This window comes from Polyodon spathula, chromosome 1 (assembly GCF_017654505.1).
Source record: "Polyodon spathula isolate WHYD16114869_AA chromosome 1, ASM1765450v1, whole genome shotgun sequence".
In the NCBI taxonomy this organism is placed as follows: Eukaryota; Metazoa; Chordata; class Actinopteri; order Acipenseriformes; family Polyodontidae; genus Polyodon; species Polyodon spathula.
Genome location: NC_054534.1, coordinates 53657099 through 53729187, shown reverse-complemented (window position 1 = coordinate 53729187; position 72089 = coordinate 53657099). Strand labels below are relative to the sequence as shown.

The following is a 72089-nucleotide window of genomic DNA, read 5'->3' as shown; positions in this document are numbered from 1 at the left end:
ATTTATTTTTTTAATTCAGCTATATGTAACTCAGTTAAGCAACAACGTTAAATAATAAGAATAAACATACAAAGGGTGCTGGGTAAATACCGTGCCATGGGGATGCTAGAGTAACTGACACTAAAACTTAGCTTTTTGTGTTCTAGGCAGGATTTAACTGGGTTGACTTTTTTTAACAGTATTCTATATTATTATTAAACCATTGTGCATAAATATTACATTTTTGTTTAGGAACTCAAAGGTTAGTATGGTATAGTTTCAAAATTATCTTCCACCTGTACACATGCTTGATTTCAATTGAGTAGATTTCCACTCTAATATTAGGGAGGATGAAGCAGACATCTGGTAATTCTGGTATAGAAGTTCTACTAAGAGCATTCTGCCCTGCTCATGAACTTTGCAGTTGTTAACTAGATGTATAATTGAGAACTAATCATTGAAGCACAATCTTTCTGCATTTTTTTCAAACTAATCACTTTAGTAACAGCAATATTGGCTAGTTGAATTTGTGTTTGATAACTACATCCAGATTATCCTATGTATCCTCTCCTCTCTCCCTTTCCCCTATTGATTCATTCTCACAGCTTTCAGCAGACCCCACCACTATGACTCTTCTTCTCTCAACAGAATTCCTTATGTCCTATCGTCGCTCGCCCCTGCCCTCCCCAGACCTGGCTATCTTCTACACTTTGCTCATCCCATAATGAGCTGTGCACTGCTGAGCAGAGATGGAAGATCCAAGCTACCCTCTGACTCAAATCACTACTGTTCCCTCCTCTCCTCCTTCTTGAAAGTCCTCATCTCTCCTTCTCTCAATCTATCATCCTGTCCTCCAACAACCCCAATGAGTTCTCTACCTTTTCCTCCCTCCTAAAACCTCCACCCCCTCCCTTTACACCGAATGACTTTGCCTCCTTCTGCTGTGAAGTAGAGGACATTCAGAAACTATTCTCCAGACCATCTTCTTCTTCCCAATCCCCACCTTAAATAAACAGGAAACATTTTTTTTAATCAGACAATTTTGCATTTTATTGCAACTGTGATACAATTCAGTAGAGTGAATATTGTAAAAGAGTACTTGAGGTGAAACCTCTATACAGAATGGGTAGTTAAAAAAATAATAATTGAAAATGACTGTTCTTAGATAATAAGCTCAAATGATTCAGGAGCATCAAAAGAAACGTATCACTATTAGAACACATTTATTTTCGAAAAAAAAATAAGGTATACAAATGATGGACATCAGTGGACTTTTTAATCACTTGATTATTCATCCTTGACCATGACATGCTTGAGTGACTATGACTGAAGCATATGCACTTAATCACCTAATTAGTGAGATTTGATTTCCATTACATGAGAGTAGATGTTACAACTTCATAAGACGTAGCTTTGCAGTAAACTAATGTGATCCATCTGCGTCTCCATCCATTTTTGTTTCCTTTCATCTGATGATGTAGATAGTGTATTGCTGGCTCCAGGGATCAGTTTATTTTATTTCCCCAGTGCATCAGCACACACAATGTCTGCGATGCTGGCTCTGGGGATCAACCACAGTGCGGTCTCCCCAGCTCATCAGCATGACAATCATCTGGATTGAGCTAAGTAGGGTATATCTCTGGGGTCTTCAAGTGGACAGTTGATTGGACACTGGATATGGAGTGATTTCAGCTGTTGAATTGCAAGCTTGAATAAAAGCAATAAAGAAAATCACAGAAAAAAAACAATATGCCACGTCTGTTAAGAGAGCAGCGTCTTCGTGTAATCAGTATATTGGAGGCTGGACTAGGGCAGCGTACTGTGACTTGCCATCTTGGGTGCTCACAGCCAGCATTTTAAATCTGGTGAGATGGTATAAACAATCAGACTGTCAATGACAGGCCACTAACTGGGAGTTTGCAGCATCTTTGTGATGTCAATTGTTAATCGGCACAATAAAAAGTCACTGCACCTGCTCTAAAACAGAGTTTGTCATTTTTAGATCACAGCTAGTGAATTTCATCAAAATATAAGTTTCTTTTGATGCTCAAATATAAGTGATGCATTTCTTTTGATGCTCCATGTATTTCACTGGTGTATTTTGTTAATTTAAGTAATGTTTTTTTTTTTAATTGCAACCCACAACAGCCAGTCTCAGTTCGCCAGTACAATACATAATTAGTAGTCAATTATGTGCCTGTTTAGTGTATAATTAGGGTTTTTAAAGGTTTACTTTTTCGGTGCAGTCTTTTTAAGTTTACATAGAACTGTCAAATTGACTTTTGTTTCATGGTTTTGTTTTTTGTCCATGAGGAAGTTGGCAACCTGTCGTGTCCCTTGACCCCTCTGTGATGTTGCTCTAAAAATCAAAAAACAAACAAATCACATTATTTTTGTTTTTGCCATATCTGATCTAACCAAAACATTCCTTGTATTTGCACACTGAGACACTCTACTCATCCGGGTACGTGTACTACAACCTTTTTTGGACAGCACCACCGGAATTGTGTGGGCTTAAACCAGCTATTTATTTATTACATATCTGAGGGTTTAAGGTGATTACTGAGTTTTTTTTTTTTTTTTATCAGATTTGTAGACAATAGTTGAAGAGACAATTACATGATGCACTACTGTGCCAATAGCTGACTACTGCAAAATACAATTACAGCTCCATATGTGGAAATCCACAACAATTAAAAAGGCAGACAGGATATCGACAAAATTATCAACAAAATCAAAATACACAGACACACGTTTTTTCAACAAAACAGACAATAGATTGAGTGTGTGTGACAGGGAAGCCGAGGCGGTGATGCCAAGTCAGGAATTTATTTACAAGCAGGGCTTTTTCCTGCCCTGCTACAGGGTGTAAAACAAATTAAAGCCTGTCCTTCCTGTCTTAACATTTTGGCCAGTAGCAAAAAACACCACCTGAAAGCAGTGATCAAACTTTCATCCACCCTGCAGGACACTAATCTTGAGGCAGATCTACTTCACTGTCTACACATGTCACAGAGGTTAGGGATATTGTTGCTAACCATATCCCAAAATGCTCCACTTTACTAGCACTAAGAATATAAGAATGATTTAGGAACGAGGAGATCAATCTGGGTTTGTCTGGTTCCTGGTAGCTGACTGATTCCAAAACAGTCAGGTCATAACGGATCTCAATGATTCGGCCTCAACAAACATGGCTACTCATTTCAGGACCTTACTACTCTCTGTGTGAAGAAGTTTCTCCTACCCTCTGTCTCCTCTTCATTTCCAATTGTGTTCTCTGGAACTGGTTTCTGTGTTGCACTTATTGTATTGGTTCGATTTTAAAGACTTTATTAAACTCTAACTCTTCTTTGTTCTAGATAAGGGATCCAAGCACCATTCTCTGTAGCACCTATCGAGTACATGGCCCCAACTAGAAGTTTCTCCCCCTACAAGTACCTCCTGCTTCCTATGTTTTAAACAGTTATGTATCCACTTGCATCTGTTTTACAGCCTTGCTGGTGAAACCTGTATAAAATAGTAAAAACTATTTATTTAATGTTCAGGCTAAGTTTGGACGGTATTAATATAACCGAAACATATCTTTGGTTTTGTATCTTCCCTGTGCTACCCTGTGATTACCCTCTCATACCTTCTCAGGCTCACATCCCATTATACTGTTGGTGCATCAGTAATCTCTCTGCAAGGCTTTCTGTTCATTTTCCAGAAATGACAATGGCAATGGTAAAAAAAAAAAAAAAAAAAAAAAAAAAAAATTCCACCAGAAAGTTTTTGCTTAAAGGTGATTTCAATGAAAGCTTTTAAAATCAACAGAAATTTCAAATAGGTTAAACACATTAGCAGCCACTATTCAGTCGCCCACATATTACACACAATTCTGGTGCACTGTGTGGTGTGTTCAATGAAGTAATGTCTACAGTAAAATTAGTATTAGTAATAAATATTGTATGTCTTCTCATTACAGATGTATAGGACTGAAACACGTCCAACCTTGAAAGGACTAATAGCTACACCCTTTGAACAGAAAAATTTAAATGCTAAACCACAGGTGAGATGTACAAACATGCAATGTTTCTGTGAAGGGGTGTGTGCAAGTGTAAGGGTATTTTCCAAATGTTTACCCATTGCAATTAAGAATTCACAATAGCTGACTAACACTGTGACCACTACCCAACTGAATTATTTGTGTGTGTATAACGGACTTGCCCAAATGTTGCTTAACTCACCTTCTGTTTTGCAGGAAACCAAACCACAAGTAGCAAAGCCTCCATCAAATCGACAGCATTTGCACTGCTGAAGGTGTCATCTGTTGGGCACTTCTCTAGACAATTCCAGTCCTCTCTGGCAACCCTTTCTTCTGCTTCTGGGACACCCCTCCATATATTTACACAATCCTTCCCTTTCATGAATCAACAAATCAGATTAATTGGAGTCAAGGTAAAGCAACCACACATATGCCCACAAATCACCAACTGACCGGCTTTAACAAGTTTCCCAGATTTTTCAGGCATCTTCTCAATCTGATCCAACATCTGATGCTGCAAGTTTTCATAATGCCACCTTTTCAAAGCAATTCTGAAGCACCTGAGGAATCCCTTTCATCAGGGTTCCCAATCCTTGCCTTTATTTGGATAATCACCATCTGATCCACCAGTATTAAACACCCCCCCCCCCCCCCCCCCCACACACACACACACACACACACATCTGTAATACTAGAAGATTCTGACACACTTGACTCAACAGCAGCATATCCAAAATGTAAAACTACAAAGCATGAAACACTGTATTTGATGACAGCACCAACTACCACAAAGTTGTCATCATTAGTAATTGTTGAGATTTGATGTAGCAAATCTTATTTAAAAGTTTTTTGTCAGAACGGTGTTTTTTCATTATAAACTGTCAATTAAAAACTACATTACTGGTGACAGGTAGGGGTGAAATTCTCAAGAAAAAAGTGCAGATATTCAATATAAAAATAAAATAAAAATTTTAAAAATTGAGACAATTTGAGTGCCAATGAATACTTAAAAAACGTATGCATATTGGTACACGATACATTTATGAATACAAAATAAGCCTTAAAAAATAACTGATAAATTATAACCAACTCACCATAAACAAAGAAGCTGAAAATACTGAAAGCTTTGTACCCTCTGCTTGTATCATTCAGTCATGTACTGTAATATAACACTGAAGTTAAACCTTAAATGATGCATTAAGAAATATTATCCTATGCATTAACTGCTGTAGAGAGGGTTTTGTTTCAAGGTATCCTAAAAAAAGGATGATGTTATAAAACATGTGTAACAGGGAGAGATCTGTGCTGACTCTGCTGGCGTGTTCACGGGCTGCAGGAAGAGGGCGGCAATCGTCCAACAACCGTCTGTGAGTCATGGCAGTGACACGGGGAGGTGGGAAAGTGGGTGTGTGGGCTTTCCCCCTCTCTGAATGGCTGAGAGGCGCATCTTGGTCCTATAAAATAACACTCTGCTGTTTCCTCAGGTCTGCCCTTATAGACACGCTGAGAGTGCGGAAACGCTGGTCCCGGACCGAGAACTAGCCGGGAGAGAAAAAAGACAAGAATGTGTCACAGCGAGACAGGGAGGGCGGGGAACCCTTGGGCAGACCCCTTAAAAGTCTAGCGGAGCAGGCTAGGTAGCCGGCAGCGAAGGACGGTGATCCGGGTCGCACGGGCAGCGGCGACCGGGATATTGCTGCAGAGTGCAGCGCCTTTTATTTGTAGTTTTATTATTGTGCTATTTTTCCCTTGTTATTTTTGCCTTCTGTTTTCATTATTATTTCTTTGAGCACCTGCAAGGGCACCAGTATTGTGTACCATCGCTTGGTATGCCCGTGGTTCTGTTTACCATCGTTGGTAAATCAGACCACGGACCCACAGCGCCATCTGCGGGATAAACTTTAAAATAGCACCATGAAAATAAAACTGGGCACCTGTGCGGTGCGTCCAAATCCACCTGTCTGTCTCCTGTGTCAGTGAATTACCCACCACCCTTCCACACGTGGTGTCAGCGTGGGATTCACTGGCACTGCCCCAAGCAGTGCAGCTACAGAAGGAGCAGACTAGTGATGGATGCTACCCAGTTTGCCGCGATGATGGACTTCCTGTGACAGACGCTCACCGCGGCAGTGCAGGGGGCGGCAAGACCCACAGCTCCAGACCACTCCCTACAGAGACCCACCAAAATGACGGCCGAGGATCGACCTGACGCCTACTTGAAGGTGTTCGAGGCCATGGCGATCTCGGCCGGGTGGCCCCAAGCCCAGTGGGCTAGCTGTTTGTTGCCCCAACTCACTGGGGAGGCTCAAGCAGTTGCGAGGACGCTGTCCCCGGATCACATGCTGGATTACCCTCTGCTGAAGGCAGCCATCCTGAATCGTGTGGGGGCCACACCGGAGGGCTACCATAAGAAATTCCGGGAGGAGCAGTTTGCGGCAGGGAAGCATGCCCGAGCTATTGCCCACCGGTTAAAGGATTACGCCATGGGCTGGCTGAACCCAGACACGGTCACCAAAGCCAGGTTGGTGAAGCTGGTCGTGGTGGAGCGGTTTCTGAAGTGTCTAGCCCCGGGACTTTGGCTATGGGTCCAGCGGCAGGCACCAGATACTCTGGATCGGGCGGTCGAACTAGCCGAGCAGTAACAGGCAGCGGAGCCAACACCTGTGAAACTGCCGGGGAGGAGTGCGGCTACTGGATCGTCCTCTCAACTGGCCCCGGAGAGGGCGAAGGAACTGGGGGGAAGGGCTAGTCCAGGATTTGGTCGGAGGGTGTCGGCGGGGGCTCCCGGCCTGGGGACTGAGGCAGGGTGGGGATACCCACAGGCTGCTGCAGTGTTGGACTGGTGTCTCACGCAGATGCCTTACCGGCGTGCCCCTTTTATGGTTCCAGTGTTTCCCCCCTTTTGCCAAAACTTCGGGGAGAGAAGCTAGCTCACCGAGATGTTGGACGTGCAAGGAGGTGGGCCACCTCGCCCGGGACTGCCCCGTGATGGAGTGTGACCTCAGCCGACCAGGTAGGCACGTTCAATTACCTCAGTCACTTCAGCACACGGGTTTTGTTATTCCTGTGACAGTGGATGGTACAAAAACCCAGGCTCTCCTGGATTCAGGGTGTGGTCAGTCTCTAGTACAGGAGAGCCTAATCTCACCGGGGCATAAACGTGTATTTAGGATGGGTGCATATTAAATGTATTCATGGCGATGTCCGCTCCTATCCCAAGATCAATGTGTGTATGACTATTAGCCAGCAGGTGACGCAGGTGCAGGTAGGATTATGTCCTCGATTGCCGGCATCAGTAGTTCTGGGATGGGACGGTGAGCAGTTTAAATATTGGTTGGCTGCCCTGGCAGCCCCGTCCTCTTTATTGGCTAAGAAAGAGGAAGTAATTGGAGAGATTTTTCCCTTTCGCAATCCAGAATGGTTTTACCATAAATTTAAACCCCGTAAAACTAAATGGGAGCGTCGGATCGCTAAGAATGAGGGCTGGCAATGGAGGGAGTCAGAGAAGTTTCAGGTGGGGGCGGTTGGTGAAGAGTCCGGGGGGGAGGTTGCGGAGCCAGCGCAGGGGTCTGGCTCGGCTGCCTCTGCTCGGGATCGACCTTACCCTGAGTTGGAAGCCATGGGAGCTGATTTCTTAGCTTGCTCCCATGACTTTCGACTTGAGCAAGGGCATGACGACGTGCTGGGCAGGCTCTTTGATCAAGCAGCGGTGGTTAATGGTCGGATGGTCGAGCCCAGACGTGCCTCCACGTACCCCCACTTTGAAATTGATCGAGACCTGCTGTACCGTGTTGATAAATTACCCCAGACTCGTGAAGTGCGTCATCAGTTGTTCATTCCTCAGCCCTTTAAGGAGGATTTGTTGCAGCTCGCTCACTCTATTCCCCAGTCTGGTCATTTGGGAAGGGATAAAACTAAAGCAAGGCTTGTGTCACGGTTCTTCTGGCTGGGGCTGGATGGTGATGTCAAGTGGTTTTGTGAGCGTTGTGGGGAATGTCAAAAGGCCAGCCCTAGAGCTGTTCCACGAGCTCCACTGGTGCCTTTGCCCCTAGTGGAAGCTCCGTTTGAGTGTATTGGGATGGACATAGTTGGGCCATTAGAGAGGAGCGCAGCAGGATACACCCACCTACTTGTCATTCTGGATTACGCTACGCGTTATCCAGAGGCAATTCCCCTCTGATCTATGTCCGCTAAGTCTGTTGCCAATGAGCTGGTAAAGGTTTTCTCCTGGGTGGGGATTCCCAAGGAGATACTAACCGATCAAGGCACCAATTTTATGTCCTGGCTAATCCGTGGAACATGTAAGCTTTTGGGAATTAAGACCATTAGGACCTCGGTGTTTCATCCTCAGACCGATGGTTTGGTGGAATGCTTTAATAAGACCCTTAAGAACATGTTGCGCAGATTTATTCGTAGTGATATGCGTTACTGGGACCAGCTGATTCCTCCCCTTTTCTTTGCGATCAGAGAGGTTCCCCAGGCTTCCACGGGGATTTCACCATTCGAGCTGCTGTATGGGCGGAGACCCCGGGGCGTGCACGATCTGGTCAGAGAGATGTGGGAGAAGCAGGAGGACAATTCAACCAATACCGTCCGGTATGTGTTGGACCTGCGCAAGTGTCTTAAGTGTCTTGAGTCTGTTGGGAAATGTGCGCATGACAATTTGCAGCAGGGGATAAGGTACTTCTGTTATTACCCAGTTCTGAGTCGAAACTCTTGGCTAAGTGGCAAGGACCCTTTGACGGACAGAGAAACACATTTATCATATCAATCTCTTAAAGCCTTGGTTGCAGCCAGAGGCGTTGTTAGTGGCGCATGCAGATGACGTCACGGACCTGGGACCTGATCTTTCTGTGTTGGCAAGAAAAGGATCGGTACAGATTGCTGAGAATCTGACACCAACGCAGAAATGTCAGGCTCACGGTCTGGTGGCGGAGTTTCCTGACGTGTTCTCTTCCGTCCCGGGGCAGACTCGAGTAGCCCATCATCACATTGATATTGAGCCGGGGGCGCTAGTTCGCCAGAGGCCGTACCGTATACCTGAGCGTAAAAGACAGGTAATAAAAGCGGAAATTGACGAAATGCTGAGACTGGGGGTAATAGAAGAGTCCCAAAGTGACTGGAACAGTCCAGTCGTTTTAGTTGATAAGCCAGACGGGTCAACGCGATTTTGCATTGATTCCAGACGAATCAATGAGAAATCGAAATTTGATGCTTATCCAATGTCCCAGGTAGATGAGTTGCTGGAGCGTCTAGGCACAGCTCATTCTATGGCGACACTGGATTTAACGAAGGGGTACTGGCAGATACCCCTGACTCAGGAATCTAGAGAGAGGACGGCGTTTTCGACTCCCTTCGGGTTGTACCAATTTAGGACCATGCCCTTTGGGTTGCACGGAGCACCTGCCACTTTCCAGCGGATGATGGATCGCATCTTGCGGCCCCAACAGCAGTACGCCGCTGCTTACATAGATGACGTGGTTATCCACAGTGAGGATTGGCCGAGTCATCTGTGTAAGGTAGCGGCGGTGCTGCAATCCTTGCTGGAGGCGGGGCTCACTGCTAACCCAAAGAAGTGTGCCATTGGGAAGAGTGAGTCGGAGTATTTGGGGTATCGAGTAGGGGGCGGCCAGATCAGACCACTAATTGCTAAGGTGAAAGTCTTGGCTGACTGGCCGGTTCCTACAACCAAAACCCAGGTGCGCTCTTTCTTGGGACTAGCGGGCTGTTATAGAAAGTTCATCAGCAGGAAGCTCCTTCCCCGTGAGAAAAATTATAGCACCATCGAGAAGGAGTGTCTCACAGTAAAATGGGCAGTCGAGTCACTCCGGTACTACCTCCTGGGGCGACACTTCACCCTGGTTACAGATCATGCCCCCTTAGCATGGCTTCACCGGATGAAAGATAGCAACGCCAGAATCACGTGGTGGTACTTGGCCTTGCAGCCCTATGCCTTCAGGGTAGTCCACCGAGCAGGAAAGTTGCATCAAAATGCAGACTTTTTCTCTCGGGAAGGCATGGGGGTGTAAAATTTTCGAATGAACCGGTGGTGTCATTCTGAGGGGAAGGATATGTAACAGGGAGAGATCTGTGCTGACTCTCCTGGCGTGTTCACAGGCTGCAGGAAGAGGGCAGCAGTCGTCCAACAACTGCCTGTGAGTCATGGCAGTGACACGGGGAGGTGGGAAAGTGGGTGTGTGGACTTTCCCCCTCTCTGAATGGCTGAGAGGCGCATCTTGGTCCTATAAAATAACACTCTGCTGTTTTCTCAGGTCTGCCCTTATAGACGCGCTGAGAGTGCGGAAACGCTGGTCCCGGACTGAGAACCAGCCGGGAGAGAAAAAAGACACGAACGTGTCACAGCGAAACAGGGAGGGCGGGGAACCTTTGGGCAGACCCCTTAAAAGTCTAGCGGAGCAGGCTAGGTAGCCGGCAGCGTAGGACGGAGATTCGGGTCGCACGGGCAGCGACGACCGGGATATTGCTGCAGAGTGCAGCACCTTTTATTTGTAGTTTTATTATTGTGTTATTTTTCCCTTGTTATTTTTGCCTTCTGTTTTCATTATTATTTCTTTGAGCACCTGCAAGGGGCGCCGGTATTGTGTACCATCGCTTGGTATGCCACAGCGCCATCTGCGGGATAAACTTGAAAAAAGCACCCTGAAACTAAAACTGGGCACCTGTGCGGTGCATCCAAATCCATCTGTCTGTCTCCTGTGTCAGTGAATTACCCACCACCCTTCCACAACATGGTATAAAAAAAAACAAATGTGCTATGAAAAAAATATAAAAAAGGTCTAATATAAACAGTGCACAATAGGGGCTAAAATACGCCTCAAATGTATTATGTAACAGGCACTACAAGTACTAATGATGTACTTGGCCGTCTTAATCTCCATAGTATTCTCTAAAATCATCCCCATACTTTCCAGACCCTGGGTACTCACCTACAACAGGACCTGGCCATGCTGCAATAACAGCCTTGGATTAGAACATATACCCCTGTTTCTTTTATTTATTTATTACTTATCTTACAATGATATGTTTTGTGTGCTTCTGTGTTGTGTTTCTGTGTTGATTAATTACTATGCTCTATTCCAGAAAAATATTTTTCAGGCAGAAACAGTATTAAAGTAGACTCATTTTTTTTAAATTTATTTTTTTTATCCCTGGTATTGTGGTTTCTGCACAAGAAACAAAGTGGCAAAAGACACATTTTTATAAAGTAATATCATTACTGTGGTTTACTTCAGCCTTTTTTTGATGTGCATGCAAGTGAAGACTCACATTTGACTTAAATAAACTCTTCAAAATGTTTTTTTTTTGGGGGGGGTGCATTGCACAAATTAAAAACATCACGTTGTTTTGGTTTTTGTTTATTACAGTCCTCATAACAGAAAATACTAGGATCACAACAAAACATTGATCACTATGCTTAACATGTACCTTGCAAGCTGGGCCAGTGTTTGAAAACCTCCATCTCTATCCTGATTTGCTTACCAAATCTGAAGCTGCACTTTGATCCTGTTTTTTTCTGTTGTTGTTAATCCCTACTGTCCCACGCATCACTTGCCATTTTAGAAAATTTTGTGCAAATCGGTGCAAGGCAAAACATGTTATGGTAAATATTTATCAACTGTGTAATTTATGACGAACACTGATGTGGATTTTTGCCTTCAAATTCCTATGCAGCAATGTTCGTTTACAATATTTCAGATAGATTCTCCACCACAGTAATAATTATTATTTCATAATAATGATAATTACTCCATACCATTGTTTTCACATTGCACTGCTGATCAACGAATGAAAGCGAAATGGATGGATATTTATAACTCTTGCCAAAATGGAATGCATCCACGCTGGATGAAAAGCAGATTAAATAAGTCCCGGTACCCAGTACTGGCATCAACATAAGTCCCGGTACAGAGTACCAGTGAGTACCAGCAGAATTTCACTCCGGGTGACAGACAATCCCTAAATATCTAGGATCCGAGTATTTATAAGTCCTGGAATTTTTACATAAATACATTAAAGTTTTATATAAACAGTAACCGAATTCAGCCTTCCGCTGTGCTGCAAACCAAAAATATGATGCAGGAAAAAATATTGACTTAATGATCTCCTTTTATATGGATTTACTGATACTTTTTTATTGTGCATAATTTAATACATTTTTATGTAGAATAGGGTTGGGAAGATTATGTAAGAAATAACCCACGACAGGGTGTCCGGTAAAACAATTCTTACTGCATGCCAGGGTGTGTTGCGAGGCACAAGGCTGCAGGCTGAGTGCCTTCAACCACCCAGGAAGTGCGGTAAGAATTGTCTTGTCACACACCCTGGAGTGGGTTATTTCGCTTATAAAATGGCTAATTTTTTTTTTTTTTTAAATAATTCCACAAACTATTTTAAGGAAAAAAATAAGAAATATATTATGTATCCTTCCACTGAGAAAAAATAGTCCCTGAAGACTTTGATTATAACATGTATTTTGTATTTTTTTATTTGCCATAAACATTATATTGAATATTGCCATTTATAGTAACATTTTCAAGATGAAATAAAATGTCATTGAAAGCAGACTGATTTCCCACATCTGAGGGAGGATTCATGGAACAGCCAAACACTGCACTGCACTGGCACTGGCACTCGAGGGAAGGGCTTCCAGGTGCTTTTTTTTTTTTTTGTAGTAAATGATCCTACTCACACTTTGCGGTCTTCAAAGAGAAGCTGACCAATAATTTCTGAGGCTGTTTTCACACCAATGGCGGGTAACCGGCTTAATTTCCCTAGATTGTAAACCAGCATTAGATGATAGGTGCACTAAATGACTTCCATGTCAGTTTGTGCAGTGCCGCAGTCCTTCCCATCCGCAGCAAGCACAATAGAATTCTATGCCGAAAAGACCTAGTTTAAAATCGCAATGGTTCTGTCACTAGAGAGCAGGAGAGATTTTAATTTTGTTTTAAATATGTTTCTGAAATTAGAGGGTAGTGGTGAGATGTATCTGTTGTGTCGAGTTTAAACATTGCGTACTCGTTAGTCAGTTTTATAAGGCGATATTTAATTTAATAAGTAGATGCCGCTGCTGCATATATATATATATATATATATATATATATATATATATATATATATAACATGCTGACCAAAATGCTGCTGCACCTCCTAATGATGACAGTTTTTTTAGTTAATTAATTTGTCAATTCATTAATGTGAAAGGCCAATTTAAAATCAACCATACAAATTTCCCTGCAAACTTCCCAACAAACAAACAAACTTCCGACTGTCAATCTCGCAGTTCCGAAAACACTATAACCTTTCTAGCCAATGGGAGCATACATTAATATTTTAACCAATGAAAATCCAGCCTCACTTAAAACTGCTTCAGCTAATACAATTGCATTTTATTAGAAAGGGTGTTCAAAAGATATTCATTCTATTCAATAAAATACTTGACTCTGCTAATATTCAATGGAGACTTCCGTCTCGCTGTGCGCAAAGCATTGTTTTATACGGAAAGTATGGAAAAAAAAATCTATAGTGAGTCGATGGAGACTTAAGAAATTTTGTTGGTTTGTACTGGTTTTCGACATTTTAAAAAAATGCATCAAACTTTTGGAGTAGAGTTTACATTTGCCAAAGACCTTTTGAAGAAAACGACAACATTAGCAAATTATGACAATACGTAATTATTATGAAAAATGCTATTTTCTGAGCACTGTCCTGTTCCACGAAGCATGCGCAGAAACATTGCTCTAAAGAAGCGTATTGATTAAATTATTTAGCAGTCTGGTAACACCGGTTACTTTAGAAATACATAACATTACAACATAAAATATTATCAAGACACAGCAATATAGTACAGTAAACAAACTACCGGTAGCTACTTGGACAAAGTAGGTAAAAAAAAAAGGTAATGTTCATCTGTATTTATTATAAAATGATTTCACAAATAACTAACATACACAAAAATAGTAATAAAATGTATTAGCTATGATATAGCTTTTAAATGTCCCGTTACCCGCTTCCAAAAGCTGTCAATAGATATTATCATCGATGACGTGTGATCAACAGTAACTGTATTTACTGAGCATGCGCCACGGAACAGGACAGTGCTCAGAAAATAGCATTTTTCATAATAATTACATATTGTCATAATTTGCTAATGTTGCTGTTTTCTTCAAAAGGCCTTGGGCAAATGTGAAATCTACTTCAAATGTTTGATGCATTTTTTAACATGGCAAAAACCAGTCGCCTCCATTGACTCTCCATAGATTTTTTTTTTGCCCAACTCATTGTATATACCACAATGCTTTGCAAGCATAATCCTCTTGATTGGTGGAAGGTTAATTCATTGTCCTATCCCCAAATGTCAACACTTGCATGTAAATATCTTGGGATTCCAGCAACAAGTGTGCCGTCAGAAAGGCTGTTTAGCCGTTCAGGACTAATTGTTAACCACCAACGAAACAGAATAAAACCAGAAACCGTAAACAAAATGGTTTTCCTGGCAAAAACTTAAAGTAAATATGATTTTAAATTTGATGTTCCTCTGATCTGATGTGTTTATTTTCATGGTGTTGTAGTTTTGCCAAAACAATGACTTTCATAAAGTTCAATTTCTTGTGAAAGTAATGATTAACTTGTGATTAACAGAACTTGTGTAAAAATAAGTTGTAAGAGAAGCTAATAAAGTCGGAATTATTATTACTACTGTGACCACTGACTGTGTACAAGGTTTCCTTCGTTGAAAAGCTGGAAGCTTTAATCAGTTAATACATCAGGAAATGGTTGGGACTTCCACGCTGCTTGAGCAGAGTGGGACTTTATGGTAAAGGAATACTGCAGCTACCAATCTCTGCTCTAACCAAGGAGTTTAAGTGCGCTAAAGTCTGACTGGAAATGACAATAGAAGACTTACACAACAAATGACTAAGGGAGGCAGCACTTGTGTTGAAAACTGGAAGAAAATGGATGGCAAAGAAACTGCTTATTTTTCCATCTGAGATTGCCACCACTAACCTCTGACCAGACATTGTCTTGTGGTCTGGATCAGCATGTCTTGTTCATCTGGTAGAGTTAACAGTGCCATGGGAAGATGCTGTGGATGAGGCTTATGAGAGGAAGAAACTTTGATATGCTCAACTAGCTGCTTAAGCAGAACATCAAGGATGGAGAGTCAGAGTTTACCCATTGGAGGTGCGTTGTCAAGGATTTGTGGCACACTCTACACCCCAGTTTCTCAGAGATGTCTGGTTCAGTGGCCAAGAGTTGCGTCGCACAGTGAAGAACTTATCTGGAGCAGCAACTGGCTGTGTTTGAGACGGAAAGATTCTGGATGGGGATCTCAAGCACAATGGAAAGAATGTATAGGTAAGTAAGCTGGGCTGAGCTGAGTGGGGGATGGGGGGGGGTGATGCTGGGACGCCAGGATCACTGTCGAGCCCTCTTGAGGTGTTGTGGGCTAGTTGACGAAACACAGAGGACGGAAGGTGCCCAATTGAAGACCCCAGAGAGGTACCCTACATAGCTCAATCCAGATGGCTGTGATGCTGATGCGCCGCAGAGACTGCACTGGGTTGATCCCCGGAACCAGCATCACAGCCGTTGTGTGTGCTGATGCTCTGGGGAGGCAAAATAAACTGAGACAGCATTACACTTCAGCAATCAACACCAAACAGAAGGATATCTACATCATCAGATGGAAAGCAATGCAAATGTTTGGCCCAGGATTTCACCGTCTAGACCGATAGGAGCTGCCCTCATTTTTGAGGTGCAAATTCCGTCAGAGGTCATCAAAGCCGTGTGATGGAGGATCCCTGAGCCCCAGAAGAGATACAGTTGCAAAGGAGGGGGTGGGGAGGTGGAGGAGAAAGGCTTGCAGAACAAGTATTGGAATGTGAGCCGGTACTATATAGGTTGTGGAACCAATAGGATTACCGTAGAGAGCTGAGCCTCACCCCTAGAACTATGGAAAGCTTCTATCTGTGTGATTAATTGTTCTAAAACCTGTTGATAGTTTCCCAATCTCATGAAAATGTCAAGATCAGCCTGTATGCACATATATATTACAAAAAAAAAATCCACATGCATGCATCAATTGAGGGTAATTAATAAATTGGCCCTCAATGACAAGTTATGGATGACATATAACCACATGTGGGATTCTCATTTGGGAAGGTAGGAATAGTCTCTCAGTTATACAGCTGAACTAAACTGTATCCTGGTGAAAGATCATATGGCTAAGTTATTGCGTAAACATAGCTGGCTCTTATTTAACCTGTGCCACTGTCACCACCAGTTCTAGACAAACTGCAAGTGTCTATATGTAGAGTTCTCATACAAGAAGGGGTTTGCCCTTTCTTCCTAAAAGCTTGTGTGGAGGCAACTTTTATGTTTAATTTTGTCCAGGTATTTAAAAGAGCAGGAAAGCATTTGAACTGCATCTCTTTTCCTGTGTTTGCTGCCTTCCAACAAGTCAACATCACTGCTTTGTACTCAGCACCACAGATTCAAATCTCAAACCCTAAAATTCATAGGACATATGAAAATACAATGTTGTGCACAATGCTCAGTTACCAAAGTCAGTGAAAGAACAAAACAAATCAATTTTAGTCTATAATTACATTTTAGTGGTCATTATACAGTTCTTTGTACTGTACATTATATCCATTGTTGTTACACCTGTGTCACAGGGTTTCCTCTTGTGCAAGCTGCTACCACCAGATTACCAGATAAAGTTCAGTCAAGATGCTTTCTTTTAATTAATAAAATATAATCTTTATTCTTTTATCACACACTCCCCTTCAGACAGGCAGATAAAAACAGCAAGTCACTTTTCATATGTTTAATCAGTATTGTTTATTTTTCCCTTGGCTTGCACCTATAATACCTGTTGGTTTTATCTCACGCTGACCGCACACACAGGTAGCTTGGGAGCTTCTCTTTTAAACTCCATAACCCCTCCACTAATTAGCAGGTCAGCATTCTATCAAAGATGTTGATTTAATTATTAACTACACACACAGCAAACAAATCACAAACATACAAAACAATTACATTTATATACTGTGGATACAGTGACAGTTGTTGTTGTTCCTTAACAGTAATTATGGGTTGACCAACAAATAAATAAACACAGTGTCTCTCTTTTATTGTCCAGGTAGCAGCAAATCAATTTGTCCATTACTTTATTAATCTCTTTCCTTCCCAGGATAAACCAAGGCTAAACATGAAGGAGGACAGGACTGGTATTTAGCGAAGCGCAACAGTCCATGATAGCCTTGACAGAAACTGATATCATGCCAGTTTCTGAGTTCAAAATCAGACATGCATACAGAAATAATGCAAAATACCAATAATATTTATGAATGCCAGAATATCATTTTAGCCAGATCTTTTATTTATTTAGGAGCTTGTCAAAATCTGATGACATTAAGTCTAAACCCTAACAGAATGTGTATGTATGTAATGGTTTATTATATATGTATTTACCATGTACTACACTAGTGCTGTGTATTTGTATGTAAAGGTTGTCAAAATCTATAATCCATAAATAAAAAGTATAGACCAATTTGTATTTTACAATATAGAAATACAATTAAAGTTTTGAGTTTGGCTTAAATAGCAGTTAATAAATAATAGGGGTCTATGTTTTCAAACAACTCTAGCACTGGCATGTAAAATATTTCCAAATGATAATTACTGACTCATTAAGCTACTTGCACAATTATACTGTGGGTTCTTTCTGTTTAAAACAAGAAAGTATTGTGCAATTCTGTGAGTTGGTCCACATAGAACATATTCTGTAAACTTTATATTTTCCAGTTTTCCAGTTTAACAAAATATAGAAGATCCATATTCCAATCAACAATCTGCTTTCTCGGGCTTCTAACTAAGAAGGTTGAAAAGAAAAATGAATCTGATGGCAGTTTTGAAAGAGAAATGTCACTAAATTAGCACCTCACCGAAAAGCCCAATAAGTGGTGGTTGGGGTTGTGCGAAAGCCAAGAATGGGACCCAAAGACAGTCCTGAATGAGGCCTACCTGGGGCAAGACTAGCATATACATGTACTGTATTTTTCAATCTCAGACTAGGGCTGCTGCCAAGTCAAAGTCTACTGTTTTTGCACATTGTATTACCATTTCTGCATTTCTTCAGTAACTGCAGTTGACAGAGTCCCAATTCAAACCCGTTTCATCTAAATCCGTTGATGTAAACTGGGATCAATTTTCAAAGAAATTTCAACCCAGTAATAAAAATGTGGCATAAATGGAGCTAATGCAACATTTTCAGAGCACACACTTGGTTAAGAAATATTACCTGAGAAATTAAAACCCTGTCCTTATACTCCTAGTCTTTGAGCCAAAGATGTTCTGTGTTGTTTAATTAACCCAATTGGACCTGTATTTAGATTCTGAAGTACTTACAGGAGTGGTATTGCCCATCCCTGGCACTACAGACAATGAAAGGCAGTGCAGAGACAATATTATGTTGTCAAGTCTATAGTTACTGGTAATTATGTAAACATACTGTACAGTAACATGACTTTTATTGCAAAATCTTCCAGTGGAAACATTAAAAAGTCTGTATATTAGACACACATAATGAATGACAGTGTATAGGATTGCTAAACACAGGATTATGTAACCAATAAAATTTCCTAATCTATCTGTGTAATCACGAACAATAATCATGAAAATGACTTTGTATCACACCCACTGATTCATTACTTGAAGTAGGGTGTATAAAACTGCAGACAAATTTTATCTTTAGTACTTTTTTGGCTGCTTTTTAGCTCATACAAGTGTTTTCAGAAGTACAGGTACAGTAATTATTATTATTATTATTATTATTATTATTATTATTATTATTATTATTATTATTATTATTATTATTTGATAATGGTAATTTGTTAGAAAATCTATACTTTATGTTTTTAAATTATAGTTGTTTAATACCAGAATGTGATTTAATTAAAACTACTGCATTCTTCAGGGGTCTGATTTTCAAATCTTAGTACACTATGATGAATACCTTATGTTGAATTTAATTATTGAAGTTTAGGACTCTTTAAAGCAGCTCTGTAAACACAAATCTAAACCATAATTAACCTAACTGCAAAAATAATTATAAAAGTTTGTCTTTAAGAAACAATTGTAATAAGAAATTGTACTGGTATAAAACTAGTAAGAAACAACTCAATTAAAAACAATGTATCAATAAAAACATCCCTATAATAATAATAATAATAATAATAATAATAATAATAATAATAATAATAATAAACAGGTTTTCTAAGTACAGATACTTTTTATAGGAATTTTGACCAAAAGTTAACATTTCACCATAAATAAGATAAAAACTGAATTATCTAAAATAAGTTCCTCTCCAAAACATCCTAAATTGTTATTTACAAATTAATATTTTCCACAACCCCTGGCGTGGTGATAATTATCGGAAATGCTGCCGTTATCCTTCTACTTTAAGAAGTATTTTTTACAAGGGTTTTTGAGATAAACATCTGAAATAACACCTCTAGCATGATGAGCTATTATGAGTGTGTACTTTTTTTTTTCCTTAGGTTAGTTTTAGATTAATACTGTACCAGTTTGGGATGAATTTGTTTTACATTGTTTTTTGATTTGAATATTCCTGTCCATTGATGGAACAAATTCTTTTCAAACTTCTGATAAAAAATGTAACAATTGCCAATTAACTATTAAAAATTGACCCGTAGTTTTAGGAATAAAAGCCACTATATTTGTTGCTATAACCCCAGTATTGTTCTTAGTAGTTACTTATTAGTTTATATTGTTAAAACAAATGTAATCCGCTCTGAAAATGTGCATTTGCATGTTGTAGTTTATTTCAGTTTCTTTATTTCAGATTCCTCATGAAGAATGAAAGCATGACAGACTTAAATGTAATATTGATGCCTTTATTGTTTGCTATTACTTTACAGAATCATTCATACAACATGAAGCCTGTGATCTTATTGTTTTTATTTGCTGCAACAACTGCTGCTTTTCCAGTAAGAACTATTATTATTATTATTATTATTATTATTATTATTATTATTATTATTATTATTGTCAAAATTGAATGCTAATGTATAAGGTTGTCACTGACTTGCAAAGCTTTCAGTCAGTCTCATTTTTGTAAGCTTATTTCATTTGTGTATAAAAAAAAAGACAATAGAATTGCAGTCCTTCATTCGCAGCAGGTGTCATCTTTATGACACGTCAATGGTAAAGTAATTAAATGTCCCTGCCAGTGGACTGCCTCTGTTTAGCGCACGCAAGAACTTGCAGAATGGATAAAACTGTGTTGAGAATTGTAAGAAAACACATTTGAGACAAAACATTGAATGACATTTTTAACTTTCATAGCTGAAGAGGTGCTTGGGCTATGTCTAGTCAAGCCCAAATAATGCGTCTTCGTTTTGGAAAAAAGTTGCGATGGTTATATACCTCGAGCGAGTTACGGTTGATTTCTTGTGTTAATTCATTATTTTCCGCAGAGCTGCGATAGCTGCACTTTCTCCGTAATTTTTTTAGATTTCACTCATTTGTGATTTTACGAAAAACATTTGCAACGCAAGCAGAGTTGTGAGAAAAATGAGAAAATTCGCAAGACCTTTGAATATTTGCTACTATTTTTTTCCCACTGTCTTAGAAAACAAAATGAATGCAGCACAGAAAGTCTTTTTTTCTGAGTCCTGTAGAATACTTGTGGTTGCTTATGCATCTTAGAAGAGTATGTTGTGTCAAATGGATGTTGCATTGCTTATATTTTTGAGGTGATCTATTTAATATTGGTTAACTTGTTGTGTGTTCTGTATGTTTCCCTATTTTTGATTCTGCTTAATTATGTGTCATGCTTACTAACAAAATGCCTCTAACAAAAATGCTTCTGAAAAGGTTACCGAAGTGTTACTTCTCCAACATAACACAATTCCCTGTGATTTAACAATTACTATACTATACAGTGCTTTTGTGTACTTTCAGCACATTTTATAGTACAGTAAATGTTTGAATGGGATTTTTATACATTTTATTTACATTATAACAGGCCCTGTCAAGAAAACATTATTCCAAGTTGTCTTCATCTTTATCTTCTTCATCATCATCATCTGAAGAAGAAGAAAGGCCAAAGAGCACCTCGACACCTCTGCCAAGCACAACTAAAACCGTTATTACAACAAGGCCTACCATAGCTACGCCTTCTACACCTCTCAGTAACTGCACCATTATTACAATTCCTTTTGATACCACACCTTCAGGCTCAGGCAGTACTATGTCTACAGTTAGGAGAGGTGATAACAACATTAAAGCGTAAATAGCAAAACCAGTGTTTTAAGTATTAAATGTACAATACCTGATAATATGAGTGAGCTGGATTATCCAATACACCTGGTAATCAGATCAAAATGGGTGTTGACAGAGGAGTGCCAATAAATATGTTTCCACAGTAATTTAGAATCTGTATTTTTCCATGTATTATGTTTTAGGCCTATTGTCTTTGTTTTGGATATACACTGCTGAAAAACCATCCATGCACTCATATGTACTTTAATAAAGATAAAAATGTGTAAACCATACCAAGTTATCTGTATAGAATGCTTTCCACATGCACCAATATTAAATCATATGTACCAAGCTTTAGCTTATGTTAATTGTAGGCTGCTTTTTATGTCTATTTAAATGTAATAAATCATACATGATACCTTGATTTTAGTGTAGATGAAAAACACAAAGTCGGATCACTTTTTTCAGGTAATCAGAATGAATTACTTAATTTATCTTGTGTTTCTTAATAGCTGGTGTAGCGTCAGAGTGGGTCATAATATCATTCTGTGTATGAAAGTAACAAAATTGAAATATACAGAGAGGGATTTTAAGCTATTCTCTGTGTCTCCTTGGTTTCTGGTCACAAACTACCCCACTGACAAAGAATGCTTTTAAAACGAGTCATAACCTAAATACTGGACAAATGGCTTATCTTCACGGTCGCTGAATGACTCCTTTGGCACCAGACAGTTTATGGCAAGCCAAATTATCATTTAGAGATATTGCAAATTGCATTTTAAGATATCTTCAAATATTGAGATATCTGTAAAACATTTCAAGGTATCTCAAATTGAATTCCAGATATCTTTAATTTTGCAGTTTTTAAGATATCTAAAATAAATTTAAAGATATCTGTAAATCAGTTTGAGATATCTAAAAATGAAATAAAGATATCTCAAATTGATTTACAGATATCTTTAAATACTATGGAAACCATATGGATTGTGCTAGCATGGCACAACAAACTGTCATTTAGAGATGTCTTAAAATTAGGATTTTAAAGATACCTTTAAATCATTTGAAGATATCTTCAAATAACTTCCTGTTCATTTAGAGATATCTCAAATAAGTTCCTGTTCATTTGAAGATAACTTTAAGTCCATTGAAAACACAGAGCATTTTCACAGGAAGTCATTTCGAGATATCTTGAAATAGCTTCCTATTCATTTGAAAATATCTTCAAATGATTTAGAGATATCTCGAAGTGAACAGGAAGTTATTTGAAGATCTCTTCAAATGATTTACAGATATCTTTAAAACCCACATTTTAAGATCTCCAAATGACAGTTTGGCACACCATGCTTGCCAAATCCACATATTATTTAAAGATACCTCTAAATCATTTAAGATATCTTCAAATAGTTTCCTGTTCATTTTGAGATATCTCTAAATCATTTAGCGACATCTCTAAATAACTTCCTGTTCATTTGAATATATCTTTAAATGGACAGGAAGTCCATTGAAAATAGAGTATTTTCACAGGAAGTCATTCCAAGATATCTTGAAATAGCTTCCTGTTCATTTGAAGATATCTTCAAATGATTTAGAGATATCTCTAAATGAACAGGAAGTTGTTTTGAGATATTTCTAAATAAACAGGAAGTTATTTTGAGATATCGCTAAAATGATTTAGAGAGATCTCTAAATCAACAGGAAGTTATTTGAAGATATCTTCAAATGATGTAGAGATATATTTAAATGAACAGGACGTTATTTTGATATCTAAATGATTTACAATATCTGAAAAGTATTTAAAGATATCTCAAAAACATTTAGAGATATCTTAAAATGATTTAGGAGATATCTTTAAATATTTGAAGATAACGGACCAATTGAGAACAAGGGGCAGCATCGGAATGAGAATAACCAATTGGAAGCACTCCACATGGACTTAGGCACTGCCCAAAATAACCAAACTATACAATCATAGGGGTCAGAGAACATTACAAAAATATGAGTGTGACATTCAAGGCTCCCGACATGAAATCCAAGGTTCGATACACAAACCAGTCTTTGAACTGTGACAATCTGGAAATCCAGCCTGCAATCAGCTGAAACAGAGAATGTTTTCGGACACTTTAATACGAGATAACTATTATAGTGTTTGCCTTGGTGTGGGAGTCCGCTGCATAAGAAGTCTAAAAGTACTTGTAATTAAATCTCTAACTTAGCCCCGATTGATCACAGTAGAAAGAGTTGAATGAGCATTTGAAGTCGACATAAATTGAAATATATTCAATTTATTGAGCTAGCAGTGCCAAAGTTTTGCGGTGAAATATCCCAGACATAACGGGATGAAGACTACATGTATTGGTGGAGGAATTGCTGTTTCACTGGAATAACTAAATAGTCATTGACTCTTATTCTTTGCAAAGACATTTGTTTTGTACTCTGAAGTGGAGACAAAACGCAAGGAAGACAGACCTCAGAAACTAGACCAGCCCTTGCCAGCAGGAGAGCCTTCAAGAACCTGTATTGTTGAAGACATGGATCAGCTGGAGGAGGCAGTGAACATCCGTTAAGTATTCAATAAGTAGTGTTTTAATCCTCTTATGAACTCAAGAATAAGCAGACCTTAAAGTAAAATTAACATTTTGTTTTAAGTAGAATATAAGAAAAGTATTATTGCTTTCAATTCATGCTTTGAGTTAATGAACACGATAGTATTTGTTTGTATGTGATTTATACAAACAGATGTGGGTTTTATAATAATAATCTTTATGTAGCACCTTTCATAGTGGAACACCATCATAAAGTGCTTTACAAGATGCAAGAGTAGGGTGTGTGAACTATGCATCAACTGCAGAGTCACTTACAACAACATCTCACCTGAAAGACAGAGCACAAAAAAGTTAAGTGACTTGCTCAGGGTCACACAATGAGTTAATGGCTGTGTTGGGATTTGAACCAGGTAACTCCTGGCTACAAGCCTGTTTCTTTAACCACTGGACCACACAGCCTCCTTCCTAATAAAAAGGTGGGTTCTGCATGACTTGAATTCAAATAAGGTATTTTATTATTACAATTTAAACTAGTCCAAATACAAATATACCTTGCACACTACATTGGCCAGTACAATTAAAGAATAATTGTTGTAATGGAAATATTAAGAAACCAATAAGGACCTTTATTGTCCACAATAAAATATGAATGCTTCTGAGGAAGACAGCAACCTAAGAATGATATTCTTGGACAGTAACATTCTACAGGTAAGGCACATGCCTGTAAAATTACAACAGGCCATATGATTTTCTTTGTCAAAATCAAGCAATGTTTTGTAGTGACTTTGGTATACAATTTATTTATATATAAATTAGTCTGTAGGTGCACTGTTTAAGAACGGACAAATGTTAGTAATTGAGACATACCATAATAGTTCTGTGATATCATGTAGAACTCTGATTCCCTTGACAACAATTGACATCCACACGTGTCAGAAATATAAAACAATTGTTTATTTAAGGGAAAAAGGGGTGCACAACTAATCTAATATTACAAAAAGGAAAGCACCAATTTTTTATTTTATTTTTTTTGGTTCCTGGGTAGTAAGTGTTATTTCCGAATTGCTTATGCCTCAAAAGTATAGAAAATGGCTATTATTCCCCACAAACTTTGCTTTTGTGACCAGGACAGTGATATTAACATGCATTTATACTAAAGTAATACAAAAATGACTACAAAAGATTTAGAAGTGAGTAGTTTTTTGAGATTTACGATTATACTGTAAATCACTTTCACGAATCAGCCCCCAAATGTAGTCTCCCATCATGTTCTCGTTATACTGTCCTTGGTAGCGGCGTTCAAAGTCCAGTACATCCTAGTGGAAGCGCTTGCCTTGCTCCTCCAAGTACGCTCCCATGTTTTCCTTGAATTTATCAAGATGAGCATCAAGGATATGGACTTTGAGGGACATCTTACAGCCCATTGTGCCGTAGTTCTTCAGAGTCTCAACCAGCTCCACATAGTTTTCGGCCTTGTGATTGCCCAGGAAGCCCCGAACCTGCAACAAAGCTGTTCCAAGCCGCTTTCTCCTTACTAGTGAGCTTCTTGGGGAATTCACTGCACTCCAGGATCTTCTTTATCTGTGGTCCGACGAAGACACCGGCTTTGACCTTTGCCTCAGACAACTTAGGGAAGAAGTTTCTTGAAGGTACTTGAAGGCTGCCGACTCCTTATCTAGAGCTCTGACAAATTGTTTCATAAGGCCCAACTTGATGTGCAGTGGTGTTATCAGCACTTTCCGGGGGTCCACCAGTGGCTCCCACTTGACGTTGTTCCTCCCCACAGAGAACTCGGTCCGCTGTGGCCAGTCCCGCCTGTGGTAGTGCTCCTTGGTGTCCCTGCTGTCCCAAAGGCAAAGATAGCAGGGAAACTTGGTAAAACCGCCTTGGAGACCCATCAGGAATACCACCATTTTTAAGTCTCCTATGACCTCCCAGAAAAATGCAGATATGTATCCACTTAGGCAACTGAACTGGTGGGCTTAAGGCCCCTGTATTTATACTACTATTTATATTACTAGAAAGTTCGAGAAGTTACTCCAAGTTTACTCAGCACTGAATCTATCTGGAATGTTCTGGAAAATAGGTCAATTTCAAAATATCACTGTCCTGGTCACAAAAGCAAAGTTTGTGGGGAATAATAGCCATTTTCTGTACTTTTGAGGCATAAGCAATTAGGAAATAACACTTACTACCCAGGAACAAAAATTGTGTTACATAGTGTAGTCAAACGATTACAACGACCATAACGTCATTAGCATACATGGTTAATATACTAATACTGAATATGTCTTATCACACAAAGTGTCTACTTTGCATTAGTATTTTCAATACCCATTTCTAGCTTTACTCAGTCATGTAAATATGCACAAGAATTAATTCAACTTCACATTCAAAAGGGAATCCAACATTCCAGTCCCTAATTTAGCAAATTGGTTTTACCATGTTAATTTAGTGATGTACCAAACTAATAATATGTTATCAACCTCAGTTGATTATATATTCAAATTAACTCAAATGGGACAATGATGAAATTATCTGCATTTATGAGTCAACTCCTTTTGAGTTGCACATTTCAAACAAACATAATACATTTCTTACACACTCTAAAACAGCAAGTTATATTCTTTTTCTAGAACAGTTTCCCCTTAACTTGATAGCATTTGCTTCAGTTACTTTCTCGAGTCATAAAGTATTTAATATTAATGTTGAATACTTATCGATTTCCATATACAGATGTCATTCTGTGTCGATGAATACTCCAGCTTTCCAGATCCACAGTTCCAATGTAGACGGTACTTTGCAGTACGCATTGTACTGCGTAGGCTCGCAGTAACCAATTGTTCCTTTTCAAATGGAGATCAGCTTGTTGATCTCCAAGGCTTTCAACATTATCTTTGTTGTTGGAAGTTTTTCCACTGGGAATAGTTCCGCTGATCAGATGTAACTCAGTTCAGCTAACGTTGGTTCTTCCTTGCCTTCTATGAATTCGAGCATGTATGCTCCCATGACTCTGCAACTTTGTTCAGAGCAATGTAGCACCCATTTCGTCCCTCTCAACTTCAAGACAACTCTAGCGGGAGGACACTACTTGTGCACACTTCCTTTGCGGTCAGCATGCATGTCTGGGCACAGCAGCTCGACTGGAAGCAGCAGCATGCAGCAGAAGCTCGCTCACACAGCAGAAAATCGCTCCACTTCGAAAGTTAGCGGGTTTTGTGATTCTCTCTTCAACCCTGTGATTGGTTAGTCTGGTTATTTTGGACAGGGCCTGAGTCCACGTGAAGTGTCTTTCATTAGTTGTTCTCATACCTACCCGTCCCCTTTTTCTCCATTGGTCCGCTATTTTGCCCCGTTGGCTGGATTTATGACAAGGACTGTTTCCCGTTTTAGTGTCAAGGTACTCAGAATTGTCTGGAAGTTGCACTCAGCAAAATACTACTGGCGCCAAAATGATTCATTCAGTGACAGGTAGAGATAAAACTCTTGTCCAGCAGTGGGGGAGTTGGAGACCAGAAACCAAGAAGACACAGAGAATGGTTTAAGACTCCCCCCTGTATATACTAATTCTGTTATTTTCATGCACAGAATGATATGATGAACCCCCTTCTGATGCTACATTCTTCTGGAATAGTTAATAAGCACGGTAAAGAATTATCTAAGCAGAAACAACAACAGAGAATTACGCAGAATATTCACAATAAGATATTAAACAGATCAGTAGTAAAATATTAGGAAAATGTAAATCATAACCTTTTAACTTTGTCACTGAATCTAAGGCTGTGTCTGGCGTAGTGAAGAAAACAATCCATACTTAATAGAAAAGATCAATACGTGTCAGTCAAATTAAACTTGAAAAGGATGTAGGAACAAGTCAATAATTGATAACTTAATGTTTACCTGGGTTGATTAGTTCCCACGTTGTTGTGGCGTCAGGCCAGAAGGAGGAAGCACATACAGGTAACTGCAGTTCCGGTACAATTACGTTTGTGCTGTTTTATTTTTAATAACACAACAATAAATCAAATATTTAAACAAAAACAATCACAAACACAAAACACAGGTCAGGCTGGACAATCGCCTTCATTGATACTTTGTTTTGTTTTGATTTTTTCCTCCCCCCCCCCCCCCCCCCCCTTTGTGCAAAGAAAACATGGCCACAACAGCCACCTCCCCCCTCAGTCTCAAAGTCCCAGAAGAGGTGTCTGGAATAATCCATGGGGGTGGCCATGGTGGGAGGTCTTCCTGGTTGGTAGCTCCCTCTTCCGGGGCTCCAGCTGAGCTATAGCAGGTGAAAATGGTCTCATGACCTCTCTCCCCTTCTTCATGGCCGGCAGCTCCCCTTTGTGGGGCTCCGGCCACCGTACTTCCTGCCGCAAAAGTGTGGCTGGGGGAACTGGTCTCCTGACCTCTTCCCCCTTCTTTGTAGCCGACAGCCCCCTTTTCTGAGGCGCCAGCCCGTGCTTCCTGCGGTCCTGTAGGACTAGCAGCGGCCCCAGGCAGCGCAAGCCAGGCAGCGCCCCCAGGCACACAAGCCAGGCAGCGGCCGAAGGCAAAGCAGAGTCGACAGCGGCCCCAGGCAAAGCAGAGACCCGGCAGCGGCCCCAGGCAAAGCAGAGCCCTCAGAGACCCCAGGCGAAACAGAGCCCTCAGCAACCTCAGGCAAAGCAGGACCAGCAGCAACCCTAGGAGAAGCACAGGAGAGACAGGCAACCCCAGGCAATGCAGGACCTTTGACACCCCCAGGCGAAGTGGGACCCTCTGCAACCCCAGGCGAAGCGGAACACTTGGCAACCCTAGGGGATATAAGAGAGACACTGCTGAGGTCCGGCAGCATCCTGCCCCGGTCCTTTTATGGGTGTATGGAGAGGCAGCTCCTGCTTCTCTCCCTCTAGCGGGGGTGGAGACAGAGACAGCTTCTACTCCTCATCTCCAGGTGATGTTGGTGAGACCAGCAAGCATCCTCCCTCTGCTGGTGGTTGTGCGGGTGGTGAAGGAAGTGGCCATGCAACCAGCAGGTCTTTCTTCTGCTTGCGGAGGTGGGACCAGCAGACTCTCTCTCTCTGCGGGTAGTGGTGAAGCCAGTAGGCATGCGCTCTCTACTGGCAGAGGTGGAGGCAGAGGCAGCTCCTGCTCCTCTCCTCATGCTGGGGGTGATAGTGGTGGCGGTGATGGGAGTGAAGGTGGTGAAGGCGGCAGGGGCTCCCCTTCTGCCGACGAAGGCGGCAGGGGCTCCTCCTTCTGGCTGCAATGGGGAAATCAGCAGGCATGCTCCCTCTGCTAGTGGAGGAGAGAGCAGCAAGTAGTCCTAAAAGTTATAATAAAAAAAATGAAAAAACTGCGTACCCTTTTCCGACCCAAGTCCAGGAGGCGCTGGTGATCCCACGCTGGACACCACGTTTGGCAAGAAATGGTGTTCTGGTGGCATCAGGCCAGAAGGAGGAAGCACACACAGGTAACTGCTGTTCCAGTACAATGGCATTTGCGCCGCTTTATTTCCAATAGCACAACCATAAATAAAATATTTAAACAAAAACAAAATCACAAACACAAAAACAGGTCAGGCTGGGCAATCGCCTTCACTAATCCTATACTTAGTTTCGTTTTGTTTTGATTTGATTTTCTCCTCTCACTCGCTCTCCTCTGTACACCCCACCTCGAAGTGCAGAGAGCTGCAGGTATTTATACAGGTGACCATCTCTCGATTAGCAACAAATGAATCACTTAATTCGGGTGATGACCACCTTCTGCACAAGTTTTAATTAACGTCGATGGGGCTTCCCATCCACGCTGCAAAAACAAACATACGGCCCAACTGTCATTTACCATAAATACATTTTCAAAAACAGTAACAAAACAAAAACGCATGGCTACACTGTCATATATATAAATACAGAAATACAATAAATAAATCATAAAACAAACAAATACAAAATAACACAGGGGCAGCAGGGGAGACCCCATTCTAAAAATAAACAACTAAATGTACAGGACTGCTTGTCCTGTTACAATCAGATTAATCTTATTAATAGTATATAGATTAATGGTATGGCAAGTTTACTTCTAAAGAAATTCTTTATACAACAATATGAGGTAGATTACTTGTAGTTACTTCATCAAGTTTTACTAAAAGTTATTTCAGACGCAAAGAGTGCAAACTAAATAATTAACCAATTAACCATAATTTAGTTCCATGAAAGGAAAATGCAACTGGAATTATGCTCAATGGTTCCTTGAAGCTTAGATCTTTGGTCTGCTGGTTTGGAAACTCAATCTGTTGAAGTGTCCAGTAGAAAAGGCTCTCCTCTCAGCAACAAAGCTTTCAGTTCTCGATAGAATCAACAAACAGCTGCAACAAAGTCTTCAGTCCTCGGTATAAGATTGTGACAAAGTGCCCGCCCCTGTGCATATTATCTGTTATATGTTGCGTGTGGTGTGTTAAATGTTGGTGTATAGTCATTGGTACACGGGATATAAACGGGTCTGTGTAACACGAGTGTTTAAAATGTATATTTGTATTTAGGCACGAGGATTGCACAGCACTTCACGTGCAAGTAAAATGTAATAATATGTGAGTATGGGGAATTCCACTTTATTAATTCACGTGCAGTTGTACCGAGATGCCAATCGAATGATTGATTAGCAATTGAGTCTTGGTACAGCTGCATAAAAGATACACTCGGGGTTGGGTGTTCGATGAGTGGAGAACGGGAGATTCTGTAGCCATGTGGCAAAAATTTTTGTGGTCTGACGAAACTAAAATGGAACTTTTTGGCCTAAATGCAAAGCGTTACGTTTGGTGCAAACCCAACATAGCACATCAATAAAAGAACACCATCCCAACTGTGAAGCATGGTGATGGCAGCATCATGTTATGGGGATGTTTCTCATTGGCAGGGACTGTGGCAATTGTCAGGATAGAAGGGAAAATGAATGGAGCAAAGTACAGAGAAGTCCTTGAGGAAAACCTGCTGCCTTCTGCAAGAAAGCTGAAACTGGGATGAAAGTTCACCTTTCAGCATGACGACAACCGAAATCATACAGCTAAAGCTACACTGGAGTGGCTAAGGAACAAAAAGGTGGCCCAGTCAGAGCCCCGACCTAAATCCAATCGAAAATTTATGGCATGACTTGAAGATTGCTGTCCATCAACACTCCCCAATGAACTTGGCAGAGCTTGAACATTTTTGTAAAGAAGAATGATCAAATATTGCCAAATCTAGGTGTTCAAAGTTGGTAGAGACCTATCCTAACAGACTCACAGATGTAATTGCTGCCAAAGGTGCTTCCACCAAGTATTAACTCAGGGGGGGGTGGAGACTTGTCCAATTATGATCTTTCAGTTTTGTATAAAAACTTTTTCCCCCTTAACAGTGTGGACTATGGTGTGTAGAGAAGTGGAAATAAATTATCATTTAAATGCATGAAACTCTGAGGCACTGACACAACAAAATGTGAAAACAAGTTCAAGGGGGTGTAGACTTCCTCTAGGCACTATATTGTTGCAGACCCCCCACCCCCGCCAAGAGTCAAAGAGTAATTTGAACACTGTTAATAACTGATATAAGTGTGAGTGGATGTCATGTGCTTCATTCAGGAAAAAGCACTTTCACAGCAATATGTGGATCCAAATAATCAAAACACCTTCAAAGCAGTATTCTTTGTTGTTGGGTATTTCTGGACCAAAATGAAAGGCTTGTTATGTCATTCACATTGCATTTAATGATGCCATCAGCCCCAACAGTGTTTGATATACTCTGAATTGTAGGCGCGTCCTCTCTGAATAGGGAGAGTGTGGCCTCCAACGACCAAATCCTGTCTTCTGACAGTGAGGCAAGTATGCTCCCAGAGTTCAGTTTGAGCCCCAGGAACATTGGGAACTGAGACAGTACGAAGTTGCTCTACCGTTGATGTATTGAGAGCCTTAACTTTGTCACATGATCTATGACCTGTTTTGTGTGCGCCTCTGCGCATGGTTTTGAATACACCCAAACTAACCAATCGTCCAGATAGTTTAGAATCCGAATACCCCGTAGCCTGAGTGGAGCCAGTGCCGCATCCATACACTTTGAAAATGTGTGAGGCGCCAGCAAGAGGCCAAATGGCAGCACACAGAATTCATACGCGTTGCATTGAAAGGCGAAGCGCAGATATTTTCTGTGTGTAGGACGGATCAGGATGTGAAAGTAGGCGTCTGCAGGTCGATCGATGTGAACCAGTCACCTGGTTGGATGGACTGGATGATATGCTGTGCTGTCAACATGCTGAAGTTCTTCTGTTTGACGAACAAGTTGAGGACCCTGAGGTCCATAATTGGTCTGAAACCACCATCCCTTTTGGGCACCAGGAAGTACCTGGAGTAAAACCCACTGAGGGCATCGCTTGGACTTACCAAGTGTACAGCGCTCTTCCTTTGAAGATTGGCGATCTCCTGTTGAAGAAGTATTGCCCTTGCTGGTTTGACGGTGGTGAGGAACACACCCTTGAAGGGTGGTAGACCTATGCGGAATTGTAGAGCATATTCATGCTTCATTGTTGATAGCACCCAGGATTCCCAGGTGCAGCCTTGCCATGGGTCATTGCCGTTGGTCAGTCTGGTTGCGGGGAGGTTTGGTGGCAGCCGGGGCCCCTCAGGGGCGGTCTCCCTTAGGCTTGGGAGGGTGCGGGTCTTTCTTAGGCCCTGGCCTCAGTCCATAGCTGGAGAACCAGTTACTCCTGGCCTGCGGTGTTCCCGCCACTGGCTCAGCTTCTACCTCTGCCTGCTTGTCTACTCTGGGGTGGAGGGCAGTGTTTAGACCCTATTACCCCAGCAGGCTGCGAATGCCACCTTGGGCCTTGACAGTAAGCCAGAAGGCATGAAAACCGATACCTCCACCGCCAGGAGCCTTGGCCTTGTGGGATCTCTCAAGGCTCACATCAATGGTCGCCCCAAAAGTCTACCCCCATGTAATGGGGGCATTCAGTAGGGCCACCTTCTCGGTCTCCACGACCTTGGTTTGCGTCAGCCACAAATGCCAGAAGGCGGCGACCATTGCCGCCAGCGACCTCCCTGATGCCTGGCCAAACTCCCCCATTAGGTCAGTCATCGCATTTGCTACTGCCTGGAGTTTCCCTGTGTCTGCTTCTGTAGCCCTTTCTTGCAGCCTCTCCGCTAAATGGTTCTGGTAGAGCACCAGTATAGCCATGGCATTCGCTGCTCTGGTCACACTGGTGGAACCCAGTGAAGGACCCAGTCGACTGTACTGACATGGCTTCACAGGTGAAGCTGCTACTCGGTGCTGATAGTAGTGCGGTCGGTGCCGGGCTGTAGACGGCTCCGAAGATGGTCAACCGGTGCTGAGTTAATCAGTGCCGGGATCGGCGTCGAAGAGAGCGCTGTCGGTGCCGGTCAGTGCCGAGTGGACTTGTTCCAAGGTCGATGCCGAAGGTAGGCACGGTCAGTGCCAGGTTGTAGGTGGCACTGAAGATGTTTACACCAGTGCAGAGTCAATCGGGACCGGGTAGGCGCTGTTTTCTCAACGTCAAAAGTCGGCGGGAAAATCGCGGTCGATGCCGAGGTATGCAGCCGAATCAGTTGGCGTGGTTGCCAAGGGCAAGCGCAGCCATGCTAAGAGAGTCCGAGGCTTGAGAGGGGCACTAGGCCAGAGCTGGGGTTTTTTTGTGGTCGCTGTGGCCGATTAAATCAGCGTAGAGGACGATGCCGCGAGCCTGCAGGGTCTCCTTACAGCACCAGCACAGCTCCTCACATGGTATATCAAACTACACAAGGCCTAGTGTAAAAGAATAATGGCCGCTTGCCAATCTCGCAAGAGGGGTTGAAACCAGCTCTACTCAGTAAACTGACAGGAGAATCAGGCAAGAGCACTCTTAATAACTCGAGAGCGTGATTTTACCATGGAATTAAATTAATTTGTAGGTAAAAACCCAACAAACCTTCCAAATTCGGTACGAGAAAGCAAAAGCAATCTGTGACCTGTCTCAGTGAAGTGAGAGATAAAATGGCAATGTCCTACTGTGAAGACGTCCCTCTTCAACAGGAGGTGGGAGGGACTTTCCCCTCACAGCAGGGCCCTGATAGGGCAGCTTTTTAATATATATTCTGTGATTGATGGTCAGAGAGGCTCTTTCCCATTTGGTAATGGTTGTCATTCAATTGAAAGGGAACCATGTAGTTTCTCATGTTTACCAATTTCTTCCAACAAGAACAGTACTACTTCAAGTACATCTGACTTTAATATTTAATACAGAAAATTAGCTTATAGCTAAATCTGGGTACAATACATCTTATGGTGTCATAAATGTTAAAAATGGTACATTGTCCCTGTCAAATAAATAAATACATTTCCGACGGTACAAGTTATTTGATTTTAAGACCCTTCGTAAAATTCTCAGTTTAAGCACAATTACATTTAAATGACTCAGACATTGCAATGTGCTCGATGACTGATGCCAAGGTTGAAATAAAAGTGAATGATTTCTGACACATCTGCCATTCCTGTTTAACTGACTGTTAAGTTCTAAATGGTATGTTTGTTTATATATATATATATATATATATATATATATATATATATATATATATATATATATATATATATATATATATATATATATATATATCGAATGGAAAAAACTTTTCGTATTAATAACAAAAGCATTTTTTTTTTTATTTATAGTCTTTTTGCTTTAAGACTTATTTTTGTGACAGCACTTTTTGTAATAAGAAAAATACCTGTGTGTTCGACTAAAAGCAGTTAACTTACAGTAAAAGCTTTATTTACAGTATAATCGTAAATTTCGAAAAACTACTCACTTCTAAATCTTTTGTAGTCATTTTTGTATTACTTTAGTATAAATACATGTTAATTTGGATTCATATGTTGTTTTTTCTGACTATGTGAATGAAAAGACACACATGTGCCCGTTTTCCCATTGGAAATAGTGATATTTTGAAATATCACTGTCCTGGTCACAAAAGCAAAGTCTGTGGGGAATAATAGCCATTTTCTATACTTTTGAGGCATAAGCAATTAGGAAATAACACTTACTACCCAGGAACAAAAATTGTGTTACATAGTGTATGGATATCTAAGAGTAAAATCAAGTACAAGATACAGTAAAGTTAATTAATAATAACAATTAAGAGCAATAGTAGAATAAAGCAAGGTATGTAGCAGTTCAGTACAAGTACAAGCTAATGCAAGTACTGGTACAATAGGGAGCCGTATAGTCCTGTATATTCGAGAGTTGACAGGTTTACAGATTTTGTCTGAGGAGGTGCAGGAAGGTGGTCAGAGACTGAGCAGTCCTGATCTCCAGGGGTTGGTTGTTCCACCACTGAGGGACAAGGGTAAAGGAGGATCAGGCTCTGGCACTAGGGGAGCAGCTAATCTGCCAGTGGTGGAAGAGAAGAGGGGGTTAGAGGGAAATGATAGTCTGGAGATAGGAGGGAGCAGAAAGGTCGAGACAGCAATAGTTGAGTACAAGAATTTTAAATTGGATGCAGCCAGTGGAGGGAGTAGAGCTGGATGAGCTGGAACAGACAGATAGCGGAGGCAGGGAGGCCAGCCAGGAGGGAGTTGCAGTAATCAAGGTGGGACAGTACCAGGGCTTGAACTAAGAGCTGCTTGGAGTACTCTGTGAGGAAGGGGGGGATTCTGTCTATGTTGCTGAGGAAGTAGAGACACAAGCATGCCAGAGTAGAGATGAACTGAGGGGGGTTGAGCGAGTGGTGGATTCAAGTGGAACAGAGCTCGAGAGACCATCGGGGTCGGGGGGGGGGGAAGGAGGGGGGGGGGGGGGGGGGGGGAGGTCTGATTTGGAGAGGTCGAGTTTAAGATGATGCGAGTGTATCCAGGTGGAGATGGCCGTGAGGCAAGTAGCAATACAGGAGTAAATGTCTGAGGGGGGAAAACAGAAGAAGATCTGGGCATCATCAGCGTAGAAATGATACAAAAAGCCATGGGATGTGATGAGGGGACCCAGGGAACAGATGTACAGAGAAAACAGGAGGTGGTCGCAGGACTGAGCCTTGGGGGACACCTGTTGAAAGAGAGCAAGAGGTAGAGGTTAAGCCACACCAAGACACCCTGTACTTACAATTGGAGAAGTAGGAGGAGAACCAGACAAGAGCAGTGCCGGAGAGTCCCAAGTCAACGAGACAATGTCAAAGGCAGCAGAGCGGTCGAAGAGAATTAGGACAGAGAGGGAGGCAGCACGGGCAGAGAGTAGAGTTGGTGACTGAGAGAAGAGAAGTTTCAGAGTGGAGGGGGGGGGGGGAGGGGGGGGTGGGGGTGGGGGGGGGGGGGGGGGGGGGGGGGGGGGGGGGGGGGGGGGGGGGGGGGGGGGGGGGGGGGGGGGGGGGGGGGGGGGGGGGGGAGCAGAGTGGGTTGACATGAGGGATCAAGGGAGGTTGTTTTTTTTTTTTTTTTTTTTTTTAAAGATGGGGGTGATGCAGCCCTTTTTGGAGGCAGAGGGGAAAAAACCAGACAGCTGTAAGGTGTTGAGAGGAAATGAAAGGGAGTAGAGCAAAGGCCAGTGGGGAGGGAGTCCAGAGCACACATGGTGGGTTTATGGCTGTGGAGCAGGCAGCAAATATAAGAGTCTGAGGGGCGAGAAAGGGTAGATTTGAAGGGGTTGCGAAGGGTGATGGGGAGTCAGTAAGCAGCGGCTGGTGAAGGAGGTTAGGGATTGAAGAGTTTGCGATGTCTGCGATTTTGGAGGAGGCAAAGTCGTCAGCTGAGATAGAGGAGGATGTATAAGGGGGGGCTAAGAAGGGAGAGGGTAGCAAAAAGTTTATAGAGATTGTTAGTAGAAGACTAAATGATAGAGTGGAAGTGAGAGCGTTTGGCAGAGGGTAGTGTAGAGAAGGAAGAGCAGCAAGCATTAGAGATCCAAGGCAGGATGGAGGTTGGTTTTCTTCCATTCCTTTTCAGTAGAGCGCAAGCCAGGGCTGGGGCAGGCAGGCAAGTCGAGAAGTGAGGGGGCAAAGGGAGTTGAGGATGGTGAGGGAGAAGAGGGTGGAGGTAAACATGCCTACAGAGAAGGGAGAAGGAGTCGATAGAGGAGAGATGCGAGAGAGCAGCAGAGGAATACAGGGGGAGAGAGAGAATGGAGGTTACGACAGATGACAGAGGGGGTCGGCAGAGTAGGAAGGGATGGGAGCAACAGAAAGATGATGATGTAGTGATCAGAGATTGAGGAGTGACTGAGGGTTGACGGCCCATTGTGATAGTGGGGGGGGAGAGACAGAAGGAGTGAAGGGGAAGAAATCCAGAAGAGTGGTTGTGGTTGGAGAAGTGGATGTTGAAGTCAACTAATAGAACAACAGGAGTTGAGGGAAAGGGGAGGGAGGAAGAAGTCAAGCTCAACAAGAAAGTGAGTAAGGGGTCCAGGAGGGCGGTAGAGAACAACGAGGAGGCGGCGACAAGGGGAAGTGATTTCAACAGGGTGAAACTCAAAAGGTGCTAAATCAGAGAGGAGAGAGCAGGGGAGACAGAGAAGAGCAGGGAAGGAGATGTCCTTTTCCCCCACCCCATCCAGAGGGTCGAGGAGAGTGGGACAGGATGGAGGAAAGGGCGGCTGCAGTAGTAGTGTTATCAGGGGAGATCCAGGTTTCAGTGACAGCTAAGAAGTCAAGAGAGAGGTGAGAGGCAAAGGTAGAGTCAGGTTTGTTAGAAGCCAAGCAACAATTCTAGAGTGCACCAGAGAGCGCAAGGAGGGTGAGCAGACGAAAGGAGGAGAGGCAGAGATTAAGTTAGAGTTAGATTTGCAGCAGCAGGGAGGAGCCAGAGGACTGGATTTTGTTGATATTAAAGTTAGTAATGGTAGGGAGCAGTAGAGGAGAGGGAGTAGAAATGGCTATGGGAGAGGGTGGTGCCAAGAGGGAGGCAAAAAGATACAGGTACAGCAGGAGCAAGAGCATTAAGCGATAGACTGAAAAGAAATATATGCAAACCTGGTCTGGAGTTGAAGCCTTCACATTCGTTTTTGGTAGAAAGGTTTGCAGCTGGTCCGGGTTGGCCTGTCCTCATGTGGACTACCACAGTTTAGACTACCGGCCCTTTGGTGATGAGGCCCTTCAATGAGCTGGCACTAAGTGCTGTTGCCCTAGGTTAGTGTCATTGCATATATAGTGCCCTGGAGGTCGAGAGCTGTGAGCAGCAGATAACGACTTTGCAAATCACTGCAATCAAGGCGACCATGCCCTGCTGAGACTTATCAAATAGTCAAGACCAATAACCAGAACCACTGGAACAAACCCTACAACTCAAAGCATGATTGCTGTCATTGGTGAAATACTCAACAAAAAAGTGCAGGTACTCGAATGCACAGCCGGGTGTAAACATTTGAAAAAACTGAGACAATTTGAGTGCCAATGAATAAATACTTAAAAAATGTATACATGCTGGTACACAATACATTTATTAATTCAAAATAAGCTTTAAAAAGTAACTGATCAATTATAACCAATTCACTATAAACAAAGAAGCTGAAAATACTGAAAGCTTTTTACCACCCAGTAATGTACTGCAATATAACACTTACTGTAAGTTAAACCTTAAATGACAAGCATTAAGAAATATTACACTATCTTGAGTTTTATTTCAAGATATCCCAAAAAAGGGATGATGTTATAAAAAATTGTATATAACAACTGTGCTATGCAATACCCCTCAAATGTATTACACGACAGTACGACTACTAATGATATACTTGACTTGGCCATTTCAATCTTCATAGTGTTCTTACTTGGATTAGAACATATATCCCGGTTTCTTTTATTTATTTTGTACTTATTACTTATCTTACAATGATATGTTCTGTGTGCTTCTCTGTTGTGTTTCTGTGTAGATTAATTACCATGATCTATTCCAAAAAAATTTTTTCAAGTCAGAAAACAGTGTGTATATATATATATATATATATATATATATATATATAATATATATATATATATATATATATATATATATATATAGTACTAGTATTGTCGTTTCTGCACAAGAAACAAAAGTGGCAAAAGACACATTTTCATAAAGTAATATCATTACTGTGGTTTACTTCTGCCTTTTTTTAGATGTGCATGCAAGTGAAAACTTAAATAAACTCTTCAAAATGTTTTAGAAAAGGGTGCATTGTACAAAAAAAAACAACTCACCATTTTGGTTTTCGTTTATTACAGTCCTCATAATATAAAATACTAGGGTGACAACAAAACAAAATGTTTTGCTTACCATGTACCTTGCAAGTTGGACCAGTGTTCGAAAGCATGAAGACTGTAGCTGCGCTTTGATCCTGTTTTTTGTTATTGTTAATCCCTACTGTCCACACATCACTTTGGCAAATTCTGGCAATGTGGTAAATCACTGCAAGGCAAAACACGCTGATTAACTATGTAATTTATGGTGAACACTGACTTGGATTTCTGCCTTCAAATTCATGTGCACCAATGTTCGTTTCAAATATTTCAGATAGTTTCTCCGCCACACTAAAGAAAATAATTATTACTTCATAATAATGATAATTACTCCATACTGCTGTTTTCACGTTGCACTGCTGAAGTTTTCTCTCGCTGATTAATGAATGAGCACTGACACAAAGCGAAATGGGCGGAGACTTGTGACTCATGCCAAAATGAAATCTGATCAGAATGAAAGCTTGGCCAATCAACATGCAGTGATTATACTGATGTTAATAGTGGCCAATTGCAGCTAACAAAAACAGAAAGCGCATTTGAGAAGCGTTGCGTTAGTGGACTGTGTGAGGGGATGGAATGCATCCGCGTTGGATGAAAAGCAGATTAAATAAGTCCCGGTACCCAGTACTAACATCAAAATAAGTCCCGGTACGGAGTACCATCAGAATTTAACCTCTGATTGCTGCTATGGCAACCACAGAGCCTCGAACAACCATTTAAAAGTAAGTTCAGTTGAGTGAAAATCAAGACATTTCAAGTGACATCAAGGCTTATTTTTTCAATAACCATGTCCATATAATTTCAGCTTGTGGCAGCTTTTTCTCCGTGTTTGTAATATAAATGTTGCAATCAACGTGTTACCTTGCAGTGATCTATTGTGGTCACTTCTAGTACAAAATCTAGTTTACCGATAAATACTATGGACTACCAAGACTAGGATAAACGATTAAACTTCAAAATATATATACCTACGCGGTGGACATATTTATGTTGTTTGTTATTGATTTGATCAAGTAACCCTTTTGGACAAAAAAAAAATTCTATCTAGTTAGCCTGTTATAGAACCAGTTTCATTCATGTTACCTGTTAAGCTATGCTGATAAAAGCATTTTCTATATATTTTTAATAGTATTGATGGACTCAGCCACTTTGAAAAAGGCTGTATTATCGATCTTGTATTTTATGAGCCATTAAACAATAATAATAAAAAAAAAAGTTGTATATTTTAATAACACATGGATATGTTTTCAATTGTATAATGTATTGAATTCTTGTAGCCACACTGAATATTCTTTTGAGAGGGACAGTTTTTTTTTTTTTTTTTTTTTTTTTAAAACAGAAACATCAAACAAGAAAAAAACTAAAACAAAGTTAAACAAATACATATTTTTTAATTTAGCAACCTGGACTGTTGCATGTCACACAATATTAAAGTTTCAAGACTTTACAAACGAGAGGAGGCCATTCTGCCCATCTTGCTCTTTTGGTTGTTAGTAGCTTATTGATCCCATTGTCAATACCTTTTAGAATTCTGAATGCTTGAATTAGGTCACCACGTAGTCTTCTTTGTTAAAGACTGAATAGATTCAATTCTTTTAGCCTGTCTACATATGACATGCCTTTTAAACCCGGAATAATTCTGGTCGCTCTTCTTTGCACTCTTTCTAGAGCAGCAATATCCTTGTTGCAGTGAGGTGACCAGAACTGAACACAATATTCAAGATGAGGTCTTACTAATGCATTGTACAGTTTTAACATTACTTCCCTTGATTTAAATTCAACTCTTTTCACAATATATCCAAGGATCCTGTTGGCCTTTTTTATAGCTTCCCCACATTGTCTAGATGAAGACATTTCTGAGTCAACAAAAACTCCTAGGTCTTTTTCATAGATTCCTTCTTCAATTTCAGTATCTCCCATATGATATTTATAATGCACATTTTTATTTCCTGTGTGCAGTACCTCACACTTTTCTCTATTAAATGTCATTTGCCATGTGTCTGCCCAGTTCTGAATCTTGTCTAGATCATTTTGAATGACCTTTGCTGCTGCAACAGTGTTTGCCACTCCTCCTACTTTTGTGTCATCTGCAAATCTGGTATAGTTTACTTACTATACCAGAATCTAAATCATTAATGTAGATTAGGAATAGCAGAGGACCTAATACCCTAGCACCCATGTGGTACTCCACTGGTTACCTCACTCCATTCTGAAGTTTCTCCTCTAATACTCCTCCAGTGCTTTCTGTTTTCTACATGTTAACCACTCCTTAATCCATGTACATGTGTTTCCTTGAATCCAAACTGCGTTCAGTTTGAGAATTAATCTTTTATGCGGGACTTTGTCAAAAGCTTTCTGGAAATCTAAATAAACCATGTCATATGCTTTGCAATTATCCATTATTGATGTTGCATCCTCAAAAAGAATCAAGCAGGTTAGTTACGACACGATCTCCCTTTCCTAAAACCATGTTCACTGTCTCCCAGGATACTGTTACCATATAGGTAATTTTCCATTTTGGATCTTATTATAGTTTCCATAAGTTTGCATATAATAGAAGGCTTATTGGTCTGTAGTTGCCTGATTTAGTTTTGTTTCCCTTTTTGTGGATCGGTATTACTTTTGCAATTTTCCAGTCTGTCGGTACAACCCCTGTGTCTCGAGACTGTTGCATGATCTTGGTTAGCGGTTTGTAAATTACTTCTTTCATTTCTTTGAGTACTACTGGGAGGATCTCATCCGGCCCAGGGGATTTGTTTATTTTAAGAGCTCCTAGTCCCTTTAACACTTCTGCCTCAGTTATGCTAAAGTTATTTAAAACTGGATAGGAACAGGTTGACATGTGGGGCATGTTGTCCGTATCATCCTTTGTGAAAACTTGTGAAAAGTAATCATTTAATATATTTGCTATTTTTTTTTTTCTTCGTCTATGATTTTGCCATTTGTATCTCTTAGACATTTAACCTCCTCTTTGAATGTTCTCTTGCTGTTGTAATATTGGAAAAACATTTTGGAATTGGTTTTAGCCCCCTTAGCAATGTTCATTTCTATTTCTCTCTTGGCCTTTCTAACTTCTTTTTTGACTTGCGTTTGCAGTTCTGTGTACTCTTTCTGTGTACTTTCTTTTTGGTCCCTTTTTAATGCTCTGTAAAGTGCCTTTTTTTCGCTGAATATTTTTTTTAATTGATCTATTAAACCATTTTGGCGATTTAGTTTTACATTTAGGTTTGTCTACTTTAGGGATGTAATTGTTTTGTGCCTCTAATACTACAATTTTGAAGAACAGCCATCCTTTTTCTGTGGATGTTTTCTCTATTTTACTCCAATCTACTTGTTAGTCTGTTTCATACCTTCACAGTTTGCTTTTCTAAAATTGTAAACCTTAGCTTTAGTCATTACTTCAAATGGTCTGAGTTTTCCAGTGGTTCTCTGACCTCTGTTTTATTTATTCTGTTTCTGTTATTTGAAAAGACTTAATCAAGGCATGCCTCCCCTCTAGTTGGTGCCTTGACAAATTGTGTTAGGAAGCAATCATTTGTCATTTCCACCATTTCAATTTCATCTGTTGTGCTCCTCACCGGGTTTTCCCATCTAATATGGGAAGTTGAAATTCCCCATTAGTATGGCTTCTCCTTTGCTACAGGCATTTCTAATTATTATTTTGCTCGCCGTCTGAATCTGGAGGTGTATAGCATGCTCCTATTATTAAGCTCTTTGAATTTTTGTCCATTATTCTGACCCATATTGATTCATCAAAATAAAGTCATGTCTGAATAACACATAATACAAAAAATTGCATTAATTAGGGGGAAACTGATACATTTACATGTATGTGTGAGATGCTACAAGTCAAATTAAACAATGGCAAAATCATAAATTATGAATATGAAAGCCTTTCAGTAGAAGCCAGCAAGTATGTCTGTACCATACTCAACACAGAGCTATCAGTCTCATTAAAATAAATATATCCTCTTTATGTAGAGATTAGTTTATCATTAGAAATGATTCATGCTTCCCCCAGAAGTCTTTTTCAGCATCTTATCTTCTAGTCAAAACATTTGCCATTGAATTTAAGTTTAAATTTAGTACTTCTAAATTCAGCACTGTTGAGTATTGAATAGTTATGGATGATATATCATTAGAAATGGCAATACATGGGGAGGCACAAGTACTGGGTTGGAAATAAGAGTTCCATTGAATAACAGATAAATTCCAGATTACTATACATATAGTTAGGTTCTTGGTTACAGGTAACACGCTCATGGGTGTAATTTAACTCACTGTGAAGCATGGAGAGTCTCAAACTACTATGCACTTTGGATTACCACCCCTGCAACCATAAGCAAGTCTAGATATAGCTAAAAATGTAAGTGTGACATCTGGATAAACACCTAAGTAAATCTGTAGATTCTGATACTCAAAAGCCTGTTTTAAAGAACTAAATAATGCTACCTTCATTAAAAACGTGTTGCCAGGTATTTGCACGTATCAAGATGACAAGACATAAGTGGTAGCTGAACCTTTCTTCTGAATACAAAGTGATGATCAATATTTCTAGTATGGCAGGAACACTTTTTTTACTACTGATATAACACATTATTAATACGGTTTTATTTTTTGTTAAGGCAAGCAATTCTGAATAGATAAATACAATTTTATTTAAAATGTGACTGCTGGTGGAAAGAAAGAAAAAACCTACAATATAACATGTTTTCATGATTCTTGAGGCTCTTGATTAATCAATCCTCCATCCCGAGCTGTATTATAGGACCCAGAACCACTGCACTTCATTCCCAGCACATGGAACTGTACAGTGCAATAGGTCTGGCAGTCATTACACAGAATCTACAGAAAAAGGAAAATGACACAAACAAATTGTGAATGACTACCTTTGTTCATGCATGTCTAAAATAAATAAATAAGCATTCTTGGTTGCGGGATATACCTGTATCATGTTGACAAACAAAGCAACTGTACCTCGTAATTGTTTAGCTCTGTATTGCGTTTCAACAACTTACATTTTCAAATATTCATAATTACTTGGAAGACATTTTTTTTTTCCTGTGTGATATCTTTGCTTAGATGATCAAGTCTACTGTGTACTATAGGACAATTGCAATGAGACTTATGTGGTCTGTCGTAGTTCACGTTGACTAGTGTGTTGTATTGCCCAGTTGCTTGCTGTAACATGGAACACAACAACCAATATGTAATTTAAAACCACAAGACTCACATTTACTCTTACCTGTAAAAGAAAAGAAAGTTATTTATCTATTTTTGAGAAGGAATAGAATACAAACTCAATGCATTTGTTTTGGAAAATTAATGTTTTTGTTTTGCATTAATCACCTGTTCTATTGTCCCATTGATAAAAGCACTCATTACATTCACCAACCATAGTATTTAGAATTTAACACATACAAGTCTTAGAATCACTGCAATACAATAGGCGGTCAACATAATACACCAGTGTCCTAACTGGACAGAGTGTATGGAGCCTTCTCTCCCTGTCAGACTGGAAAGGAGGTGGATGAAAGGCCTCCAATTCTACTGACTGGTTGATATGGAAAGCAGAAATGCTTTTGGGGAGAAATAGCTGCCAAGTAGACCTTAAGTGTGGAGGGAGATTTTCATTTGTCAAAAAAATGTCTTGCAGAAATGCAGTATATCTGCCATGGGGCAAGTTGTGAGGTCCAGTCCACACAACTGACCTCACACCTGGAATACACCCCATTTGTAGCCAGGAAGTGATGTACGTGACCTGCAACAATGACGTTTTTTAATGTGAAAAATGTTTAACTACCTCATTGACTCAATTTCAAAGCATTAATTAACACATTTTGTTTGCAAATCATTTGCTACTAAAAGCACTCGTTACTATACCACAAGTTTGATACAGGGCCTCGCAGTAACTCCGACAAAAGGGTCTGCTGCTGGTTTATAGCTTCAAAAAGCTTCTCGATTTCCCCCACAACCAGGTCAGTACTATCAGAATGCCTGCTACAGCAGCTTCTGTTCATCTTCCTGGGCAGAACTCTCCGAGCCAGGGGATGATCTAGAGAAATGCAGGCTCTTAGTCCTGCTCTAACTCCTAGAGAGTGAATCTGGATGCTGTGCCTGTGTCAGGGAGGCACAGCAGTGCCTTGAACAGCGGGCCAGCTTATTTTCCAACGTTCCCTTAGAAAAGTGAAATCAACACCACAGTGTAGCTAAAAGTCCTTAACACTGGCATGTCCTTTGTGGCACGAAAATCTGTCTGGAAAAACCAGACAGCTAGCGCAGGATGCCGTATGTGTACAATGGCGGACCGAGTACAGGGAGACAGACTACACGCACGCTGGATTTCGGAAGAACAACAGAAAGGAATAAAAACTGTTATTGTTATGAATTTGCTATTTTGCCTGCTACACAAACCACATGTTCTTAAGGAGGAGGAAGCATTCTATGGACTGAATGTCAAAAACCTGGTATTTATTATTTGTACTGCGTGGATAATCCATTTATTGTGGTAGTTTAAGAGGAAAAGGTAGTAGCCCTCCTCTGATAGTTAGGGAGTCTGTGGTTTAGTTAGTGCCATTGTCGGCAAGGTTTGTTTCATTATTTGGAGCTGGGAGTTTTCCCATATTTGTCAATTTTCCTTTCACACTGAGTACGTGCAATAAAAACCCATACTTTCAAAAGAATCCTGGTATCCTTCATCTGCATTAAACTTAGCACTGAGGGAGATATTGGCCTCAGTATACCACTTGGGGCAAACTGTATATACATATAAAGGCGCTAGCAAGAATTAATATTGACTCGAAGAGCAGAGCAGCAGAAAGGAACTGAATCCTGGGGAAGGGGCGAGGAGAGCCGTCTGCTTCGCACAGCACACAAGGCTGAGGTGGGACTTAATCAGAACCTAGGCTAAAAAAGTATTACTTACTTAAATACTAAAGCAAAATTATTTCAGTACTCTGCAAACAGTTCTGGTGTATTATCTATGTTTTTGCTAGAACACAACATTATAGAATATAATTATTAATGAAAAAAGATGCATGTTATTTACCTTTACAGTTACATTTTGATATTCAGTTGGCATCGGAGTCTGGAATATTTCTTTGTCCAGTTTCTCCCAGCAGTTTGCCATGTCCCAAGCTGAATGCATACACAGAGGACATCTATATGCTCTAAGAAAGCAGATAACAATTTCACCTTTTGGTCCTTCTAATAAAGTTTTTCAATGATGACAAGTAAAGATCCATTAAGTTAGTAATACCATACAATGAGCTGTACACTTGTACTGTAATAAATGGACGTCTAGGAAACCCACTCACTAGGCACTCTCATCTCTCTTCGATTTTCCCACCACCTTTACCCTGATGCTGCCCAGATCTTCCTCTCCTTTCACACATCTTCCGCATTTCAGCTTGGAATCACACACACCACCACCTACATATGATCTCCTCTACTTCCTCCTGCTTCCTCTCCCTCCTCTGACCTCTCCATCATTCTCCCTTGGCTCAACACATCTCTTCCCTGACACACTTGCCACTTCTTTGTTAGCAACATCTACCAAATCCGTCCTTTTCTCTACTTATTCCATTCAACTTGTAGTCCAAGCAGCTTTTGTACTTTCCAGATTGGACTACTGCAACTCCCTCCTTGCTAGTCTCCCTGCTTAAGCTATCCGTTCCCTTCAGCTCCTTCAAAATTCTGTTGTTCGCTTTGTATTCTCCCAACCTCTCTACTACCCTCTGCTTCAAACCCTTCACTAGCTACCTATCTGTTTCCATTTAATTCCGAAACCCGTTATTACCTACCTCTATCTTCACCACACTGCCCCCTCCTACCTCCAATCCCTTGTGTCTCCCTACACCCCCTCTCTATCCTCTCCGCTCATCCTCTACTGGCTAAATGATTATGCCTTCCCATGCTCGCTCCTTCTCTTCCCTAGCCCCTCTGTGGTGGAACCAGCTACCAGACAACTTCAGGACTGCCCCATTTCTCACTGCCTTCCACCGTTCACCCCTCCTACTATGTATTGTATTCACATGACCTAAGCACTACGTTACTGGATCCTCAGCTGATTCCCTATCCTTGCACTACTGCTATGTCTATACTGTATTTAAATATAGATTTTGCATTGTAACCCTGCACTGCCCTATAAGTCGCCTTGAATAAAGACATGTGCCAAACAATACATACATACATAAATAAATAGTCCCTATATTTGGCTGTACAGTCTGCAATTTGGCTGAAATAATTTATTTTGCAGAAATTGTTCTTTATTCGTAGATATGCAAATGTATAGATTTATTTATTTTTATACTGCAGGAATGTATTGTTTTTTCTTTAAAAGTAAAGCAAAATTACAAAAAGGTAAGAATAAAACTGCTTAGTTACCTATTTTATATACATTGATATGTCATTTTGATGTTTAAAATTACTATTTCCTTACAATAATGATGATCCATACTGTTATATTTTAAACAAATTTGCATTTCTCATCTGCACTCTCAGACTCAGCACATCCTCTAAACTCAGGAGGGGCAGGCAGACCTGCTTGCTTACTGGGTGTTACTCATAGTAAAAATAAACAAAACACTGACGTCTGCTATTACTGTACTGTTTTTTACTTAAACACTTAAATTTGGTGTTTATATTTTGTATTCTCATAGTTGATCACTTAGTTGTTAGATCTCATGATATATATATATATTATATATATATATATATATATATATATATATATATATATATATATAAGACACACACATTTTTGGCCAGAAAAATGTTTTGTCTTGGTTTATACTATTTAAAATAGAACTCTCAAGGCATATGTATATGAAGCCAGTGACCAGTAGATTACGTTCATGCTGAAATATTTAGACAACTATAGAATGTTGTTAGCCAATCATGCCGCTGGATGTTTTTCACGTAATTTTATGAAAGACAAATAATGTCCTGATTTGAAATCAAGTAACAATTTTATGTGCCTTAGACAACAGTTGATAAACTGAGAGACATATATTAGATCTGTGCACTATTAAATAAGGTAGCAAAAATTTACAAGTTTATGCAAACAAATGGTCACTTAGTTTATACAGAAGTACAAGCCAAAAGTGGTAAACAACCAGTGCAGAAGTGAAAAGGGCAAACATGATCATCAATTCAATTCATGATCAATTCAAGACCATCCTCAGTACTAACCATCCACTTAATTAGAATAATGTTAAAAACATGCATAAGGAACACAAATGTCAGTGTTCAATTAATTAAAAGCTAACTGTATTAGGGACAATATAATACACATATGTATTCACACTGAGAACTGAATATAAACAAATCAATGGGAATGAGTATAATAGGATGCATATCACAAGTCGGTTATTACAGAAAACACGATAATCCAAGTTATTTAGTCATCCCCTCAGGTTGTCCTGTTCTAAGACACATGGGTGAAAGTGGCCAATGATCATTTTGACAAACTCCTGGGGCAAAACCAACCTTTCGGCCAGGGGTCAGGGGTTGTACATGCCCTCGGATACATTCTGATCCATTTTACACCACTTTCAGAAGCAAATGTGAACTTGGCTTTATAGAAAAAGAAATTCAGAAATGACTTCACTTACAACTTGTCTTTTTACCAGATGGTTCAACCTGATGAATCACACAAAGCTAATTAACAAACATAGTTTTTTCTTAAATGTTACTGATCAAATCCTTTACATGTATGCCCAGTTCACATAACACATTTTATAAAACCTCATCTGCAAAAACTATACAATCTCTGCTGAACTCAAACCAATGTTGTAAAAATGGGGTTCATACAATTTTTCTGATACAAATTTTAAGGACTTTTTAAGGAACTTCAAGACAATTTTGAGAATTTTCAAATACCTAATTTAAGGACGTTGACATTTCCAATGTTGACAACTAATAACCAACTGTAAAAAATAAAGCTTTTGCATTTACAGTTTAACTGTATAATAACAAAAACCTAAATAGTTTGAGTATAGATAAGCGCTGGACCAGTAAACATTCTTATTCAGTAACACTGAGTAAATTCTGGTACCTGAGTTTTTCATTCTAAAAGCAGTACAACAATTATGTGTTTTAATACGTGAGAAGCCATAGTCCAAGTATTTTGTGTCTCAATCATAGGCGCCTAACTTAGTCCTCTAGTTTGCCCCCAGCTTTGTAACTGCCGAGCGTAGAGAGGCAAATGTACTAATTTATTTTTTACTATTAAGAAGCTCTTAGAAACCAAGCAAACCTTGCTGTTGAAGTTACGTTTTTAGTAATTGCAAACCCTCAAAACTGGGCAGGTGTTTCAGTATAACATTTTAAATATGTACTTAATGAGCATGCATTAATTACAAATATAATAGTCTCTGCACATAGGAACACCTCCTAAGACAGGAGTGTTCAATTCACTGGAGGGCCAGATAAGGCAATCTCCAAATCCTGGGGGGGCCACAGGTTGCTCATGTGGGATGTGGGACGTGGGGGTGGGGTTAACACTTACAACGATACAATGCTATTACTTAAAATACTTGGACTATGGCTATCTCACGTAACACCAGAAAAATACTGGAAATGGTTACTCAATTCACATAAACTTCACCCCTTTTGCCAGTGCAGTGAGTTATGCATTGTCCCTCCTTCCTGATTTGTATCTAGCACTGATTCCTTCTGAATACTTTAAACCCACCCAACTACTGAGTGGCAGCAAATTCCTACATTTCTATTGGAGACTCCGCAGACAGGAAGGATTGTACACACATGTGAGATTTAAAACAAGATTGCATTTAGAAACAGGAGGATTGTTCTTACTTGCGAAATGTAAAGCTATATTATAGTTCAATAGGGAGGATTTACATGCTTGTGGAATTTAAAACAGAATTGCAAATTGTGGCGAAATGTAAAAAAAAAATGCCTAAACTCACAAAATCCCAAGATTTAAGGATTTGGTTGTGGAAGACAACAAAGGAAACAAAGTACTTTTGTTCAAATACTGTCGATTTACTATACATATTGTGCCAGGAAGAACCGCCAAAGAATATCATACAATATATAAAAACCGAATAAAACTCAAGAACAGATTCAAAATAAATACTGGAAAATTAAATGAATTAACACTAGAGAAACAACTATCATTTATATTTACCTTAATGGGTTAATAATCAAAATACAAGATGAGATGATGAGGGACAATGCATTTAGAAATTAACTTAATATTTAATATAACATTTGAGGGTATTTAAAATGGCTCTTTTGACTGGCTCTTTTGTAATTGAATAAAGCTTCAAAAGGTTTGGATTAAAACAGAATTACAAAACCATGTATTGAAAGATGATGATGACATTAACCCTTTCAAGGCAGAGCCTAAATATTTCAGGCCCCGGAACATTTACCTCAGGGTTAAGCTTGAATATTTCGGACCCCATCCCTTCACAGTTCTGCCTGGTTTGTTTTTCAATAGCATCATTTAAAATGGCACTGAAATGTGATCTGTGTACTGATAGGCTTTGTTACGTGGAATGAAGGAAAGGCTAGATGAACTTTGAAAATGCATTTAAGTTTGTGGTTATGAGGGGAAAAAAATATTGCTGAAAATGGAAAAACAGAAAGAGCTAATTTTGTGAGGAGTGGAGAAAAAAGTTATTAAGATAGATGCACAGACTGCAATCCAGTTAGTTTTGGAGGATGAACGTGATTGTGATTACTCCAGTGGGGGCGAGGATCTTGATTTAGAGGATGAGAGGTTTTGGATCCTATTTTCACAGTAGACACTGAAGGGAAGACGATTCATGATTTGATTTTGTATCTGTTCTTGTAGTTATTTTTTTTTCACATATCCCTTACTAATCTTCCATTACAAATGTTACATGAGTAATATATTTCGGACACGTTACCGTGTTGCCAGTTTCCTTGCAATTTGGTTTATTTACTGTGCTGATATATAAATTACCTGTCAGATTGTTAGCTTACTGATAGATATTTAGGTAGCATTAACTTTATTCTAATTAGTCAGTCTTTTGTTTTTGTCAGCCATTTTATTTCTGCATAGGTTTGTATTTTTATTTGTAATTTACCATCTGACGGGGACATTTTTTAATCTTGAACATTCGATTACGATGGCACCTATCAACAAGTGAATCCAACATTCTAAAGTTTAAAAAAAAAAAGTATATATTGATTTTATTTTAACCTTTTGCGGTTCATGTATGCAGTCAGGCCCAATTTATTTTCAAATGCACTGTTTATTTTACAAGCACTGTTTAAAATTTTCTTTCAGAGTAAAACAGGTTCAAAATGCATTGAATCGCAAAAAAAAAACAAAAACACAGTACTATAGCTACAGCCAAGCCCCACCTCTTGTTCGCTGTATTTTTCACATACTTCTTTATAGACGTGCATACTGATAAATCCTCTCCTGATCACTCGTTTTATCACCAAACTCCTCAATAACGCGATCCAAGTCATTACTTTATTATTATAACAACTCAAAAAGCTCTGCAAATGCCTGTGGTATTCTTTGAGCCCTGGATTCAGAAGCAGCTACCTATATTGTTCTTATTATCTCTGTAATGCATGGGCTATAAGAAACTGCCTTTTTTCGATTTCATTCGGCCAGTGAAAGGTTTTTTCGGCTTTTTCCAGAGAAAAAACGACTGACCTGTGTTTTACTTCTGCAATGGGTTAAAGCCTGTACTGCTGATTGGCTCTCTATGTAGCGGTAATGAAGACTGACTGGACGGTGGGATTTGTTATTTCTTGTCTGTGATTGGCTAAACTAGAACGTACCTCGGCTAACGATGGCTTCCTCACAGAAAAGTTCTGCATGGAAATACTTTGACAAAGTAAATGAAAACACTGCTAAGTGTAAAATATGTGCAGTGCAATTAAAACTACCACAAATCTACAACTGGTATGTTAACTCACCTAAAAGCCAAACATCCTTCTGGGACGCTAGCAACGACAGAAAAGGAAAGAGGACCGCAACAAACTGCCATTGCATCCTTTGTGGTAAGGCCTTGTCAGTGTGACAATGTACGTGCTGAAAAAACATCAGCCCTTATTGCTAATATGGTGGTAAAGGACATGCTTCCAATAAGTTTTGTTGAAGGTGAGGGATTTCGGGAGTTGATGAAATTTGTGGAACCTGAATACACAATCCCTGCACAAAAAACAATTACCACTCGACTCGAAAAAATGCATGCGGATTCAGCAGCTTCTGTCTGCAGAAACTTGTCAAAGCCTGAGAAGGTGGCGATTACTACAGATGCATGGACTGCACTGACTACCGAGTCGTACGTCACAATAACCTCACATTTCACAGACGATTGGGAAATGAAAAGCGTAGTTCTACAGACTTGTGCCATGCCAGAGAAGCATACAGCAGAGAATCTCGCAAATGTGTTCAACACCGCTGTAGACCATTGGGGTTTACAGGGGAAAAATCACGGCCTGTGTTCAGGACAATTCCAGCAACATCATCTTGGCAAACTCAGAGTTTGTTGAATGGGACTCGAATTTGTGCTTTGCACACACTCTGCAGCTTGCCATCAACGATGGTTTTAAACTTGGTGCCATACATAATGTAGTCGGTGCGGCCAGCCGCCTCGTGTCGCATTTTCATCACTGTGCAATAGCTACTCAGGCTCTGAAGCTGAAACAAAAACAGCAAACTCTGCCTGAGCACCGACTGGTGCAGTACTGCTGGACCCGATGGAATTCAATCTATGACATGTTTGAGCGCTTACAGGAACAGAGATAGGCAGTTGTCGCAGTCCTGTCTGACAGGGTGTACACAAAGCTTTCAGATGCCTGCACACTTGACCTGACTAATGACAGTTGGGACGTTAGAGGAGCTACTGCCAGTGTTATGCTCCTTGAAATTCTCTACCACTGCTTTGTGCGGTGAGTCGGAGGTATTGATCTCTATGATGTACCCCGTCACGTCCACTCTGCTGTCCAAGCATCTGATTTCTACCGCAGGAAAGTCTACAAAAGTCTCACAGTTTAAAACAACTGTGTCCGAGTCGCCGTCTGGCACCTGAATACACAGAAACAGCGCAGAAGGTTGCGCTCATCGCTTCATTTTTAGACCCCAGACACAAACAACTGAAGTTTACAGAGGATGCGGTCAGGAATGCAGTCAAAGATAAAGTTGGGGAATTACTTTCAAGTCTCCCGGAGAACACTGATATCGCAGAAAAGGAACCAGGTACATCAGAGGCAACATGACCATCCGCAAAGCAACAATGCTCTGACAAGGATTCTGCTGTGGCTACTTTATTCAGAGATAAGTACTACAGAGACGCCACAACCTCTCTGCAAACGGAACTGGAAAAGTACACACAAGATGAGTGCATTCCTCCCTATGAAGACCCTCTGGCATGGTGGAAGGTGAATGAAAGCAGGTACAGGAAATTATCACAGCTTGCGAAAGCCAACCTGTGCATCCCAGCAACCTCTGTACCAGCTGAGAGAATATTCTCAGCTGCGGGCCCGATAGTAAACAGACCGCGCACTCGTCTTCTCCTGGACCATGTGGACATGCTGATTTTTTTTTAAACAAGAATAAGTGAACACGATAATAATAATGGACATTGACAGCCTAATTATTCCTAAAGCTTTTGTTTGGATTATTATTTTTTTTTTTTTGCTTCCATGGAAAGCTAGTGCGTTAATGCCACTCAAGTCTTTTTGTTCATTCGTTTATTTATTAATATTACTAAGCTAACTACATACATAGCAAGCTATTGCCTATATAGGCTGTTTATTTTTTATTCACTGGAACTTGAACACACAGGTATGTTTCCGATTTGATTTAACATAGACCGGTAGTCTATATGTTGAGTGTGGTTTGAAAACGTGGGAAAAGTAAATCGTTTAGTTAAGTGGATTGTATAAATTAGCTAGCTATTTAGTCTAATGCATTTTGCATTTCGCTGTTATGACTGGAAAACATTATTGCCACTAGGATGCTAATGGTAAGGCAGGTCACATGAGATTCATGAGAGCTGACAGGTATGCTTATGTTATTGCTGCTGTTATTATGGCATTTCTGTATGTCTCCTAATAGGAAGGTATTTTTTACAAAGCCTAATGTTTATTTAACAAAGTTGTTAAAGTTGTTGTGTTAGCTAAGTATTTTAAAATAAAGTTCAGAATTTATTGCAATTGCAATAACTGTCACATTGCATTATTTCGTATTTAATGTATGTTTCATTTTGAATGGGAAGCCGGGGGGGGGCGACTATTCGATTAGTCAACCTCAACAGCTGTGGAATTATCGATAGTCAAAATATCTCTCATGCACATCCCTAGTTTGAGCAAGACATTTTTATTTTCATGGTTACCTTTTGCAGCTTATTTGTAGTACGTTGGCGCCTTGTTTTACTAAGAAGCAAATAACATTACACTTATGAAAGTTAATCATACGTTGTCATGGTAATTTTGCTGTTTACCATCCTTCTCCCATGCTTATACCACACATTTACTGTGCTTTACTTTATCATGGCTTTACTACTCCGATTTACCGTGCTTGACAGTGTAAGACCATCAGGGAGGCAGGTGGCATTGCATTTTGACTGACAGATGTCAACAGTTACTTAGTCATAGGTATACACGTCACAGTGAAGTAAATACATAAATAGTTGTTTCAAGGTTTGTAATTTTACTTTGTAATTTGTTTATATTCCAGCATGTTCTGAACTGTGTAAATAGTTACTGGGAAAAAAAGGGTACAATACAGTACATAATCCCAAGCTGTGAAAAGCTATGAATACACAATACAGTTGTGAAGTAGCTGGGCTATGTTAGGAATACAATCTTAGGAGCACCAGAAATATTTATCAAAAGAACAAATGTCCACTTAAACATGAAAAATCTAAAATGCTTTCTTCCATCTACATTGTAACTACTTCTAAATATGCTACTGTAGCACAATGGTTCTCAATGTGTGGTCCGTAATTATGTAACCTTTCCACAGAAACGAAGCGGCAGCATAGTTTATAGATCCCATTGCAAACCCAACATTTGAGACATTAAAAACTCAGCTACAGAAGCAAGAAGCAAAGGCATACATGGAGAATATCTCCAAATTAAATAAATGTCTAAACTCTCTGTCACATAGTTTTGGAGTGTCTAAAATATACTCTTTACTTGGAAGTTTCCGTGTATTGTGCTCATGTGCACTCAACACAGCAGCTTGTAAAGTAAGGGATAACACTACAGGGTTCAACCAAAAAAGCTGTATGTTAATGCAACATAATGCACAAGCCCTGGAGTGTGTTATCCAGCTTATAAAACAGATACAATAAAAAAAAGTTACAGTTTTCAAAAAAAAAAAAAAATTTATTAGAGAAAAAAAAGTCCCTCAAACAAGGTTCTACTTCGTGTTAACATTAAACTGGTGGTTTTCAATGTTTCCATTTACTGTAATTAAAATGAATGAAGCCTCCGTGCTGGTCTCAAATCACTCCGTAAACAGAGCTGACATAATCTGCAATGTTAGCCAATGTTTTTGTTGACTATTAACAGATACAGAAAAGGAGAAAAAGACAAAGTTCACTGTTCACACATTACTACCACTGACCTGGAGAAGCTAATACAAAACGTTAGGTTACTTACTGTAACCCTGGTTCCCTGAAAAAGAAGACGACCACACTACATTAGGTATGAGATATTCCTGCCCTTCGGGTAGGTAGTTCTGAGCTCTCTACACCAGAGCTGCCAAAAGGCCCCTTCGTGGGATGACGCATTCGGTCCCACCTACCGAGGTAATAAAACTGTCACTCACAGGTGAGGGCGACCGAAGCGGGTGGTGGTCGTCTTCTCTTTCATGGAACCAGGGTTACGGTAAGTAACCTAAAGTTCTCCTTCAATTCGAAGATGACCACCACTACATTAAGTATGGGATAATGTATACCAAAGCCGTCACGAAGGAGAAGGAACGGCAGCATATGAGGGACGCACAACACAACACTGTCTAACCCAGAGGTCAGCGGTGAGAACTTACACCTTCAAGGACCCTTGTGCCTACAGAAGGCAAGGCAGAGTCTACCACATTAATACGGTAGAACCTGGAGAACCTGGGCATAGCCCAGCTAGCCACAGTACAAATGTCAGAATGACAGGCACCTTTGAAAAGGGCCCAAGATGTAGCCAACCCTCTAGTGGAGTGTGCGGCTACCCTACCAGGTGGGGGCAAGCCAGCACTATTATATGCAGTCGAGACTGTATCAACAATCCAATGTGACAGACGCTGCTTAGAGAGGGCCTGTCCTAGGGTCTGTGTCCCGTGACAGACGAAGAGCTGGTCAGATTGACGCAGAGCTCTTGTCCTATGCACTGGGCAGGGGAAATTCAATCTCTCATCTGCCACTGAAGCAAACTGAGGCAGCTGAAAAGAAGGGAAAGACTCCAGTTCCACAGATTGATTAATGTGGAAGGCTGTAATCACCTTGGGGAGGAAAACGGGGTTGGTGTGCAGCGACACCCTGCTGTCATCTTCCCAAATACGCATGCAGGAGCTCTGCACAGACATCACTTGCAGCTCACTGATCCACTTAGTGGAGGTGATAGCCAAGTGGAAGGCTGTCTTCATAGACAGGTACTTTAGTTCTATGGAGTGTAAGGACTTAAACGGGGCCTTCATGAGAGCCTGTAGTACAATATTAAGGCTCCATTCGGGGAGAACAGTCCTCCTAGGAGGGCGTAATCACCATGCTACTTTAAGGAAACGGGTAGCCAAAAAATGCGTACCTGGAGATATAGAATCTATGGGGGCATGGCAAGCAGAGATAGCCACTAAATACACCTTCAAGGTGGAAAGCGACCTTCCAGCATCGAGCCGTTCTTGCAGAAACTGCAAAATGACTGGCATAGGGCAAGCAATGGGGTTATGGTTCCCAGCCACACACAAAGCTTGAAAATATTTCTACTTATAGGTATACAAAGGCTAGTGGAGTCTGCCCAAGCGCTCTGCATCGTTCCCACAACCGTGTCTGATAGCCCTAGGGCTAGCCAGCGGTCCCTTTCAAGGGCCAGACCCATAGCTGGAACCTGCCCGGTTCCGGGTGCCAAAGAGAGCCTTTTGCCTGACTGAGGAGATCCAAACAAAGTGGAATCTCCCAGGGCTGGCCGTGTAACAGCTGACACAGAGTCAAGAATCATATTCTCCTGGGCCACTTGGAAGCCACTAGGAACAATGCGATGCAACCCCAGGGACCGTAGGCCTCCCTGGTGGTTGACATACGCCACCACTGTTGTGCTGTCTGTCCGGATCAGCAAATGCAAGGAAGTGGTGGAGGGCAAGGAACACCGCATGCAACTGCCATACTTCGCACGTCATTGGCGCAGCCTTATCCACATTAGTGACTCTGGCTTGTGTCAGCCACAGCTGTCTACGAGCCACAACCAAGCTAGCCAGGCTCCGGCCAAGGGCTTGCCCTTAAAAACCAGATATCAGCAGCAGTGTACTGGACAGGAAGCGCACCTTCGTGGCCACAGGCTCAGGGAGCGGGTCCTCGGGCAGTACACCATCAAATTACGTGGTCAGCGCACTCGCTGTATTAGTCAATCGAGCTGCTTGCACTTCTGCTGCACAGGCTCGCTTTAGATGCTTTGGGCACGCCGGGTCTCTAGCCCACCCGGCGGGGCCTTAACCATGGCCTCGATGGTGGAGTCTACCAGGGGAAACCCCACCAGGCCGAGCTTATCCGCGCTTTCCAAGGAAGCGAGCGGTGCGGCCTGTTTTAGCACACTGAACCCCGAGGCCGGCCTGTCCCAGGAGGAGCGTATCCCCTACATAAAATCTGGGAAGGCTGGGAACTTTTGAGGACGAGGAGTCAGTGCCTGTGTCCTTAAAATGGACCAGCGTGGCTCTGCAGCTGGCGTCCAGGGGACCGGCAGAAAAGCTGCAGCATGTCCCATGAGTGCCAAGACCAAGCTGGACAGCTGGGTGGTACTGGCTTCTGAGGCACTAAGCAAGGGTCTCACCTACTTGCATGTCAAAGGAAAAGGAAGCTTCATCATGAGGCCGCTAAGGACAGCGTATCCTCCTGCACCAGCAGAGATGACCCTTCCCACCACCCCTGCACTCCGTTGGGGGAGGGGGGGTATGGCAATTGGGGCTGCAGCGGGGCCTGGACAGGGGCCTGCGCCGGCACCTGTTTAGCCAAGAGCTCCAGGATCTGAGCCATCTAGGGCCTTGAGGTCCATAATGTCCCTCGCCTGCTTAGAAAGGTTCACCCGTCTCGCTTGTGGAGATGGGGAGCCACTTCGGGCGGCTTGTGCATTGGCAACGTTCGACAGGGGATCCTGGGACAGGTCGTCTGGAGCACCCAGAGCCGCTGACGGTCCGGCCGTGAAGGATGCGGAGCTCGCCTCCCTTTCTCTTTCCAAACGGGCTTCTTTCAGTCAAGGCTGAAAGACCACACAGACACTACATGCCCCATCCCTCTCGAGGGCCATGGTGGCACGTGGGACGCCCAAGCACCGCACGCAGAAGGAGTGCTTGTCCTCCTGCGGGATGCTGGCGTTGCAGGCCATACAGGGGTGGGACCCCGACATGGGCCTGGTTTTGTGCATTAGCACCGAGGCACTGCTTGCACTATGTGGTTTTAAGTGTTAACATAGTGTGTACGCCCACTAGCATTGTGCCCCGAGATAAAATATATATATATTACGGGCTACGCGTGCGCCGCGGTACTGCAGCACTGGGAAGGCCGCTACGCAATGTGCCTACCCTAACCGCATGGTCAACACAGACTCCTGGTCATTTATCCAATTATGATCTTTCAGTGTATTTTTAATATATAACTTTTTTCCCCCACAAATGTGGAGTATGGTGTGTAAACTCTGAGGCACTGACACAACAAAATGGGAAAAAAGTTCAAGGGGGTGTAAACTTTCTGTAGGCACTGTATACACCTAACTGAAGTTAGAACTGCTTTATAGCATACATGAAAATGGGAAATGTATCAAACTCAATTACACTTTATTTACATACTATTTACCAATACTTAATGAAAAGACAAAAGAATAATGTGTATGCTTTAAAACACAAAATCAGGAATACGATGACAAACAGATTACTAGCAGTTCATTGAAAAAAAACACTGTCCCAAAAAATAAAATAAAAATGTGGTATTAAGCATCTTTGTATAAACATCCTGACATATCCAGTTCCAAAAAGTGTGTTAGTAATCTCCAAAATTAATAAAAAAATGATTGGCAGTGGAGGAATGGAGATCCAACAGCAGAGCAGGGCGTCCACAGTAAACACACCTCTGTTGTAGTTGTTTTTTATTTTTGCTCCTGCAGGCTTTAATGAATAAACAACAATGCATTACAGACTTTACAAGCTACAAGACCATATAACCAACACGTCCTCAACCTATGTACTTTCAATTAATCCCTTCCTTAGTTAGCCATCTCTCCATCTGTTTCTCTCTCTTCTGTCTCTTCTCATTTTTCCATGCCTGCTCTTTCTCCTTCCTAGCCCCTCTGTGGTGGAACCACCTAACAGAGAACTTCAGGACTGCTCTGTCTATTCCTGCCTTTCACCACCTCAAGACCCTCCCGTTTAGACTGAACCAGCAGGCTTGGTGGTCCAGTGGTTAAGGAAAGGGGCTTATTACCAGGAAGTTCCACGTTGAATTTCTGCTCAGCCACTGACTTACTGTGTGACCCTAAGTTAGTCACTTAACCACCTAAGGTACAGTATTCCAATATTTGTGCTAACTGGGCTCTGTGAAAGAAACCTCCTACTATTGCAATTTTTGGATGAGACTTAACAAGATAACACTACATATTAAGTGGGTTCAGAGACTTCGTCAACCAGCTTTCGGATAAAAGCACCTGTTTATGACTAAAAGAACTAGTTTCTCTCTGATGCGTACCCTGAAGACTATACGCACTCGACTTTGTGATGACCTAGTACCACACCTATTATCATCAGCTAATGCACTATAAACTATTAACATCTATAATTGAATAATATAACTTATTGAATCCGACTTGCGGCACCCTAGTTCACCATAATAAATTATTTGCACTTATTTATATTTAGAATATAATCTTTGTGGTAACCATGTACTGGCATTTTGTAACACATGTAAGTGGACCCTATTTCCGGCAGCTATCAAATAGTAAATAATACTAATAACAATAATTATTTAGGTATAGTTACTAAGAATCCAAACACAGAGATCTTCCGGTTTGTGTGCCCTTCTGAACACGGGTACTGGTGGATGAACTTTTAATAGTGTATGAAATAACTTTATAGGATTTTGCACTTCTAAAATTTTCTCAAGCATCTTCAAGCAACATAGTATCGGGAGGCATAATCATAGACCCCCTCCGTTAATTATTATTTTGTCCTAATTTAATAAGTCTTCTAAAATCAAATACAATATCACTTTAGCCAAGATTTTAGATTATGTTATAGTGAAATCGGTTGTTAACAATACCATTAAATGTGGTTACAATGAAGTACTTGATACTAGTACCCTTATTAAACTGCTTACGAACTTGCTGGACCTGCCCGTAATATTAGATCCTCAACCTAAGGTACAGTATTCCAATATTTGTGCTAACTGGGCTCTGTGAAGCCAGATTAACAAAATTCCATAATCTCAGACATTTTATAAAATTTTACTTTTGGACTGTGGTTGTATAAATAACACATATCAGAAGTGTCTAAATCAGTCAGCTGTGCTATTTTCTCACTGTGAAGTGTTATTAGATAGATGACGCACATCTTGGCAAAAAACAGCCTTATCATCCAGTTTGTTAGCACTGTATGCAGCTAAATAATCTGTAATCCTGGCCTTTATACTTTATAACTTCTTTTAACTTCAGGTAAAGTAAATTTTAGCAACGGAGTTGGACAAACAACGTAAATTAAAATCCTGTCCTTTTTCAGTTTATAAAGTTATATTTTACAGTTTTAAAGTGTCATAGTTTCATACATACCTGCAAATTCCACACTGTTCACAGTGATATTGCTTTTGGTCTCTGTCAAAAAGGTGACATATCACAATAATATTCACCAAACTTTATTCCGCAGGGGGGGGGGGGGGGGGGGGGGGGGGGGGGGGGGGGGGGGGGGGGGGGGGGTGTGGGGGGTGGGGGGGGGGGGGGGGGGGGGGGGGGGGGGGGGGACAAAAAACTGTACATTACATTTGTCATTACAGTAAATGTCATGTAATTTAGACAGTAGTAATACATAAAAGTAACATTAATAATTAACAGCACACTCAGCATTGAAATGCTTTCAAGACATCACATACAGAAATAGGTCTTTAATCCAGAACCCTACTAATTCAAGTTAACGAAACTGCTTTACAAGAGAAATAAAAACTGCTTTCAGGAGCAAATCATTTTACGCATGCTCAGACCTAGACTGATACAAAAGTTTCCATGTTCACAACTTTTATATATATAATAATATATATATATTATATATATATATATATATATATATATATATATAATATATGTGTGTGTTTCTCAATGTTTTATTTTATAATATATATTTTATATATATTATATAATATATTATATAACTTCTAAACTTTGTTCTAGACCATCTGGTACTGCCTGCTTCTTTTAACTTTTACCTGTCATGCTTAAGGTCTTTTCTAAGTTGACTGTTAATCTCTGGATCTAGAAAGAAATTGTAATTTTAGGGTGGTTTAACATTAAACTTTCCCACCATAACATATTCAGTAATACACAAAAAACCAAAAATAATATGATTCGGTATGTTTTTTTTGTTTGTTTGTTTGTTTTACTTCATTTTGTCAAAACTACAAATGCTGTGCTTACTTTACACAAACCACCATACATGTAGTATTACTGTAAGATTATATATATATCCATACATTATATCTATACTTTATATATATATATATATATCTTTCATGGTCCTGTTGCATACTGAACCTTCTATTTCTTTCACTTGTAAAATGATCCATCTGATGACATTTTCTTTAGACTATCGTGACAAAGCACTGACAGCTGGTATGTTTTAACTGCAGCAAGGAGCCTGATTTAAATAAATAAATAAATAAATAAAAAAAAAACATTCTGAATTTAACATTACTCACACGTTGCAAATACAGCCTTTTTTTTTTACTGTTGGTTTAAAAACAACAATACTCAGATGTCTAACAAGTGATAATTATAAATCAAAAGGGAACAAATACTATCAAAGGTATATTTTGCATCATACAAATTGCTTGTTTTTTAGCCCTTGTTACATCATCGGGCAAATGTTTATTTGTAATATGAGACCTGGTGAATCAACAACCTCTTAATCTGAAACCGAGTGCTTCCATCGTCCAAATATAATTAATCACGGAAAAGTTGAACGGCTGTGGTTGTCCCAGCCAAAAACATGTGGCTTATGCTAGTTACTTCTTGTACTTGTCTATGCCACCTGCACGATCAACCCGTTTATGATACCAATTTAAAAATAAGTTTAAATTATACGTGCTAGGAAAATGTGTCATATTTATATGTAGTGATTGGGTAGAGCGCACTAATTGCAGGAAATCAAGAAGCAATTGCATTACTTATATATTACACTTACACTATGTGTGTTTATACAGTAAATATTAATACCCGAAGTATGCAAACACAGTACGAGAATTTAAAGGCGACAACTTTTTCATCATTATAAAGTACTAATAAACTAGACTAACATCCACATAATACAGTCCAAACTATGCCTGATAACGTCCAATAGTACAGTAACTTTAACTATGGATATCCGCGTTACTTTGACTGTCCTCATACCACATAAAAATGAAATACCAGCATAAAATTTAAATTCGACCAAACTACAGCTATGTGTTTAGTTTAGTAACTTTTTAGCTTCATACAATTGCTTAGAAAACTTGTTTAGATTTTTCGTTTATGTGGCTTCCACGTGCAAAACTGCATGTGTTTTTTTTTTTTTTTTAATTAATTAATTAACTTTTTCTTTTTTACTTTAATTATAACGTCCAATAGTACAGTAACTTTAATTATACTTACTTTTTGTAAACAGCTGTGTGTATAATGTTCACATCCCAACATATAAGCAGCCATTTTCAGTTCTATGGTCCGGAAGTGCACTTTTTCTACTTCCTAGACCACATGTTTATGTTGCATGTAGGCTATAGCTCACAGTCATATCACCCACCTTAAAACAACATGTTAATTTAACACCTGTACTTTTGAATTACAATATTTTGCATAAAGACCTGCCCGTGTTTACCATATAATTGTGGCACCCTAACATAACTTAAATATTTTCGTTTTTATTTCTACTCTATAAATTGTAAAACTGTAAAAAATCTACTTTACATGACATTCCTAGCTACCATTAACCAGTAGGTGGCATATTCACACTAACATTTCAGTGTACAATAAGTTACTGTAAAAGGTCATTTTAAAATAAAAACAATACTGAATACAACCAAAATACATGTAACAGTTATTTTTCAGTTATTATGTACTTTTTGTATTGATATCACAAATTAAGTTTACTGTGGATTATTTGTAATCCATAGCATATCAGGGAAGGCTGACCATATTGCATGGCAATATAAAACAGCATGGATTTTGAAACACAACATTCAAGTATTAGACACCATTGGTACCATATAGTTAAAAAGCACAAGTAAATTACTTTCACTTATTGCAATGCATGTCCTACCCAGCTATTATTTTCCTGCACGCTGTGTTAATGTGACATGTTGAACTCCAAAGAAACAGGTCCTTCCAAGCAGCCAACACTACAGCTTTGCACCCAGTCACTGCTCAAATACCTGGAACAAAACTGGATCCTGTTTATCCTTATTACGACAGAGCCAGTAGAACCATGTAGTGCCAGCTCTATTCAGTATGTGACCCTGAGTACACAGTCAACCAACTAAAAACACAATGTTGCAGCCTTAAACCCTAACTGTATGTTCACAGCATTAAAATGACCATATTTTAAATATAGACACTGGAATGCCAATATATGTCATAAAGGCATTTGCAAGGTTTTAAATCTGGTTTAGTCCTTTTGCTTGATGCTGCCATCTAGTGGAGCTTTAAAAATCGCATTTGTCAACTGTGTGAAACAGGTACTGATTTTGAAAACCCAGTAGAGGACTCTGTTTTTATAAATAATAATAAAAAAAAACAAAAAAAACAAACAGACTACTGTACACACATAGTGTACATTTACTTTAAGGTCAAACTTTAATTGTTACATAATAAAATAACAATTAGATGAGGGATTATCAGTAAATGTATTCCTGTTGGACCATATTGTCCTGACCAAGTTTTTTGTTTTTTGTTTTTTGATAAACAGATACATGCTCTCATCCATTAGACATTTAGTATTAGACATTTAATGATGTCTGTACTGCTATTCCCTGATTTGTATTGCATTCATGTGTCCATTGATATATATTTCCACATACTACATATGTTGCTATAAGCCTAAATTATTAAAAAAAATTGATGTGTTTACAATCATGTATGTCACCTTATTGAAATAATTGCAAATGCTTTCCACATTCGTATAAAGCAATGTGTCTATGTATTTTTAATTGTGTAAATGTGCCCTGTTTTGAAGCAAGTGTAATATTTGGGACCTACACTTGTTTCCAAATCAGCTCACTAAATTTAGCATTTCAGGGTTTGTCTGTGGAGCTGAGAAAAAAAATACCTTGATGGCTAAAACCTGGCAAGGATTTAATCAGAAGTATTAGGTATGATAAAGCTATTTAGCTCCCTCTATTGTTACTATACAGTTGAACATCAGTGGATCAGTTGATTATGAAACTCCATGGAATGATCTTTTTAAGTGAACATCAAGATGTCTAAGTGTTTTAATAAATAGTTTTAATAGAAGAGAAAATAATGCTTTTGTGCTCATAAAGCATAAGGGTGCGTTGTACATGTGACTACTTTATATGGTACAAGCTCTACACTAAAATTGAAAAGAAAAACACACATAGGGAAAAAAAGCATAATAAAAAAGTCAATTTATTTGAAATAGTAAAACATGTAAAATATGGTAAAATGTGGTACAAAATAGTCAATACAGCAATGTACCTGTATAATGAAGAAAAGATCCTCTATTATGTAATGTCCACCTCTTTTGTCATATACTGTTTGATAATTGCAATAAAGAGGCCAATGGGACAAATTCGATATTATGTAATAATGGGTGTAAATGCAGTGTGCATTTGAAAGATGCATTTGCTCACAACTTTATCTTTACAATATATTCTAACCACATTACTTTTATTTCAGTGACTGAGCATCACCTGTGTTATTGTCCTCCTAAGAGGAGCTTTCTAAATTCTCATCTGATTTGTCACTGTTACTGTCCTCCTCTGGCATTGGTGTGGCCTGTTGCTCCTCGCTGCTCTTTTCGCTGTTGTCACTGTTGCTGGTGTCATCCTCCTCTGAGTTCTGCTTTGGACTGTTGTCTTCTTGGCTGGAGGCACTATCCTGTTGGCTGCTGTCATCATTGTCTTGGGGAGCTGCTTGGCGGGTGGTGGCCTCCACGTTGTCTCCTGCAAGGATACCACTGTCGCTCTCCTGAGAGCTACTGAGATGGTCAAGCCATTGGCTCTTAACCTCAGGAGTGCTGGGGTCCTCATCCACTAAGTCATATGTAACATGTATGGCCTTTGGAGGAAATAACACTGTTAATACTTCAATTATCCCCATGGGAGATGCATATCCCCAGGAATCCAATTGTGCCAAACTTGGTATGGATTTATTAGCACAAGTACAGTATGAGAAGCTATGACATGGTGGCCCACTTATTCATGAGTTCTGGCTTATGACTGTTTGGACTTATGGAGGCTATATCTTAGGAACATTTAACTTGTTACAAAAGTTATTCAGCACACTAGGAATTTGGGTTATGTTGAATCCATTATATTTTTTTATATGTGTCTTATAATTTAGGATTTTATCACAGTCAACATGAATGCATTAATAATAATATTACCTTAGATAGTTTTTCTGTCAGCACTTTGTCCTCTGCCTTTGCATCCTTGCTGCTGAATGAAGGTGCAATGTTTTTGCCACCAGACTGAGGTTTGCTAACCAGGTTCAGACTCTCTGCTGCTTTTTCAGTCCCACGGAACTTGTAGAGGTCCAGTCCCTTATACATTTTGTTGCTGTTTACAAACTTTGCTACCTTCTTGTAAAACATGATGTTGTTTGCTAGATTGTCACCCCTGTCGCTAGCAGTGGTAAACAGGTACAGGGTAGTGGGTTCTGTTGGAAGTTCAGTAATTGTCGGTTGTGCCGTTGTGGATATTTCTGTGCTTTCATCACTGTCATTCTCCTACAATGAAATATGCATTGACAGCATAAGAAATATGTGTTTGAAATGTAGTATGGTAACACCTTTGTTGCTGTTCTATAGTACTCATCTGTAAGAGCTCATCTTGAAAATATTGAGCTTTAATGTCATGATTACTGAAAACATACACTATTTGTACGGTACTATACTTGAACAAGCCGGAACAAAAATGTTGCCAATGTTTCATATTCCTGTGTAATTACAGGGAATGGTAACTATAACATTATAGTTGGACTTACATCTGTTTCATCGGAATCATCACTGTCACTATTATTATCAGATTTACTGTCCTGAAAAAAACCCAAAAAAGTAATAGAAATTAAGAGACACATTTCTAATGGTGTTGTGACAAAAACTTTCAAACAAAAACATGCAGTGCAGTATATAGGCAGTGTAAACTGGATGTAAGAATAGTCACCTTGAACAATGTAAACACCTTGCAGATACATTACAACAAATTTTTCTGTTAACTTCCAGGATGTTAACAACTTCCTCCTCCCGGCCTCTTCTGGAAAGGGGGGGGGGGGGGGTATATGATGCTCCTCTGCCTAATATTTTTGTTCACCGGGATGAACACGACGCATAGATTTATTATTTTAAACAGTTTTGTTTATTATTTCATTTTTTAGCAGACGGCACGGGGATGCTCCAAGGGATGAGGCTGTGCTCCGACTATTTTTACTATACTTATTTTTCTTCATCCATTGTTGGGTTCAATGTTTTTGGAAATCTATTTTGTATTATAATAAAGGTGGTTATTTAACGCAAGTAAAAAGTTGTGTAAAAAGTTGTCAGGATGTTAACAATGGAAAGAAAAATTACAGGTACTTTATTTAAACAGTTGTAGCAGCACGTAGGGACGTGTAACGCTATATTTTTTCAGAACCCTGCAACTTACTCTTTAATACCACTACAAACATATATAGCAAGCTTACCTCTATTTGGTTTGAACTTTCTCTGCTTGAGGAACTATCTTCTGAAGGACTTTCCTTTTCCTTAATAGAAAGCTATAATTAATGAAATACAGTTTTATTCATTGCAGCAAACTACAAAAAAAAATAACGTTCAATTTTCGACACAAGCCCACAAACCTAAGGAAATTTGGGTTGTTTTTACAATACAGCAATCTTGACAGAAATCTGTTCTACCTAGGTATTGCAGCATAGAAAAGGTAAGTGTGGAGTCTCCCCTGGTACACACATGTGTAATAATTGCAATTATGTAGACACCACATTTAAAACTTTTTTGTTTTCTAATTTCACATTCATAAATATATTCGTAAATGTATTTCTTTATTCAGATACAGCTGTGATACACCTGTACTGTAATTCACTTTGGAATACACGCAGTGTTTTCTCTCAACTCCATCAGTAAAACAGAATGCTCCATTTGCTGTTTTCTAAGACCACAATACCAAGCATTGCTGACTGGCGAATAAGGCTAAGTATAGAGAAAGAGCACACCTTCAGTTAGGCTACATCCAGACACACTTGCATAGATAAAGGCATGTGGAGCATTCTGACATAGAGTGCAAGGAAAACACTCATAGGTCAAAATTTTTAATAATACACTTCAATCTTTCTTGTCAGAAGGTTTACATGTATATTTATTTTACAATGTTTTAATTACATTCAATGGGTCTATATGTAGCAACTCAAAATACTACCATATTTCTGTTCTGAATATGCAACCATACAGTGTATATTCACAGTACTGTGCTAACACATATTTTGCTATTTGTTCATTTATTTTACTGTACACGCCACAATAGTGGAGGCAGACCCACTATTACAAAACTTGTAAAAACTTAACCCCAATTATGGGTTTGTGTCGCAAACTTAGAATTATCTTAACATAGTTTTTGCAATAAATTGTAATTGCTTTTGAAACGGTAGTTCACCTCGTGGGTTTAATCAAACTACAGTTTAACCCATGGAAATTTAGCCTGAAGCCCCATAATGAAGACCCTGTTCTCCTTCATTATATTGCTTTCTTGTTTAACTACATTGCCTTCTGATATATTGTTATGCACTCCTATTGATACTGCCTGTTGAGATGCACATTGCGCTTTCTATTTTACATTTCGCTACAGAACTGCTTATCCAGTTGTGAGGAAACTTGGTTAGAACATTCTTTAGCACAAATTATTGCTGACAATTATTGGGGAAATAAAAATGTGCTTGTCTTTATGTAAAAACTGAATGCCTAATTTACATCAGAAGGTTTATATTTATTATTTTGTAAGTACAACAAATGTGTTGTGTTGACTATAATGTACTGTAAAGAAAGACCCCCACAGTGATTTGTACCACCCCAACTAAGCCCCATGTAAAAAAAAAGATAATGGCATAAAAAAACAAGGCCTTTCAACTAATTTCAGAAGTTAGTGTTCTATTTCCTTGCTCTTCAGTCTGCTAGAATTGTATTGATTGATGTATGACAAAGACATGTGTCAAAAAATTACAAAAGTTCAAGAAAGTCTCAAATAGTCAACGTGTCAAGGTATGTTACTGAAGAGTTAATGACATGTTGCAAGACATACAGTCAGAAATGCATGTCTGGAATTTAAAGTTGTCTACATAAATGTGACTCTTCTGTTCCTTTATTGCAAAAATTTGAATACATCAGATTGGGAATGATATCGATATAGCCTTTTCATTTCAGTTTTTACTTTTTGCAAGAAAATGTAGACCTACAGTGAATGATATTTCTCATGCTATATGGACTAGACAGCGCACTAGCACCCATTCAACTGTAATATTTCTTAAAAATAATGCTTGGAACACACAGATAAGAGTTTCTCATGTGTAGCTGTTTTTACATGCTCTGCTTCTATACGTTTTACTTTTGTATGTGGTTCTTTCCAAACCGTGAATTAGCAATTATTTTTTTTTTTTTTGTGATGATTAACTCTAACTGTCACGCCACATGACAAAGCGCTTCGCTGAAGCTTTAGCTTTTGAAATTTTTCTGTCTAAAAGACAAGACACATTCAATCAATAAAACAAGCAAACCCACTGTACAGAATGTCATTGTTTTTTTTTTTTGTTTTTTTTTTTGGAAGAGTAACAAAGTAAAATACTCACTGGAAGGCAATATGCTGTCCCCAAGAGGAAGAATAACAGAATTGCTGTATTCATTTTTATTCACGTATACCTAATAAACAAACAAAAGTATATTCAGTTAAGTTTCATGCAAATGTGTATTCATTTAGTTTCATGCTGTAATATATACTATTCAGTCATTATAATTTAAAGAACTTTCAAAACATGAAAGTTTTGTTTACATATGGTATAGATTATCTATATATATATTATTATATAATATCACATATAATATATATATATATATATATATATATATACCGATATATATATATATATGTTCTATGTTTCTTATTTATATATATGGATCCGAAAATACTAGAGGCTTTGAAAATGACAAAGTACTAATTGGCAGAGTTTAAGTGTCATCCAAAATCTTTTAAAAAAATTGCATACTTAAACATTATATGTGATGTGGTTCTGTATAAGTTTATGGATATAATAACACTGATCATAGCACTGCCAGCTTTGCATGCCTATTTCAGATCATTAGAAATGTGTCTGGTTCTTCTTAAGTTGTCCCTAGTAATCAGATCCAAGTAAACCCTTTTTTTCATACAATTTAAATCAATATCTTGAAAAACTTCTGCCTATTACATCAAAAAAAAAAAAGATTTTAGCTATAAAATCAGCAAAATATTAATTGAAAACACTGAGTAAAATAAAATAAATCAATTTTTGGGATTAAACTGAGATGAATAACAACTTTTCCTACTGGACATGAGCAGTGTTTTTTTTTTTTTTTTTTTTACTGATTAAGGGCCAAATTCATATTCCTATTCACATTTATTTTGTATCCTCAACCCTTTAGTCTAAATTAACAAATCAATAATTATTCACGTTCAAAAACAGAAAATAAAATATGAAGATGTAACTGTACTGTAATTACAAAAAAACATCCAAATACATCTCCATGCAGCCAATTCAGATTGGTACATACCTCGATCCTTTCTTGAAGTGAAATATAGATTTAACTTCTGAGCTTGATATGTTTCACAGATGCCAACCAAGTATACAAAACTTTCTTAAAATTATAATGACTGAAAAGTTTCTGTCTGCGTTCTGCTGTCTGAGAGATTCAGCCTATTGGCTTTTAAACTCTTTCTCAGACAGAACCAACCAATTGCTACAAAAGGCAGTGATGTCATGAGGTTTACCAGCACGGGTCCACCTTCTCCCACTCTTCCTGTGGGTACTGTGGCATTTTAATGCAAACATTCACCAATTGGTACAACATGTAAAAAAAAACATGATACAGTGTTATTGTCAGTAACCCATAAGGATTTCGAAATGTACATTCAGACAGTGATTCTTGCTTAGATTACTTGTCTTAACTTTATGAGGTATGCTTTTCTAACAAAACTCAGCTCTGTCTGTTTGAATGTATGCTCCCACTGCAGTTTATGTTGCAAATGGCATGTGACAGAAAGACAGTAATTCTTTGTGGTAAATCTCCCTTCAGACCTCTGAGGGCGCTAAGTAACGGGAACAGAGTACCCTGGACTGCTTGGCCTTACACTTCATTCCTAGGGTTAAAAAGAAGTCGGTTATTTAGAAAGGAGGCGGAGCCTTGGTACACCAACTCATGGACCCGGAAGGGAAATGCTGTGGCAGCTGCGGAGTGGAGAAGCGCCTGCAATCATTTACCAAGGGGTCAAGTGTGATGGTATGAATTGGGGACGAAGCGACATAATCTGTTCCTTTGTTCTGGTTAGAGAACAACCTGGAAGGACCTGTAATTTGTGTGAAGAAAATCGTGAGTGTTTTGTTTGTTTATTGTCGTGTCTAAATGATACTTGTGTAGTTGTGTAGTTGTGTAGTTGTTATTTAGATGGCTAAACACAATCCAGGAGTTGTCGCAAAAGGCCAGCACGAACCTGGACAACACGTCACTTTGTTTGCACTAAAGTACTGTATTTTCACCAGGAGCACTAGAGCACGCACTGTGGATGGGTGTTTGTAATTGTGTATGTGTTACATGTGGGTGAATTAAAATGAGACTGTTATTATTTCGGGGCCAACCTGTGGATTACAGATGAGCAATACACACCACTGTATTGCTTCTCATTGACGTTGTTATTATTTACTGTTGTTCACCATCAGGCATTTGGATTACAAAATACAACCATTAAACAACATTGCACCTGGATAATTGTCTGTTTATTGATCACCTGCACCTGTACACTGTTAGCCACTTTGCCACATGGTACTAAATCAGGAATCAGTCCATTGTAGTTATTACGAGAATACCTAGCAAAAGAATTTCAGGTAGAAAACAGACCATCTTTTTGTGATGTCTTAATTGAATGGAATTCCGAGCAATGCAAAAGCTAGCTTCTTCAAAGCAGGTGACGTCAATTGTACAGATAATGAGAAAAAAGCACCACAGAAAATTAACATAGTATAGTTGATTCATGATTGAGGTTCTTTACGATGTGTCATAGCATACAAGAGGCCAAATATTCTCTATGATTGGCTTAAAGATACTTAGCAGTTATAATGGCATTTAACATGGTTAGAATCGTAACATAGTGGTAAAATGTTCACAGAACGG

General features: G+C 39.7%; 1 protein-coding gene and 2 long non-coding RNA genes across 6 annotated transcripts; 1 reads left to right on the top strand and 2 right to left on the bottom strand.

The window, feature by feature from the left end:
* The first annotated feature begins 18729 nt into the window (after positions 1-18729).
* Positions 18730-21612, top strand: LOC121296696. Its single transcript, XR_005947082.1, has 3 exons — positions 18730-18834; positions 19975-20043; positions 21084-21612. It is a non-coding gene; the product is annotated as an uncharacterized LOC121296696 (long non-coding RNA).
* A 14028-nt stretch (positions 21613-35640) lies between these two features.
* LOC121319684 lies at positions 35641-63174 on the bottom strand. Of its 4 annotated transcripts, none has more exons than XR_005950740.1 (4): positions 63104-63174; positions 46110-46230; positions 43761-43906; positions 35641-35904 (listed from the first exon to the last, which is right to left on the bottom strand). It is a non-coding gene; the product is annotated as an uncharacterized LOC121319684 (long non-coding RNA). The 4 variants fall into 4 exon arrangements; XR_005950741.1 differs by lacking the exon at positions 35641-35904 and adding an exon at positions 61037-61078 and having other exon boundaries at positions 42738-43906; positions 63104-63163; XR_005950738.1 differs by lacking the exon at positions 35641-35904 and having other exon boundaries at positions 42738-43906.
* A 1898-nt stretch (positions 63175-65072) lies between these two features.
* LOC121296618 (glutamic acid-rich protein-like) lies at positions 65073-67436 on the bottom strand. Its single transcript, XM_041222393.1, has 4 exons — positions 67367-67436; positions 66671-66721; positions 66072-66413; positions 65073-65743 (listed from the first exon to the last, which is right to left on the bottom strand). The coding sequence occupies exons 3-4, from the start codon at positions 66276-66278 to the stop codon at positions 65393-65395; spliced, it is 558 nt and encodes a 185-aa protein (XP_041078327.1). The 5' UTR covers positions 66279-66413; positions 66671-66721; positions 67367-67436; the 3' UTR covers positions 65073-65392.
* Between the last annotated feature and the right edge of the window lie 4653 nt (positions 67437-72089).

Coding starts and splice junctions, on each gene's coding strand:
- LOC121296618 (XM_041222393.1), bottom strand. CDS start 66,278: ATGTTTTACAAGAAGGTAGCAAAGTTTGTAAACAGCAACAAAATGTAT. Junction 65,744..66,071: donor TGACAGAAAAACTATCTAAG/GTAATATTATTA, acceptor TTTCCTCCAAAG/GCCATACATGTTACATATGA.